The sequence below is a fragment of the Sminthopsis crassicaudata genome, chromosome 1, assembly GCF_048593235.1.
Source record: "Sminthopsis crassicaudata isolate SCR6 chromosome 1, ASM4859323v1, whole genome shotgun sequence".
Taxonomy (NCBI): domain Eukaryota; kingdom Metazoa; phylum Chordata; class Mammalia; order Dasyuromorphia; family Dasyuridae; genus Sminthopsis; species Sminthopsis crassicaudata.
In genome coordinates, this window is record NC_133617.1 from 258,776,997 (window position 1) to 258,849,085 (window position 72,089).

General features: G+C 33.9%; 1 protein-coding gene across 1 annotated transcript; it reads right to left on the minus strand.

The window, feature by feature from the left end:
• Window positions 1-10,944: 10,944 nt before the first annotated feature.
• Window positions 10,945-34,457, minus strand: OPRK1 (opioid receptor kappa 1). Its single transcript, XM_074278319.1, has 4 exons — window positions 33,850-34,457; window positions 32,838-33,159; window positions 19,083-19,435; window positions 10,945-15,112 (listed from the first exon to the last, which is right to left on the minus strand). Exons 2-4 carry the CDS (start codon window positions 33,092-33,094, stop codon window positions 14,580-14,582), a joined length of 1,143 nt encoding a protein of 380 aa, XP_074134420.1. The 5' UTR covers window positions 33,095-33,159; window positions 33,850-34,457; the 3' UTR covers window positions 10,945-14,579.
• Between the last annotated feature and the right edge of the window lie 37,632 nt (window positions 34,458-72,089).

Sequence of the window (72,089 nt, forward strand, 5' to 3'; positions counted from 1 at the left end):
TCCATTCAATTTTTAACTTTTCTAGTATTCTATTTACCCCTTTGACTTCTTTCTTATTTATTTTGTGGTTTGATTTATCTACTTCTGAGAGTGCAATGTTAAGATCTCCCACTATTATAGTTTTGCTGTCTATTTCTTCTTGCAGATCTCTTAAAACTTTTCCTTTAGGAATTTAGATGCTATACCACTTGGTGCATATATGTTTAGTATTGATGTTGCTTCATCATCTATGGTACCCTTTATCAAGATATCTTGATATTCCTTATTTCTTTTAATTAGATCAATTTTTGCTTTTGCTTGATTTGAAATCAGGATGGCTACCCCTGGTTTGTTTTTTTTTGTTTTTGTTTTTTTTGTTTTGTTTTGTTTTGTGTTTTTTTTTTTTTACTTCAGCTGAAGCAGAATAGATTTTGCTCTAGCTCTTTACCTTTACTCTGTATGTATCATCCTGTTTTAAATGTGTTTCATGTAAACAACATATTGTAGGATTCTGGCTTTTAATCCAGTCTGCTTTCTGCCTCCTCTTTTATGGGAGAGTTCACCCCATTCACATTTATGGTTAAAACTCTAATTCTTTATTTCCTGCCATCTTATTATCCCCAGATTATACTTTTTTTCTTTCCTTTTCCCCTTTCCTCCATTAAACTTATGGGCACCATTTGCCTCAAGCAGCCCTCCTCCTTCAGAATCCCCCTTTTTCTTATACCTTTCCCCTACTATTTCTGTATTCCCTTCTATTTACCCTACCTCTTCCCTTTTTACTTTTCCTCTCCAACTTTTCAATAAGGGGAAACAAATTTCTCTGTAAACCAAATATGTCTAATATTTTCTCTTTCAGCCAAATCTGATGAGAGTAAGATTCACACAATGTTCATCTCCCTTCCTTCTTTCCCTCAAATTAAATAGGTTTCTTTTGCCTTTTCATAAGACGTAATTTCTCTCTTTTTATCTCCACTTTTCCCTTTTTCTGGTACAATCACTTTTCCACCTCTAGTTCCTTTTTTATATCATAACAGCAAATTCAAATTATCAATGCACTCTCTATGTATACAGGAGCCATCTGCCAGTGGCTGCTGGAGATCTAAGTCAGAAATATAGAATGGATCTTTTTTATGTGAGAAGATGATGATGATAATACAAGGAGACTGAGAGGCAATTGCATTCTCTGACCTCTCCACTGAGAAGCAGTTGCGTTTCCTGACCTTCCTCCTCATCCTTCTTGCTTCCAATTTATTTCATTCCCAATCCATTAGGAACATCTGCATCAGTTAAAGGCTGCTTTGCAACTCCTTCCAGTGTTATTATTCACAGATGTGGAGGCTCTCTGAGAATTGACCTACCCCTTCACTTAGGCATGGTCCTTAACATATACCCGTAACAGAAATACAGTTCTCAAGAGTTCTTCCAAGTTCCCTTTCCTTTTTAAAATCAGATTCCAGGCCCTTCAATCCATTAAGTTGGAAGCTGTTAGGTTCTAATTGTGGTTCCTTGGGATTTAAATTATTTCTTTCTGGCTCTTGCAATATATTTTCCTTGGTGTGATAGTTCTGAAATTTCACTATGATATTCCTTGGGGATTTAATTTTAGGATCTTTTTCAGGAGGTGATTGATAAATTCCTTCAATAGCTATTTTGCATTCTAATTCTAAGATATCAAGGCAGTTTTCCTTTATGATTTCCAGGAGGCAATGTTTAGGTTCTTTTTTTCATCATGGCTTTCAGGAAATCCAATAATCTTTAGTTTGTCTCTCCTAGATCTATTTTCCTAGTCAATTGTTTTTCCTAGGAAGTATTTCATATTTGCTTTTATTTTTTAATTTTTTTTATTGTTTTGGTTTTACTGATTCTTGAAGTCTTATTGAGTCACTCACTTCCATTTGTTCAATTCCAATGTTTAGTGTATTATTTTCTTAAGTTACCTTTTTAATTCATTTTGTATTGGGCCAATTGAATTGTTTTGTTCATTGCATTTTTTTCCATTTCACAAATTTTGTTTTTCAGTAAATTGGTATCCTTTTTCATATCTATTTTGTAGGGGATTCTATGCTTTTTCCATTTCATTTTGCAATGATCTCATTTCCTTTCTCCATTTTTTTCTAACTCTATTTTAAGATCCTTTATGCAATCTTCCAAGAAAGCCTTTTGAAATGGGTACCAGATCATATCTCCCTTTGGGGCTTCATCTGGTATTGTTTTGCCTTTAGAAACCTCAGGATGTGAGGTCTGTTCATCCTTTTCTCCATAAGAACTGTCTCTGGTGAGAGTTCTTTTTTTTTTTTTTTTTTTTAAGGCTTGAGGTCTGTTCAATGCAAAGGAACAACAGCAGCTTTAATTTGCCATGGAGCAGTTCTGCTGATTGACTTCCTATGCTGAATAATTGTGACTAGGTCAGGCTAGTAGTTTACAATTTGCTTTTTGTAGCAAATCTGCTAAACAACCTGCTTGCAACCAGGACAGAATACGAGGCTCACGAAGATTCCCAGGTGGGTGGAAGTTATAATGCTCTGACTTCCCACCCCAATTGCTTGCCCCATCTCCCTGTGCTGTGGTCTAGGCTCAGCAGCCTGTCCCCCTGCCCATTTGAAACAGACCTGTTCTGAAAGTGTTCAAAGGTATCTTCTGGAAATGTATTGTACTCCAAATATTTATGGTTCTTTGACTCCAAAACCACTTTAGAGGCTTAATCTGCTGTTGATTTGAGAGAAGCTCAGAGGAGGTCACAGAAAGTCATATCTGTTCTCTCACATCTTAGCTCCACCCCCAAAACTCAATACAATTTAACAAATTTGGTTCTCCAATCTTAAAACTCCAGGTGCAGTTTACATACCATTTGCTATTTCTATCTTTACCTAAATCCTGTACCTGATATAAAAATCTTTTAAATTTCTTTTGACTTTAATGACTTTCTTTGTCATTATCCATTCAATTTACATGTGAATCTTAATTCAGCTTTGAAAAAATATTATTAAGATATACTTAAAGTCTAATCCTGTTAATGTATAAAAATTTATTATTTCATTTATTTATATAGAAAGCTTTTTATATCTCTGATTTATTATCTAATCTTTTCCTCCTTAGAAGGAAATCATCTCTATGTTATAATTTTAACCACAAATATAGGCTAAAATGCAAGATATTCATATTCTTAGTATAGTAACTCAGATATGTTTCAGCATCAATCCATTATTTAATAGTTTTAGTATTATACTTACAAAATTTATTGATTATACATAGAAATTTGCTATAGAAAGAAAAAGAGGCACATAGCTATAACAAATTGTGTATCATAACAAAAGAAACTCCCTTAATTTTGTTTGATTCCAGGCATGAGTCATATCTGACAGCCAACCATGTAATCACAGAGTTAAAAACAAGACTGAGGAGTAACCAGGTGAGAATTTTCCTTTTCAGAAATGAACTATAACAATTGAGAATTAAATCAGGAGAATCTCACATAGATCATGCCATAGTCATCCCCAAAACTTTTCCCAGATCCAAACATTCATTCCTAGATTACAGCATTTCCCATTTTCTACTATTGGCTTCATGATCATTCAGCCAACAATCCCTGAATCAAAGCTCAAAGCAAAAGAAAATTACATTGCCAAGATGTTTTACCTTAAAAAGCAAAATTTCACTAACCACAAAGTAGGGCTTGAATAGCTTCTCTAAGGTTTCCCTAACAATTAACATTTTATTTATTCTTTACTTATAAATTTAAATTACACATATTCTGGTGCATTGACACTCCATTATATATTTCAGTTATATCTTTAAATCACCCTGCACACTTTCATAATAGCCAATAATTTCAAATGACCTGGGAATTGGGTGATGGGTATCAGAGCTGCCAAATGGTACTCATTCCTCTTCCCTGTGCTTATAACAGCAGTTCCTTAGGATATTTTTGTGGCCGAAATGATTGCCACTCCTTTGTTCAGTTCCATTACTTTTACTTTCCTTGAGTGCTAGAATATTACCTACTGTTGCTGTTGCTGCCACCATGCTCCTGACATGCTGTGAAGTATTCCAGCTCAGACCCCATCCCAATGTCAAAGACCTCTCTATCTTTCTAAGGTATCCTCATCTAGGAAAAAATAATTCATAGTAAAATTTTTCTTGGTTTTCCCAATCAGAATTTAGCCTATTGTACTTTCTGTCTTCTAAAGGAGACTTTCAAGGAGTTAAGGCATACTTTTCATTTGGCTATTCTTGACTCCACTCACTCTGAAATTCCCTTCTGTGATCACAATCATTTATCAAACCACTTCTCTTTCTGCCTCACAACAACAACACCCTTTCCTTTATATATTCACTACAACTTCCAGTTCTTCATTACCTTAGTTCTTTTCCTGGCCATCATCATAGCATCACTTGTACTTACTTTGTTCCCTTCCCCATCTTGACCCAGTGGAAAACCAATTCAGTTCTATATTATTCTGTTCTCTTTAAAAACCCTTTTTAACTCAATCCCATTTAAAATTTGTCTCTGATAATCCTTAGTCTTGATTACTCGTGTCATTAATTACATTTACTCCTACTCAAGTGCTGCCAAATAAAGATGTGAAAAACTATATTGAGAAGATCCATTGTCAATTTATGGGACATAATCTGAACTGGGTACTCACTGTATCAAAGCTGTCTTTTTCAATTCCATAATCAGCTCATTGCAAAAACTTTTCCAAGCCTTTAAATCCCTTCTGAAACCTCCTGCAACTTCCTTTTTTTCCTTCTCACTCAACTGAAAACTGTCTCATATTTATCTAGGAAAAATTAATTCATTCTCTGAAGGCTGCTACTTGTCCCTCTTCTGTTCATATTACATCACCCAGATGTCTTTTGTCACTATTTAGGCCTTCACCTCTATGTCACATAAAAAGGTGGTCTTTCCCCTTATTAAAAGAAGAAAGATCCTTTAATTGCACACATAAACACATTTTATTCCCTCTTTCCAGAAGATTGTCCTCTCAATCTTCCCCACTTTCTCCCTATCTCTATTCTCTCTTTGTTTCTACTAGCTACTTCCCTACTACCTACAAATGTGCCTATATCTCCACCATCCTCAAAAATTCTCACTTGATCCATCTATTCCCACTAACTATTGTTCTATATTTCTGTAATGTCCAGACTAGCTCTCTGGAGGACTTCAGGATCAGCCCAAGTCCTTGGTCTTAGTGGAGAGTGAAGGAGGCAGGAGAGTTACCACATGGCTGATCAAAGATGGAGTCTGGAATCTGACATCTTCTATTGTGTCTGTGGCTGAGAGCTGTGGCTGAGAGAGCGTTCCCAGTTGTCCCAGCCCTTAAATACTTCAGTACGATTACATCACTACACTACACTGAGCAAGCACCAGCTGTAGAACATCATATCATTACATGTACATTACATTACATACAACCACACTAAGTATATGCTTAGCTAGAGAATCATTATCTCTACATCTGATTTCTTTTGTTTTAGTACACAGGTGGTCAAGCCCTCCCTGATTTCTCAGGAAGGGAGGTGAAAAAACCAAAGGCAAATGAGGCTTTCCAGATATTGTTAGCAGGATTAATCTGGCCTGAAATTGAAAAGGTTATACATAAATCCATTGACATGGGAGATATTACACAAGCATATAGTAATATAATTCAGGCTAGTAGTGATGTAACAAACATGAATCAACATAGTGATATAACAAACAATATGAATATACATGTCCATAAGTTCTAGAAGGAAGGTATATAAATAACAATCATACATATATCTCCTTCAGCAGGCAAGAGATAGTCCAAAATCAATCTATTGTCAATTACTTCACATATCAGGAAATCCAAAGATTCCTGCAACAGTCTCATCATTTCTCATGATTCCTGCTGGTTTAAAGTCCTGCAACAGTCTTATTAACAATTTTTGATATTCATGAGTCAATTGCCATAACTGCCATGCTCTTTCAATGGTGAGCACAGTCAGCAATAGAATCTGATGTTTCTTGGATCTTCTTCTTCGTTTCAAGGGTCTTCCCTATCTCTCTCTAATGGACAAAATGAATATAATTCATTGGCACCTATCTGATTCCTTCTCCATCTGTAGAGATAGAAGCAAACCCTCTTCCCCAAGCAGTTAACCTATCTGATGGTCCCTTCCATTCGCCCCTTTGTGGATCTCTCCACAAAACCTGGTGATTATCTAAAGACAGTGGAGCTGCTTGCATTGGATATTATCCTTCTGACAGATTATCAAAAATAAAAAAAAAATTAATAGTATAAAAGGCTAAATTTAAAAGTTCTGTAGGGTTACCTGTGGCTCCCCCTTTCTTTTGTTGTTGTAGGAGCATCTTGATGTCTCTGTTTCTCCTCTCTACTATTGCTTGTACTTGAGGATTAAAAGGTATGACAGTGATGTGTAAAATCTAATACTGTGCACAAAAGCATGCAAAATGTTTAGAAGTATATGCAGGTCAATTAACTGTTTTTATTGCTTGTGGCACATCCATAATTGCAAAAGCTTGATTAAGGAATTCAGGGACTACTCAGGCTGTCTGTTTTGCTACTGGTATGGCAAAAGTAAATCCTACTGCAACATGGATAAAAGACAGATGACCAAAAGATTTGTAATAGGTCACATCCATTTGCCAAATTTCATTGAGTTTCAAACCACAAGGGTTCTTCCCTGGAGGGACCAAAGAAGCATGGAAAGGAAGGCAAGCTGTACAGCCTTTTACTATGCTCCTAGCTTCCTCTTTTGTTATTCCAAATTGTAAACATAAAGCTTGAGCAGCCTGGTGATATTTAGAATGAGCTTCCTGAAATAAAGGAGTATTGGCCAACATAGTTAGAAGGCTATCTGACTTTGAATTACCATCAAAAATAGGACCTGGAAGTCCACTATGTGAGTGGACATGCAAGATATAAATCTTACCTGGATGCTTTCTCACTTGCTCTTGAAGTTCCTTAAAGAGCTGATATGTATTAGAAGCTACAAATTTTATTTGGACTGTGGCAATCCTTTGTACCATACCTACTGAATAGGCTGAATCAGATATTATATTTACATCTTTTTGATCTTAAAGAAGGGAAAGGGAACTGCATGTGCAAGAATGTTTGTGGCAGCCCTCTTTATGGTGGCCAGAAACTGGAAACTATGTGGATGCCCATCAATTGGAGATTGGCTGAATAAACTGTGGTATATGAATATTATGGAATATTATTGTTCTGTAAGAAATAATCAACAGGATGATTTCAGAAAGGCCTGGAGAGACTTACATGAACTGATGCTGAGTGAGATGAGCAGGACCAGGAGATTGTTGTATACTTCAACAACAATACTATGATGATGATCAATTCTGATGGATGAGGCCATTTTCAACAATGAGATAAACCAAATCAGTTCCAATAGAGCAGTAATGAACTGATCCAGCTACACCCAGCAAACGAACTCTAGGAGATGATTATGAACCACTAAATAGAATTTCCAGTCCCTCTAATGTTGTCCGCCTGCATTTTGGATTTCCTTTACAGGCTAATTGTATACTATTTTCAAGTCTGATTCTTTTTGTGCAGCAAAACAACTGTTTGGTCATGTATACATATATTGTATTTAATTTATTCTCTAGCATATTGACATGTATTGATCAAGCTGCCATCTGTGGGGGGAGGGAGGGGAAAAATTGGGACAAGGTGTTTGGCAATTGTCAATGCTGTAAAATTACCCATGCATATATCTGGTAAATAAAAATTATTAATTTAAATTAAAATAAAATAAAATAAAATAAAAATTGCTGGTAAGAAGTCAAATGTTATGAACAACAATAAAACAAATAACAACACCAAAAAAAATCTCTTCGATAATTAGTAAGAGCTAGCATGATTGCATACAATTCATTCTGCTGAGTGGATTGAAAAGGAGTTCTGATTACTCTCTTTATAGTTGTCATGAAAGTATACAGCACAAATGTTATGTTGGAATGTATTCTATAAAGATATTTGGTCTTTTAAGAGGAACCTTAGAAACTTTTTTTCAAAGATCCATTGCCAATTATGCAATAGCCAGCTTATCTTTAATGGAGACCTGTGTGCAAAATTTGGAGCTGTGGCCAATAAAATTTGTCACTCTAGGATGGTTTCACAGCTTACATTAATTTGTGCATTGGTATAAAAGGTGTATATCTTGTCAGGTGTTATCCCAGATAATTGTACTGCTTATTTAATGGCCTTTACTAAAATTCTAGCCACAAGCATTGGGCAAGGAGTAAGGCTCTAGTTGTGCTGGAAGGTTCATCCAGTCTATCACATTGTGTCCTTGATGAAATAAATCCTTGTAGCAAAAACTGATATTTTCAAGGGTTTTTGAGTAACTCTTTCAACCACATTAGATAAAACCAGTTCAACCTCTCTTAAAGCCTCTTGAGTTTATTTTGTAAGCTGACATGGTGAGTTTAAAGCAGTATTTCCCCTTAAAATGTCATATAAAGGTTGCAATTGATAGATAGTTAGGCCCAACACCTGACACATCCATTGAATATCTCCTGTCAATTTCTTAAAGAAAGTTTTTGTACTACTAGAATATACTTAGAATATACTTCATATCCTAATTATTTAAAAGGAGCATGTCTGAATTTTTTCTGGAGCTATATGCAATTTGTAGTTCCTTAGTATTTCTATGGTCTTTTGTAGACATGCTTCTAACATTTGCTCCTGAAGTGCATAACCCAAAATATCATCCACGTAATGTAACAACTTTTGAAAATGCTTTTCTTATTGGAGTTAAGAGCAGTAGCAACATATATTTGACACATAGTTGGACTATTTTTCATTCTGTGTGGCAAAATTGTTCATTCATATCTTTTATAAGGCTCAGCTAAATTAATATTGGGCACTGAAAAGGCAAATCTTTTCATATCCTCCTTATCTAGAGGAATAGAATAGAAACAATTCTTAAAGTCTATAAGCCAAAGAGACCATTCTCTTGGTAACTGAGTAGGAGATAGAAGTCCAGGCTGAAGAGTTTCCATAGTTTCCATCTGTTCATTTAGTTTTCTTAAATCAGTCAACATCCTCCATTTTCCAGATTTCTTTCTTAGAACAAATACAGGAAATTCCAAGGACTTAGAAAAGGTTTAAGTGTCCTTGGTCAAGTTGCTCTTGTACTATACCTAATAAGATCTGAATTTTTTCACTTTGTAAGGGCCACTGTTCTGCCCACATTGGTGTATCAGGTTTCCATTTTATGGGAACAGTTGAGAATGCAGGCAGGCCTTCAATAGCAGCCCTGCCTAAAAAGTCAAAATACTCAATTGTAATCCTAACTGTTGTAAGATGTCTCTTCCTCATAGATTGATAGGGATTTTTCAACTACAAAAGGAGTAAAAACTCCTGTTTCATATTCAAATATCCATCTCCAAGGGGAAGCACTAACTTCAGCTGGTATTTATCCTCCTGTGCCAGACATATAGGTGTCTGCCTTAATCTTTGGCCAATGATGGGGGCAATTGGCACCTCTAATGACTGTATGATCTGCACCTGTGTCTACCAACCCTTTCAATGGTATGCCATTTACATAGATAGTGAGCATAGAATGGTCACATGTAACAGCTGCCGTCCAGAATATTCCTGAATTCTATTGTTGGGAGTCAAAATCTGGGCAAATATCACCAAATTGCCTTTTAGGAATCTGTATCAGTAAACCTGATGCTACTACTTCTCCTGGGTGATAAGGGATCACCTGGGATAAGGAAGGATGAGGGATAAAAAGAGGCAGTTTTTGCCTATTTTGCCTTTTTTTCTCTACTATGTTTCAGAATTAAAGAAGCTTCACTGTGTCCCCATTCTTTGGTAGTGTACCTTACAGGAAACTATTTCAAATGAATCTGCCTTCCCTTATATAGGGAAGGCAAATTAAAGCCCCATTAAACAACAGTTGTATTAGCCTTGAATTTTGATAATGTGCTGAATGAAACTTCACAAATGTATTGCTATATAGGAGACCTAAAAGAAGTAATTAGTCAAAGCATATTGTAACCCTTCCCTCTGCTTTCTTTTTTTTTTTTTTTTTGCAAAAGCAAGAATGTTTTTAGTTGTCTTTACTATATAAAGTTATATATGTATATGTAATGAGTAACCTTGTAAGATCTATGTGTTGCACAATCTCACAAACTAAATATGAGTAAGTTCAGGTTGATCTATCCAGTTGAGATGCTGAGAAAGCTCAAAGGGAAAATCAGTAGCAAGGAAACAGAGATATCACTTTACCTGTTCAGCAGAAGATAAAAGGACATAAATAAATCAGCTTGATTTGCTATCTTCTACCTATCTTTGAGTAAAACAAATTTAATATTGACCTTCTGGGGACAATCTGGCTCAGTCATTATGCCTAGATAACATATAGCTTATCTATGTCTTACATTGATAATTGGAATAGATTCTTAATTATCCATGTATCCACTTAAATAAAAGTCTTCCTCCAATAATATGGAATCTCTAAATGACTTAGCACTTCAACAAAGAGAACTTCCAATTAATTCTAAATCAATTTTTGGTTATTGTTGTTTCTTCTAAATTTTAGGGTTGATTTTAGAATTCTAGTTTCTTAAAAGCAAATTTTAGAGGTTTGTTTTCTTGGCTTTTTAACTTCCAGAGCCTAACATTCTACCTAAGGCATAGGCTATTCAATGCTTTTCAAATTAAACTGAATTGAGCCACAATACTTTGAGGTGAAATCTATCAATTATCTATTCTGACCCTTTCATTTTATAAGGGTGGAACTGACACCATTAGAATTGAAAAGATTTGCTTTTGGTCACACATGTAAAAAGAAGAACTAGAATTTGAATCCAGGTTTTTTGTTTTCTTACTCCAAATCCAATGTAATTTTTTGAGGAAAATAATTCCAAAGTAATTAGATTCCAATATTCTACTTTTCCTTTAATTATGCTTAATGTTTCTACATTTTCTCCATGGGAAATGAATAGTTCAAAATCACCTCTACAATATCATGAAATCACGCTACCTTATTTTTTTTCTAAATACAGATCTAGAAATAAGGTAATACAATAAATGAAACAACATAACAAATAAATGTTGAGAGATTTTGTTTCTTTTTTTTTTTAGTACATTTTTATCACAAGGCACAACCATATACATGAATAATTTATGACCATCTTAGAATACATAATATATGCATATACATTTCTATCAGAGCTTAGAAAGGAAACAAGAAAGTATTTTTTGGAGGCTAGAAGAATTCACTAGGGCAAAATAAATTCCTTCTTTTTTAGATATTGTTTTCAAGTTTCTGCTGAATTAAAAAATTCTCATGAAAGGACGAAAAAGCCCAGTCACAGTTTTCTCCTTGAGAAATTGATACTAGAAATCCAGCCAAACATTTTCAGTTTTACTCCAATTATATGTCTTGTTATGCTACATTATACATTCTAAATAATTATAAATGGGATGAAAGTAACTATGCAAGAAGAGGGCGAAGTTTTGCTCAGAGAGACACTCTTATATAGCACTTGTTTATTGGGAATTAAGCAACTTTCCTTTGAAATTTTTATTGAAGTTTTTTAAAATTATTATTATATATCAATAAACTAGAGGACTGGGATTATATCTATAATTTCATTCGAATAAGAAATTTCAAGGTGAAGAAACTCCATTTTTCAATTTAGATTGGAGCCTTGAATTGCCAAGAGCATTGAGAAGTTGTCATTTATTTAGAATCACATGGATAGGATGTGTAATATCCACTACACCATGGTTATCTCTCATTTTATAAAAATTATAAATTTAAAAATACTATTTATAAAATGCTATTCTGGACAGGGACATGATAATGATCTTGTACATTCAAAAAACCTTCCATTTTACTCTTCTATCTATCCTTCTTGTTGCTAACTTATTTATCTCACTGTTATCGCCTTCAATTCCTCAAACCTCTGAAACAAACCCATGTTGAAATGATTGCTGGGAAAACTATCAGTCCTTAAATTTGGACAGTCTCACTCTGACTTCAGAAAGACACACATGTACCTTGCTATTGTTGAAATTAGAGGACTGGAACATCAAAAAACTAAAAAAAGAAATTAATAGAAGAGGACCTTGATGATGCAATTATCCAAGAGTATTTATTTAGCATTATTGTTACTTCTATCACACATCAGAAAAAAAATTTTGGAGAAGAGTATTAAAATGCAAGCTGTATTTTTGATAAAGAAATATTTATGCATCATATCCTTCTTTTATTATTATATCCCTAAACTTTGTGATCTATTTATTTTGTGACTCCCTACTGTTATTCATATTGAAGGAATCCCCTAAAAGTTTTGAGGGAAGTATTAACAGCAATAGCAAGGAAGCATATGTAGCTCTATTGAGTGGCATAAGAATTCTAGTATCCCTAGCACAAGAGAGGGCAGATTCAGGCACAAGATTCAGATGACCTCAATGCTCATCAGGGCATTAGCATGAGGACACTTCATGTACACTTTGTAGAATCTCATGCCATCCTTATTACTAATGTTTTTATTTACTCCCCAGAGTTAAAAAAAATGGGGAGCCTAAAATATTAACAGATGAGTTTAATGCTCCAGGAAAATAAGTGAAATTATTTTGATATTTGTATAAATATTATGTATAATATTCTTAAGAAAGGAGTGTGTCTCTTTAACCTTCCTTTAGTGTTATATCCTCAAGCCATATATATATATATATATGCACACACATATTACCATATGTGTACACATATGTGTATACATATGTGTGTATAAACATATCCATTTAGTACTGTAGCTGAGGTGTTTGAGTATATCATAGTATAGTCAATAAATATTAAAATTGGCTACATATGAATATAAAAGCACACATATGCTTAAATATGGCAAAGAAATATGATATAAAATTCTTTAATTTTCAATTAGAAATATATCCAGTCACACAGTCCAAAGAATTTAGAAATACTAATTTAGGTACTGTGGAGATTTAAGATAGAGACAAACTAATATAGTTGAGGTAAAGCTTGAAAATATTTGTTTAACTCCTTAAATGCCAAGTTTTAGTTTTGACATAGCATTGACATAAGATAGGAGAAAGAAGAATTAAAATATCTTACAGTTTCACAGAGGTGCATATGTCTAAGTTCCTTTAAACCCTAGGTGGGGTTTGTCCTATGCCTATTTGGTGAAAAAGCCTTAGTCCTAAAGTCAAATGTCCACACATATGCCAAAACAATTTTGGAGTTAAGAGACAATGCATAAATGAGGTACATCTCTCATTATAGCTATATCATTTTGAAATTTTCCTCACTTTAGAGTCTTGAATCCAAATGGCAAAATCAATGCATGGTTTACTAAAGCTTTATCTTAACCTCCTTTTTAAAGTGGCATCTAATCCAAGCTAAGGCATGACAAAAACAAAAACAAACCATATCATTTCCACACTCTGCTTAGGAATGACATTTCCTGTCCCACCACAAGAAAAGTGAAGCTGGGTTGTATCTACAGGAAATTGCTGATCTATACTGATGATAAGATCAATTAATGTCTCTAGCTATCTAAAAAATAGCTAGAATCCTATGATTAATACTTTATGACTAGAGAAATGTGCTAATTACTATAATAATTGCCAGCAATGCCATCACTCCGAGTGAATGAATTAGCTGCTTGGCTTATTTTCAAATTAGGCACACATGCCAAGAAGAGCTAATGATTGGCCAGCCCATTCTTTATCTACATATACAAAATATTTCAAGATGAAGTTCTGATATATTTTAATAAACCAAAGGCTCTCTGACTCCAGTTCTCTTCTCATACACAAATGATCAAGAGAAGATTTTTCTAAGGTATGACCTAACATATAATCATTTGTCAAGTTAAATACCAGAGAATCATAGCTAAAACCGGGAAGCATCATCTCTAGGTGCCAAATACCCTAAAATACATTAGAAACTATATTTCAGGCATCCTAAGAATTTTTTTAATATTAGAAGACTTTCACAATACACAGAAACATTGCACACTTTAGATGTAAATTCAATCCATGCTTAAGCTGAAATTTTTGCCATACAGCTAAAAGAAATGCTTATTATCCATAAAGAGTAAAGAGAAATAGGGTGAGCAACTTCATAATGGCCATCATTTTTGAAGCTACCACTGTGCAAGGATCTGGACTTAAAATATTCACTTTCAGCCTGAAGCAAATGTGTTTCCTTTTTTTAAAGAACAAGTATACAAGGAACAATATCTCTAAATATAAGGTGATAGCAAATAGTGGGGAGCAGAAGTCTAATATTAGAAAATGGAGATCTGACTTTCCCTTCCCTAGTAACCATTGTCAGATAGTCTGACCTCCTAGATTTAAAGAAGGTACCTTCCTACTTGGATTTTCTTTTTGTCTTCAAACCTTGTCTTAAACTTTGGTGTCAACTGAACTTGATTGCCATAGCAGTTTGCCCTCATCATGACTCCACAACATAAGAACTTCTAAAAGTCTTTCCAAAATAACATTATGTTTCTAGGCTCAGACTGCTGTAGTGATCTGAGTTAATCCTAGATCATTGAATTCCTCTCTAACTGGAGAACTATAGGAAGACATTTCCACGACTAGTCATACAGGTTTATTTATCCCATCAACTTCTCTCAGGTAGGGAGTGTCCTGAACTGTGTTTTGAACTCTAGTAGTGCTCTGTCTCTCCATCCTGGCCTTAAATGGAAAACAAAAGTCCCTAAAACACCTCTTGAAGTTTTCATCTAAGAAAGCATATAGAATGGGGTTTAAGCTGCTATTAGTGTACCCTAAAGCAATGCAGAAATAATAACTAGAAAGGGCTGCTGTACTATGGGAGGTGCTTCCCAGAGCTTCAACCAGTACAAATATGTGAATCGGGGTCCAGCAGATAATAAAGACTGCCACCACAACCAGAACAAGCCTGGTGATTCGGCGGAGGTTGCGATCTTTCTCTCGAGAGCCAGAAAGTAGCCTCACACTCTTTAAGCGTAAGATCATCAAAGTGTAGCAAACAATGATGATGAGAACTGGAATTATGAATGCAAAAACAAAGACACAGATTTTCATGAAGAGATCCCACCAGGAATAATCATCATCTGGGAATTGCAAAGAGCATTCAATGGTATCCATATCTGGAAGAAATAACAGAAAAAATAATAATAATTAGGGGAAGGTTAGAACATCCCATAAATTATTATAGATATATGATTGTGATTATTTAGAATGTACCCAGTAGCCTCTCTATTTGAATAAATGAATTATGCTAAGATATTAATACACAAAGCAGGCCAACAAAGTACAAACAAAAGCCCCATGGAGGCATTTACCTTTCAGTACAAATCAAGAGTATCAAATAGGCAATTACATAAAGATTGCATGATAAGCTTTGGTTACAATGTAAATCAATGAATAAAATTAATAAGCTTCTTCTATCACTTAGCCCATTTCTTCATACTGTATAGTTGACATATATATGCTATTTCTTACTTTGCCGTCTGACGTCTGCACAAAAACCTAAGAGAAGACACAAGAAACAAATTCCAAGCATGTTTGTGTCTATAATATGTCTTCTCTTCTTCTTCTCCTTTTTTTTTTTTTTAGGCAACTAAGGTTAAGTGACTTGCCCAAGGTCACACAGCTAGTAATGTTATGTGTATGAGGTCTGATTTGAACTCAGGTCCTCTTGACTTCAAGGCCCATACTCTATCCACTGCATTGTCTAGAGTTAGAACCAAGTATGATTGTGAATACGTAATGCCTGTTACTGAGGAGCTTCCAGGAGCAGGGGACTAATGAGGGATAAACCAGCTTGAGTTGAAGAAAGAGCAGATGGAAAATGGAAAATAGGAAGGAGAGAAGAGAGAGAGAGAGAAAGACAGAGAGTAACAGAAAGACAGAGGGAGACAGACAGAGAGGAAGAGATGGAGAGAGAAACACAGAAAGACATAAAGAGACACAGACAGAAACAGAGAAAGACAGAAAGAGGGAGAGAGAGGGACAAAGAGACAGAGTTATAAAGAGAAGCACAGAGAAATAATATATATAAAGACTGAGTAAGAGACGGGGGAGAATGAGAGAATAAAGAGAGATGCAGGAGGGTGGAATTTGTGTGTCTTGAAATATTTATCAATAGTCTGCTGTAGCTAAGTTGGAAATTTAGTTCACAGTTTTATAAGAGAAAAACAGGTGCTTTATTTAATTTTTTTTTTTTTTTTTACCATATAAGATATGTTATTATTTCAGGACATGTACCTGAGCCATGACCTTGAAAGTATTTTACAGCCATATGTAGTCAATTACCTATGCTCACAGGTATTCATGAACTCTAACACTTACACAATTGTTGGGGAAAGAAATATCTATAATTTTCAAAATGATTGTTCTGCAAGCAAAAAATGAAATTCTATTAAGAGCAGAGTTCTTTTCATAACTGTACCTTTTACCCTAGAGATACAAAAACCTAGAAATACAGTGAAAAGAATAATGATACAGTTTGGCTGGGAACATGAGATAATGACCTAAACCTGAATAGTTTGTCTATCTCTCACTTATAAATTCAAGTCCTGTGATTATGATTCTGAGTGGACTCGACCCTCACATGCATAAAACTAAATAAATGGTGCTACTGAAGATGTGCTGATTTGTTCCTGAGGAGGGAAGGAGAAAGCCACAGTCTGTCTTATAGGCGTTTAGCATATGAACTTGTTTCGTGGGACACAAAATCTACAATATGGCCTTTGAATAGATACTCCAAGTAATTGTGTGTTTGTCAGATCCATTTACTTTTATATTTTATATACAGAACTGAAAATCAGTGTGACCAAGAATAATTCATTTCACCCTGGGGTTGGAGGAATGAAGGGCAAGTGATTTCCTATCTTAAAGATTTAGGCATTATTTTTCTTCCTATAGTCTATTTTTGTTGTTATTGTTGTTTTTATGGGTGTTGGTACTTAAAATGTCATTCTAAGGATTCACTTTTCTTTCATTCTCTTCTTGTGATGAATGTAAACTGAGTTTTCATGTGAATTTGCACATAAACTTCTAAAAGGCTAGAACTGAGGAAATGCACTTGGATAATGGAGCGTGTGAGACTAATTGCCAATTGGACAATTCTCTATTAACATGTTTGAAGGATGACCCTTCCCAACTATTTTGTGCAGTCTTGATTGGTGGGTGTGGACAAAGAAGGGGAAGTGACATGAGTGGGTGGAGATGATTCATTCTCCTGGTGGTTGAGAGAGATTGCTAGATCTAATCCCCTGACCTCAAAAGACCAAGAATAAAGACTTTTGATTATTCTGACTCAGGCTGATTTCTGGGAAGACAGAGTTCAATTGAAAAATGAATTATTTTATTAGTTTTATTAATTGTTTTTAGCACAAATTGCTTGTCTGAATTATCTATACTTTAAAAAAATCTCAATAGATCATGATTAGTTAAAATTCATATTGTGTTTTTAAGATTCTTTTCCATCAATATCTCCATATATATGAAATCTAATATACTTACCTCAGACATTAGCTATATGACCACCAGCAAGCTATTTAACCTCTAACTGACCCAGTTTCTTCATCTCTAAAAAAAGTTATAATAATGGCACCTACTTCTCAGGGTAGTTCTGAGGATAAAATATAATAATATTTGTAAAGTTGCAAACCTAAAAGTGTTATATAAATTCTATTATTATCATTGTTAACTTATACTATATTTTGTTTGTAAATTTTTCAGATCAAATCTGTTTTACAAAGTTAAAAGTAAGCCATGTAAACAAATATAATCACAAATATACTTTATTCTAGCCAATGGTATTCTATCATATATTTTATCTCCTATATTAAAGTAGTATCTTACGGTAAGGAGAAGGCCAGATTTGTAAACAGAATTGTTGTGGAATCACAGTCTCTTTCTGTTGTGTGACAATGGATAAACAGAACCTCTCTGAGATTTAATTTTTCTCACTTGTAAAATAGAATCATAATACCTATAACATCAACTTCTCAGGGCTGTGATGAGGGAATAATGAAATGAATAGTATAAGTAATCTTCCATGGAATCTTAAATTGATGTAGATAAATTTAGTTAATTTTTTCAAATAATACTTCATGCCTACTTGTACTTAAGTTTTATTTTGATGTCTTATTCTGATGTTTTATTCTTATGTCTTATCTAGTCAATTAACATTCATTAAAAGTATTCTGTGTGCCTGCCAGATTGTTCTAAGTTTTGGGAAGACAAAGAAAGGCAAAAGACAGCCTCTGTTCCCAAGAAATTTGAAGTCTAATAGTAGAGAACACTAGCAAATGACCATGTACAAACAGGCTATATACAGGATAAATTGGGAATAATCATAGTGTAATTAACCTTAGATTTTCAGGGACTATATCAGAGAAGTATAAGTTCTGTAAGGTCTTATGAAACAGAGAAGATTTTGAATCTAAATCAAACTGGTAACATAATGGCTATCTAGCATCAGAAGACATAAATAGATAAATTCAAAGGGGCTTCGCAACAAAAGGATGGTCACTGGATAATATTTTGTCATTGTTGTTTGTTTTATATCAAAGTAATTCATGACTGCAACCTGATGAAGAAGTATGGAGTATCCATACTTAAGGAATCATGGGTTTTTTAATAGCTCAAACCTTTTTTAAAATTATTTTTGCTTAATGATAATAAGTAGTACTCCAAGATTTGCCAAGTGCTTTTACATCCCCATTTTACAAATAAGGAAACTGAGCATGAAAGAGATTAAGTGACTTGTCCAAAGTCATATAGCTAAGAAGGTTTCAAATTCAGGTCTTCTTGACTACAAATCCAGCATTCCATCTACTACAACACCAACTAAAAAGTGGTACCCTTTACTAATGATTACTTGAAGAAAGTCACTATCTCCTATGCCCAAAATTTTCTTCCCTCATATCACTCCCTTTTAGTTTCCTTCTACCTTCTATTAAAAGTTTTTTCTTTTTCCTCTGAATTCTCATATGTTTCCTTAATTGACTATCTCTGATTGTACTCTGCATCAGAATTTTCTATTGGTGGGGAGGAAAAAGGAAAGTTTAGGTAAAAATGAAAGAGTTATATATTAACTATACTTACCTTCTCTGACCTTGGTGCCCCCTAGGACTATAGCAGATATACCAACTGAGGATGATAATAACCAGATACATATGTTAATCATCTTTGCCTTCAAGGGAGTGCGGAAGTCTAAAGCCTTGACAGGGTGACATACTGCAATGTAACGGTCAACACTCATCATGGTCAATGTGAATATGCTGGTAAACATATTGTAATAATCGATAGAAATCACTATTTTGCAGAGTACGTCTCCAAAGGGCCAAGAATTCATCAGATATTCAGTACTTTGAAAAGGCATAGTGGTAGTAACCAATGCATCTGCCATAGCCAAATTAAATATGTAAATGTTGGTTGCTGTCTTCATCTTTGTATATCTGCAAAACAAAAGAAAATTCAATTTTCAATCTCCATGTATCTGACATATATTTATAGATGTCTGACATATATATATATATGATATACACATTTATGTGTTAAATCATAGAAGCATGGCATTTTAGATTTAGAAAGGATCAAAAAGATTAACCCTTAGAAATGTTGAAGCTAAAAATTCTGGAATAAATTTAATATGGTACTTTATTTTGAAGTTGAGCTGTCCCTGAATTACTGAATTTTTAATTTCCTCTTCTTTAACATGAAGGCAAGTATAACTACATGTATTATGCATATATATGGTATAAATATGTATATATTATATATGTGTATATAAAGATAGATATAGATAGATATATAAAATCAAATGTTCTTCCAAATAAATTTTGGAATACATATTTTACAAAAATAATAACATATCTTTTTTGACAGTTTCATAAATTCTTCCTTCCAAAGTTTCAAGCTACTGCAGAGTATCATTTAATAATAAAATAAGTAAACCAAGATTAATAATTTTAGAGTCAGTTAAGTCTTAGAACATGAGTCAAAAGCAAATTATGATATTGAAAGTGACAGCAAGGTGACACATACCTTACATAAAGGTGGGGAAACTGTTCATGAGAAATGGAGGAAATATTATATAAGTTAAAAAAAAACCCAAGAGACTAATTCAATTATTTCTTTTTATAACTAAGAAAAATGAACTTAAATGACTTGTCCTGAGTCAGACATGAGATCCTACAATGTGTGAGGGACCATACGAGGGTCTATTACTAGTTAGTGATAGAGACAGAACTGGATTCTAGATTTCCTTCTCTGGTCAAAAGTGTAGAGTAGTAAACTTGGAGTATGAAAAATTTGATTTCAAATCCCAGATCAGATACTAGAATGTGGTCCTGGATAAGCCATTTAGCCACTACCTGCCTCAGTTTCCTTATCTGTAAAATGTAGATAAGACCAGCACCTATCTCCCTGGATTGTTGGGAGGATGAAATGAAATATTTGTGAAGTGCTTTGAAAATCTTATAGTACTATATAAATGCTACTTGTTATTATCGTTATTATTACCACATTAAGTCTTTGGTTTATCAGTGGTGATATGGAAATAATGTCATATATTGATAAGATACATGTTTCATTAAGATTCATACTTTAAAATACAAATGGTCACATAAATAGAGGAATGTAACAAGTAGAAGGCACCTAGTGAAGGAAAAAAAAACTCCCTTAAAACTTCTAATAAATTATTTTCTAAGACCCTAGGATGAACCCTCAATGATTCTGTCAAAAAGAATAAAATGTAGCACACAGAGAATAAAGGGAGGCAGTGTGGGACAGGAGAAAGAGCATACACCATGGAGCCAAAGGACTGGCTTTATATCCCACTGTGCAGTGCAATTTGAGACAAGTTTCTTAACCTCCCTTGAGGTTTCTGTTTCCTCATCTTTAAAATGCATGAGTTAGGTTAAATAACCTCTAAGGTTCCTTCTGGATGCAGATCTAAGGACCTGAGGAGAAGCAGACGAAATATAAAGCAATGATTCATGAATATTATTAGGACACATGTCTTCATGTCTCTTCCTACTGCCTCTCTCTCTCTCTCTCTCTCTCTCTCTCTCTCTCTCTCTCTCTCTCTCTCTCTCTCTTTCTCTTTCTCTCTCTCTTTCTCTCTCTCTCTCTCTCTCTCTCTCTCTCTCTCTCTCTCTCTCTCTCTCTCTTTCTGCCTCCATCTTTTTTTCTCTCTGTCTCTCTATGTATCTTTCTTGTCTGTCTCTTTTTTCTCACTGCCTTTGTCTCGCTGTCTCTCTCTCTCTCTGTCTCTGAATTTGTGTGTATATGACTATGTAAAATGAATGGTCAGTATAATTAACTTCTTCAGTTTCTATTTCTCCCATCCTCTCAATTCTACTGTATGTATCTCCAATTCAGCAAGTGAGGACATATAATAACTAAATATTGTAATAATCATTGTCAAGATTTGGACTGGTTGCCTTATAAAAAGCACCTAAATAGTTAAAGTGTTATACAATATATTCCAAAAAGTCAAGTTTAAGCTTAAGATTACACTAAGACTTTTTGTAATAATACCCTGTGATTCTTCCCAGTCTAGGATGAGAGGAAGCTAGAAAAGTCAAGGTAAGGACTGAAAGATAGAATTTTCTACTACAGTGATCTCTTTGAAATTTCTCTGTAGAGGAATGAAGACAGTGAGCAGCAGGAGATGCTATAAAAGAAACAGCAGAAAGAATATGCTTTCAAGGGCAGCTGGAGCCTTCCCCCTGGATCAACACTGGGCTTATTAACAGTATCCAGCAGGGAGTGACTGAATTATGCCAATTCAGAGAAACCACTGAAACAATGACAAATTTATTTCATTATTTATGCCTCTCTTCAGTTTTTTTTTGCCATAAACAATGACTGGTAAGATTCATTGCTAAATATATTTATGCTATTTTAAATAGTGCTTAATGGTTATTTGGATTTTTAAAGAATGATTTTCTAGGTAGAGTTTTCTTTGCCTTCTGAGTTGTTATTTTTGCTATAGTGAAAGGAGAAGAAAAGGGAAGGAAGAACTGAGAATAATTGATTTTACTAAATTTAGCTGTCTAGATGTTCACCAACATAGTTTGCAAATCAACCGATTTCCCAGGTATTTAGAGCTTTATAAATTTTATTTATAATGTGTTTTTAAACTTTCTATATTGTCAAAGAAAGTAATCTACATGCAACCAAAACTTCCATCCAATCTCACTTTCAGTAGGCCAGTCATTCAGCCTTAGGAGCGTTTAGGTTTGTTCTTCCCTACCTCCACCCACTTAGTGGCAAGAAAGATTGGAGAATAAGTAACTAGTCAGAAAATTTTGGAGAAGTCCTTCCAAATGTTGAAGTCAGGTGAGAGAAATAATTATTTTTCTCATATTAATAATTAATTATTGAATTAGGATCAAGGTTTTTCCCCTTTTCTATTTCTACATTCAGAAATCAGCCCCTATAGATTATTCAGATAGCCTGTGAAATACAAGATTAATAATGAGGGAAAACTCAAATCTGTTCAAAGTTAACAAAATTTTAATTTTGGTGACTTGATAGATTTTGGTCCATTATATTTTACTCTGACAGATCTAGGGAAAAGTGGATCTCCCTTTTGTCTAGATTACCTTTTGTGGAGTAATATGGGTACAGATAAGTCTCTTTATTACAATATGCCCATATCTCATTATGATATCCATCTCTCATTATTTGTTAACTAATCAGAATAAATGGCTATCCTCAGAAAGGCCAATTCTTCCAAGTATTGAGTGGGTTCCAGGAGGGACCTTAAGCATTTTTGATTATGTGCTTATATGTTAATAAAATGATTAATTACACAGAATTAAATTATATACAAACTTTGTCTCTCAAATTTTTTTTATGTTACACAAGCATGCTTAGAGAGAATAAAATACACCTATTTCTCCTCATCCAAAATGTCTTCCACAGTGACAATTGATGGGCATCATTACTATTTGCAAAGAACTTTGAAAGGTGTTGAGGGTAAATAAGATGTAATACCTTTTCTGAAAGGACCTACAAGGTCAAAAGGGACATATATAAAATTAAGTAGAGTGAATATAGACAGTGAATAAGAGAAGTACAAATTACCAGAAAAGTTAAAAGAAGAAAATTGTCAATCTAACTTCTAGGTATCTATTTCAACTTGATTAGGATTTTTTTCCTTTGAGATAGAAGATATCCTGAAATACAATGTCCTTCCTTTAAGGATAGGGAAACAGGCTCAGAGGTGAATAACACTTGTGCAAGGTTATACAGCTGGTAACTAACAGTTAGAATTTGATTCCAGATTTTAACTCTAAGCCAGATATTTTATATACTATGTAGTTAGATATGCTTTATTACTATTTCTTCAAAACTGAGCATCATCGTGGTCAAGGATAGAATGAAAAATAGGATTCCTATAATTAAAACAAAACTAGAAACACAAAACATGGGAGTGTAGCATATGAGAAATATAAGGAAATAAGATGAAAACAGTGCAAAATTAGTAACACGGGTATAAAAAATGGATCTAGTCATTAAGCTCTTTAAACATAAAAATCATTGTAGACAATAGGAAATAAAATGGACTTTTTCCCATTGCTCTCATAATATTTGACTATATGGCACACCAAAAATACTGGTTAAAAACTTTAGAATTAGACAATAAAAACTAGAAGAATAACAACCATGTTTTATGCCAAATAAAAGAAATTGTAATTTGTATCTATGAAGAATAGCTGTGAATGAAGAGCCACATAGTAATTTGATAGAGAAGAGTAAAGACTTATGAAATTGCATGAAAGACTGAGAGGCTGCTTAGGATGTGAATAGTGAAGTGGCATGACTATCAGGAAGATCTGAGTTCTAATCTTGCTTTTGACACATGCTTTTGGTGCCACTCAAGGTACATCACCTAGACCATCAGGAACCCCAAACAACCCTAAAAATACAAGTTTCTAAGCAGGCACTATGTAGCATGCTTTTGATGGCTAGGTAGCATAGTGGATAGAGCTCTGGGTCTGTTGTCAAGAAGACCTGTGTCTAAATATGCCTCAAACATTCATTATCTGTGTATGCCTGGGCAAGCCACTTAACCCTGTTTGACTCCATTTCCTCATTTTAAAAATGAGATGGAGAGGGAAATGACAAAGCACTCTGGTATCTTTGACTAAAAAATCCCTCAAAATTGCATCTAGAAGAAAGAAACACAACTAAAAAGGACCAAATGACAACAATCAACTGATATGTTTGGTAGAATTTCTTCACTGGAAGTTCACTATACCAATGAAATCATAGGTATGGTAAAAAAAATACCAAAATCCTTATGTAGTTCTTTATATCAGTAAACAGATATCAGAATAAGATATTCATTCTATCACGTAAAATATGATGGAAACAGATTTGAAATTACAACAGTAATTTCATAAACTTGAAATACAAAGACTGATATTTAGTGCATCAATTAAATTCAGTTATAGAAAAAAACAAAAACTTACTTCCAAGAGTGCCAAGCACTCCCTAAAGGCTTATAAGAACTATTTTCATGAAGTCTGCTATTAAAACCCCAGGAGACAAAAAGGCATTTACAGTCATGAAGGGTAAAACTGCACTTCTCCTCCAGTGTGGAAAAGAAACAACTCTCAAACCTAAGTATGACAGGCCACCCATTTAATTCTATTACATTGTCTAGACAATATTTGTTTTTCATTCACTTTTTGTTTTCTCCAATAAATGATAATTTCTCCAATAAGGATAATTACACTGACATCTGATTAGTTACTATATATAATTCAATAAGAAGACTGTGACGCAATATGAGATTTAAAGAAAAGTATTATGGGATTCAAGGAAGCTAGGTGGCCTAATGTATAGAGTGTCAGGCTGCAGTCAGGATAGAATGATGATACTTGCAAAGCACTTTGCAAACCATAAAGTACTATTAAATGTTAGCTATTCTTTCAAATTTTTACTTTTTTAGGAAATAAACATTTGGAGAATAATCTATCACACAGGACCTTAAAAGACTAAAGATTTCTTGTGTATGTATTACGTGACACTCAGCCCCTCTCCTGCTTTCCTTTTCTTAAGGGTATTTCCTTGTCTAGTACATCATGTATGAAGGTAACAGATGTGAAAGTTTTATCTTCATCATTGATAAAAATAAATTCTTTAAAAATGCTTGAAGATGCATTTCATTTCATATTGCATCTGTATTATTTTAATGTCATCTATAAATTTTCATCAGTCTTATTTTCTTCTCATTTATTTCATGAGATTAATTTCATTTCCCTCTCCCCTCAAAAAAAAAAAAAAACATCCTCTAGTGGGCAGCCTTCTGGCAATTAGCCTCTCCATACTTAACTAAGCAAATCCTCAGATATCTGGTCTAGTATAAGTTTCTTTTATGGTATAGGATAGACTTTCCAGCTAAAAAGTCTCTCCTTAGACTTCCCCTTCTACCTCTATAACTTTCCCCTAAGTTATCTCTACAATAAGATGAAACTTTGAAATCTTTTGTGAAGGCATCACTTTGGTAATAGTTTCATGCTAATTAGATAAAGTCATTCAACCCTGAGCCCAGCCAACTCATAAAATTTCAGAGGCATGAGGAAGAATGTTATTTTCCTTCCTTTTTCTATCATTATATATTTACACATCTAGGAGAGAAGAAAATACTGAGTTTGAGAATAGATAATACTTTTACCTCCAAATTTATCTCATATAAAAGCTATGTAAGGCATATAATTGTTGTTATTTTTCCTAGTTTATTAGGACTTTTGCCTTAGAAATTTTATTTGCTCTTCATAGTCACTGCCCTTTCTTGACCCCCACTTTTTACAGGGAATAAGGTAGTATTAATACCCTATTTGGAGTCCTAACTCCACATATTCAAAGATGGCAAAGATAAAGGGACAAGCTGACATAAAGTGATAGTGAGGAGGATATAGTGGAGAGTCATTGAACCTGAAGTCAGCAGAGCTGTAGATTTAAATTCTGCCTCAAACATTCATAGCTCCAAATCCTGGACAAATCATTTAACACCTGGAACTTTTAGTTTTATAATCTATAAAAATTAAAATAACACCTCTAGTGCATATCCCCCAGAATTTATTTGCTAAATATTCAGAAAGATAAAGCATTCACATATGCAGTTCCTGTATGTCAGACTCTGTACTAAACAATGGGAATACACCTGTTATTATTTTAAATACATAGTCTATATTCTGGGACAGGCTATATAGGAACAAACAAGATCTGTGGTAACCCAAATGCCATAAAATGAAACTTGTCTATGATAGTACTAGACCCAGTGTGAACTGCTGTGGGCCAAAAAATACAAGAGGACATGCCTTCAAGGAGATAAAAATTTAGTTGAGTATCCATGAAACACTTGCCTAGTAAATTTCTAAAAGTTAATAAATATCTCTTTTATTTACTAGATTTTTATGCTTTAAGGCTGTATAGTACTGCTTTTCTGGGGAAAATCTATACGTAGTTTATTCACCCTGATTGCCTTTCTCTATTTTATTCAAACCAAAGATGCTTTTCATTTCACAGATGGGACTTTTTGAGTAGTTTATTTTTATTTCAAGTAAATTGGTGGGCATCCCAGAAAGAATGTTTGGCTCATGTAAAAAAGACTAGAGGTGGGATCAATTGCAAGTTGCTTCATTTGCTCATTGCATACACCCCAATATATATGACCTAAAAAACCACTATCTGTAACCTAAACCCTTAGTTACGAGTAAGCTATGGAATTTTCATAAGATGTGGCATGCGGGAATGCTGGGAAAGGAAGCTGAGAGTCATTAAAACAGAAAGAGAAGAAGAGAGGATGAGCCATTCCACTTGTGGATTTCAGTTAAGAGCAAGGCAGTAATTGTTTTTTACACCTCAGCTCTGAGTCAGACAGTAGAAGGCATTTATTCCCTACTTTCTTTGATCCAAGAATAGGAGATTATTTCTCATGGCATTTGGCTAAAGGTCATTCAAACACATAGCAATCTAAAACCAAAAGTAGATAGCTCTTTGCAGAAAAAAATTAACAAGTTGGGCTCTCTGAGAAGAAAACTGTATTCCTTTATGCAAATCAGGAAGCGAGCTATATTATTTGTGGAGATGCCAAGAATCAAGGTCTTCAGACAGAGTTTTGATGAAAATGAGGCTCTCTCCAGTTGAGAAACAGGAATAGGAACAAGGAACGCTGGAAAACAGAAGCAATCCTTAAACTGACAATATGTATTGGTCTCCCAACTATTTCCTTCTTTGCTCAATGTTCTTGCTGAGTGTCAGGTAACAGGCAAGCACTACAGCTGACTTTAACATTCAGAGGGTTATTGCCTATCTGTTTCTAAATGCAAATTATAATACCATAATGAAGAACTATTTTTAAGGCACACACTACCACAACAGTTATACATATGCACTTTGACTTCATATTACAAATACTATACAAAAGAGATATGAAATAACTTACTCAAAGTCACACATGAAATTTGTGAAACAGGGCAATAATAAACTTATACCTAGTAGGTGGAAATTATAGAGAGATAAATTTTAGTTCAATTTAAACAAAAAGTCTAATAATTAAAGATCAGATGTAGCATAAAACAGCAAAAGAAGCATCAACTTGAAATTAAAGAACCGTAATTAAAATTGAAGCTTTGACATTTACTCCATATGTTAATGATGTCATGTTGATTTTCTTTGAGGATGGGGATGACGATAAGGATGATTACCTTAGTCAAGTAATTCAATTTCAGTTTCTTCATCTGTAAAAAGGGTTTAGATTTGATAACCTTTAAGTGCACTTCTACTTCTTAATCTATAATCCTATGAAGAATGAAATGGATTTCTGTGAAAGATAAGTTTCTTCAAGCTAAAAGTTTTTTAGAAAGATGCTATAGACCAAATTCTTGATCTTTGAGGTCCCTCCTAAATCTAAGATTAGGTGATTTGTTTTTACCAAACCACAATATTTCCCTATATAGCAATCATTTCACAAATGTGAACTTGTTCCAGAAGGTCAAGTGAAGAAGGCAGGTTTTTAACTGCATCTTGAAGAACTGAAGGATTAGGAAAAAATAGGTATTCTAGGTTGCAAGAGTCACTCAAACATTTGAAGTTATCAATGATCTTAGGGCCAGTGAAAAATCATGGAACATGGAAATTGTGAAGGAAAATAGTAGAAGGTAAAATGATGGTGTAATAGAGATAGTTTGTATTGGGTAGAGAGAACTAATAGTTACATTTGCAACATGAGTATTTTCATCTTGGAAATCAGCAAATATTATAAATTAGGTCTAGATTTGCTGTTTTGTTGGAGGGGGTTAAACTAAAAAAATGATAGAGAATGTATTGGTAATGTAGTTTAATCTTAAATGTCTGTCATGGCTAGGTTTTTGTTTTCTTTTGCTTTTTTGAGAGCCACTTCTCAAAGACTTGCCAGCACATCCTGAAGAGATGAATGGATGAGTTGACCAGGACTTAAGAATCAAATTAAGAACCAATGTTGAGATAAGGAAATAAATGTTGAGACAGGGAAATAACATAATTAATAGGAGTTGCACAATCTCCTTCAATACTCCTCCTGCCCACTCTATATGACAAAAGAATTCTTGTATGACAAATATGAAATAAAAGGAAGTGGAGATCCAAATCATCATACTTGGAGGCTCAAAAGAATCTACTCTGTGTAAACTGATGTGTATACAAAGTATGATGATTAGAACATGAAACTGAAACTATTACTACAGAAGCCAAATGGTACTGAGGATAGTATAAGTAGGAATATGCTCAAAAGGACTACATGTATCATGAATTTAAAGCCATAAGAAATCTTATGTCATCTATTCCAAATCACTCATTTTAGAGATGAGGCAAGGAAGGCCCAGAAAGCTTAATAGATTTGACCACAGTCAAAGGAGGCAGGATCAGGATTCAAATTCAAGTTTTCTGATTCTAAGGCCAAAGCTTTTCTTCTTCTTTTCTTTTTTTTTTTTCCATTTCATCATGTTTCTACCTGTTCTAGAAGGCCAGTAGAAAGATACCTCTGGGTTAGAAAAGGTACCTAAAATTATACTTTTTTTTTAGGGTTCCCCAAAGGACCTACTGATTTTAGGAAAATTTGATAATCTAAAAGACAACATCATATGCAAAGTAGCACTAATCAATCAATCAATAAATTAATTAATAAGCCACTAAGCAGTATCCTGGGTTTTGAAAGGTTAGTATAATTATCTAAGTACCTAACTATTTTAGAAGAATGACAAACATTAGGGAGAATGTAACCCTATATTTTTCAGAAATGGGACAGACAAACCAAGTTAGACAAAATTTGGCTTATTAGCCCACATAATTATTGTTTTTCCTAGTCCTGTCTTTTAAATGTGTAATATGCATGGGTTTTATGCTAAAAAATATCTAAAATAATCAGAATTAATGGATGTCAGAGTAACTAATTTGAAAAAATAATCAGAATCCAATTCACCAAATTCTTTAAACACCTTCAAAGAACCTCAGTTAAATTTGCTAAATGTCCATTTAAATGCATTGTCAGTGCAATTCATTTCTTTATTAAGGGAAAGTAATCTGGCATTTAAAAAAATCTTTATTTGGCTTCAATAAAATCCAGTAAATGAAAATAGATAATGCATATGAGCAAATGTCTATGTTAACTAAGTTAGTCAAGGAGCATAAATTATGTCCAATTATTTCCAATTACCTTACTTTTATTGCTCATTTATTACAAAATGTCCAAGTTCATAAGCCCTCCATATCTTTTTTCTTGCCTTTATTAACTTCATGTGTGCAAAAATAAAAGTTAAAGGGACCAGGCTGCAATTAGGAAGGTGTTGGAACATTTACCCTCCATATTAAAGCAGACAGGTATTACAGTTATCACTGTTGCCAAAATTATGTGTTTTACTATGTTTGCTGTGACAAGTAAGAGAATAACCACACCTGTATAATCCTAAACAAGAGAGACAGAGAGTAGAGACAGAGAGAGAAAGGGAGAAAGAGGAGACAGAAAAACAAAGAGAGGGAGGTAAGGAGATAGGGAGGAGAGGGAGTAAAAGAGAGAGAGGTGGGAAAAGAGAAAGAGAAAAACAGAGAGACTGGCAAAGATAGACACAAAGACAGAGAAAGAGAAACACACAGAGAGATACAGAAAGAGAAAGAGATGTAGGGAGAAAGACACAGAGACAGAGAGGAGACAGAAACAAAGAGGAGGAGACAGAAAGATGGCAACAGACAAGCAGATAGGAAAAGATAAACAGAGAAATAGATTAGAAATGTTCACTATAGTTGCTGTTAGTATTATTATTTATGAATATGTATTTAGCTCAACTACAATGCAAATCATAGTTTTAATACATACACAATTGTTTTTATAATACCTAAGAGCCAGTTGCAAATTGAAAGTTGAAAATAATAATTTGTTTTCACCTACAAAATGTTGAACATTTGGATAGATTTGAATGTGCAGGTACATTTTATGAAAATTTTCAGTTTTCATGAAGATGGTAATTTATTATTCCATCACAGATACACTTCTAGTGCCTCCTTACATTCAAACAACTTTTCTTCTTCATAGCTTCTCCCCTGTAAGAATTCTGAATTGAGTGCAAGGTTACACTAGATACTTATGAAGATTTCTTCAAAATATAATAGTTTATTATTCTAAATCTGACAGGTTTGAGTTTCTTTTAGGGTCAGATTTAAAAAAAATTAGACTCCTGGATTTTTATAATATTTAAGCTATTTCTATTATTATTTCTATTTATATAAATATGCATTATGTCAAAATTATTCCTTATCATTTATTTGATTCTTTTCTCATCTAGCATATTAAAAAATCTTGCACCCCAAACAAAAACCACTATCTCCTTGAGAAATAAGTCTCTATTATTGTGAAGCAAATTTTTGGTGATGATATATTTAGACTTGTAGAATTACTTCTACCTCTGATTTGGCCCATAAGCCAAATTGCAGAAGGAGCTAGGTAAGGAACACCAAAATAACAATGGTAGCCAAGGAGCCTACATACTGAAGGCAAAATACTAAGTCTATCCAAAAATCAGATCAATGATGACAGCCACAGAGTTGGCAGTAGGTCTATTATTGTTCAAGAAAGAAAGTATAATGATTGACTGTAGGGAAACTATTCACAATTGAAAATAAACTCCTATAGAAAACCTATCCTGAACAGTGAAAATTTATTTTATTATGTTGAAATTCTCAATAAAGTATGAATTCATGAAGTAGAATTCATGACTTGATAGTCAAATTCCAGCTTGACAACCATTGGCTCATCAACTTGCTAATTCAAACTTCTTTTTCAATTTCTGATGTAATTATATATTTTAAAGAGAACTACATTGAAGTGATTAACTAATAAATATAGATAGCTGCATTAAAACCAAGCCTCCATTTAAAATTTTTGTGATTTTTTTTATTTGTTTCTTTTTAAATGCTCTCTAGAAATACTTTTAAGGAATAGAAAAATGGCCTTTTTGGAATACAATTTTAGGGGGGAAATAAGGCAGCTAATTTAAATCTGAAGATATACCTGCCAAATTTAAGAAAAGATGAACTATTTGCTTATGAGATAAGATTCCATTAAAGGTTAGAAAGAAAATTTAAAACACTATGGGGAAATGATAATGTTGCTTATTTCTTAATAAGTACATTCATATTTTATGAAGTAGAAATATATATTGATTTACCATTAATAACTTTCATTTGTGTCATAAATTTAATTTAATATTACAAATTGCATTCCTAGCTCCCATCGGTCATATAATCTTTTTCATGGAGATTAACAGTAAATTATTAAAGACTGAGATACATTTTGTTCTTTTATTAGGTTCCTTCTTGTTTTTACCCCTTTCCATTATACTATTTGAACTCCAGCAACATGAAACAAATTACAAGAAACAAGTGTACTGAGGTAGTTTAACAAATCCCAGTAGTGAGTAAAATAAGTTTTTAAAAGATGCACATGAGAGATTAATCAACAGACTGTGCGTTTAAAAATGTTATCACATGCATATGTGGAAAAATACAAGCTAATATCAGGGAATAAAAATAAAGTTTACTGATTACATAGTTATGATGGTTTCTGTTCTTCTTAAGAATAGGAAAAATAAAGACCCTGTGTTTAATTAACCCTGTGGGAAAAGCTTTGATAAATGATCTCAGCAGTCAGAATGCCAGCATACTCATGTCACCCAGGGACATTTCTAAACCTTAAATGAGGTTCATCAAAATACAACAGAAGAATGATGATTTTGATTTTTTATGGTTGAAAACATCAAAGTAATATTGTCGAAACTCAGAAATCCATCATTCCCTCCATCAAAATATATAATTAGGAAAGCCAAAATGTTTATTAACTGAAGCTGTTATTATTGGAACATAATAATTCTTGTTTTTCTCCCATAATTTATAGAGTAGAATTCAAGTTATTAGAAAGAATTATATGGATATTATTGGACTTCAATAGAATATTGGATTTTAACTTATTATCAACAACACTAAGTTGATGAATCATAAAAAACCTTGAATTGTGTGTATTTGCCAGAGGAAAATGTATTTCCACAAAATCTTTCCATAAGGGAATAAACAAAAGTCCCAGATGTTCGAGACCTATCTCCTCCTCACCTCCCTTCTCTCCCCACCCCCAAGAGACAGAATCTTATACTGTTCTCTGATCATATTAAGAGTTTTCTTTCTCTGGGGGGCGCTTCAGATCGCCTACCCTAAGCGGACCATCCACCCCTTTGCCGGTTTTCTGGTTTCCCTAAAAAGTAGACAGGATGTCCACTTCCTCTCTCTCTCTCTCCTGTCTCTCATTCTCCTTACCTGATGATCACAAACATGACCAATGAATTTCCCACCAAACCCACTATAAACACAACGGAGTAGACCGCTGTGATGATGATGGGGATGGCTGGGGAGATGTGTGTGTGGTTCAGCTGCTGGTCCTCATAGCTGTCACTCTCATTGCTATCCTGTTCGGCCCATCCTGGAAACCAGTTGCTGCTATTAGGCAGCAGACAGGAACTTGGGGGGCAGGTCGGGCCCAAATCCCCGCGGAAGATCTGCACAGGGGACTCCATTGAGAGGCAAGCTGTAGCAGAATGAAGAGGTCAAGGAGGCCGGAAGTCAGGAAAAGCTATGAAGCCTGAAAGAAGGAGAAAAGAAAGTGTCTAAAGATGCTAGGGCAAACGCGAGTTAAACTTTTCCTTACGCAAATCTCAACTTTCATGAAGCATAAAGAAACAGGGCATCTGATCTGGAACGAAAACGATCTTAGAAATATAGCCCAAACCCTTTCTTTCAGAGGTGTACAGATGACTCAGTTGAGGGCCGGGGAGGGCAAATGATTGCCCAAGGGCACGCAAGTATTGTTAGTCGCAGTGCCAAAATGAAAACATTCCAAATCCACAACTCTTTTATGTGTACCACAGAGCTACCTGGGAGGCGAGTCTTTTTACTTGGATCCAGGTCCACACGCTCCACCCCACCCCCTGGGAGAAACATCAATTCGCCACCCCCCTGAAAATGTCTAGACAGAGCTTTAGGATCTAAATAAGGACACACACACACACACACACACACACACACACACACACACACACACACACACACACACACGAGTTGTGCTCTCCTTAGCCTTGGCGGATGAATTAAGTAATATGCCATGAAGCTACAAGGGAAGTTCACCTTTCTTCCCCTGTAACGTTACAAACGCTCCCTGTCCCTGAATTATATCCACACCGATATAATCCCTAGAAGACGGCCGGAGAAGGATAGACTCAATATCTCCTAGAACAATAAAGTGTAAAAAATCCCCTAATCCCACGAAGCTCACCTCTTTCCCCTTACAGGACCGTCAGTTCCTGCACAGTGCCTCTTCAAAGTCCGGGTGAGCTGAACTCCTTTAGGTCCTCCAGATACTCCGTAGCCGGACAGTCTTAGAGCTGGATATGCTGGCACGTCTGCGCCATGAGATGAACAAAGAGTGGAGCAAAGCAATGTTTTTTTTTTTTTGTTATTATTGTTGTGAATTAGCAGGTGCAGCTGGAGCTGCAGCAACCGCTGCCGGCTCTCCCCTCTCCCTTTTCTCCTCTGTAGTTCTTCTGGTTCCCCCTCCTGTTGACACCGCCAGTTCTCTGTCAGTCTCTCCAGCCAGCAGCGCTCTGGACTAATGGGCTCACACTCTCCTTTAGCTCTGTCTCCGCAGCAGCTCACAGGCAGTCAGGCTCACATGACTTCTAACTCAACTCCAAGACACTGAAGAGGAAGGTAGACAAGGGGAGAAAAGGCAACTCTGTAGTAAACTGTACGGTTTTATTGTTGTTGCTGTTGTTTGTTTGTTTGTTTTGTTTTGTTTAATTTTGCTTTTTACACACTTGGCAAAGTTCCTGCCCTCATCACCAAGTCTTGAAGACAAAGCCAATTAACAGTCTCTAACTGAGGATGCCAAAACAGCATCATTCAGTCAGTGTTCTCTGCCTGGGAAATACAGACGTTCCTGGTCCAATCCAGCCATGCCTCCTTAATTTCATAAAAATCATCCCCAAAGCGAGCACTTCTTTGTAAGGTGAATGTGCTTCAACATGGCTTCCCCGTTTTGTTCTCATACCTAGAATTTAGGGATTGCTGTGTGTTTCCCTTGATTTGGAAATGATTAGAAGGTAGGTTCTTTCAGTATTTATTTAAACAAGGAGGTTGCTATTGAGGAAAAATGTTGGGAGATACTGTGAATAGTATATCTTGAACTGCATAGTGGAAAGAAACATGAATGCAGATTGAGAAGCTTTGAGTTCAAATTTTATCTTTGCTGTTTACTACCTAGTGACTGCAGAAGGCACTCTGTCTAGGTCTCACTTGTAAAATGGAGGTGTGGGCTTGAATGACCTTTGAAGAACCTTGCAGCTCTAAATCTATGATCTTGTAACTGTGTAAGAACAACTTGTAGAAAATAATTTTGGGGGGGTCAGAAGAAAAGTTAGAGATGGCTCACCTTTTTTTAAAAGATAGTTTAGGAAAAGATAGGTGAAAATATTCAGTTGTAATAAGAATAGATTACAAAATCTGATTTGACTTAAATAAAATACTTTTATTTATTCAATGTCTTTCAATTCCCTTGTCCTGACTGTAATAATAGTTTTATTAGCTCCACATACATCCTCCCTCTCTTTTACTGGTATTGTGAAACTTGACTAAGTCTTCTAGCTATGCAAATAGTCATAAAGATAAACTTTTTCCTTTAGTTTTATATAGATATAAATATACATATATCTACTATATATATATATATATATACTGACATTATATCTATACATTGTGTACATATACATATATATATCTAATGAGTATAAATTTATGGAGAGAGTATAAATTTATAAAGTGCATGAAGTTATAAATGTCTAAATGTCTATATACATATGCATATATACACACAAATATATAAACATTTGTCTGCCTATACTCTTTACCAAATGAGTGGTAAGAATAAAATGAAAGCTTAAATGGGAAGAACATTTTAAAAGCCTTCAGGTGGATGTTGTTGCTAAGGGAAACTAGAGTATCTCTCTGTATACACTCAGACCAGATGCTTCTATGGAGTCTGGCTCTCAAGCATATAAGATTTAATCTCAGGATTGGATAAAGCTTATAAAGACAAATAACCTTTTAAAATATTATGTATTGCATAAGGATTTAGATCGTGTGTACACACATATGTATTATGTGTGTGCATGTATTTATACATGTATATATGCACACAATTCTATTCACACTTATATGCACTCACATATATATAGCTACATATGTGTGTACATATGTATGTATATATTTTTCTTCCTGGGGGACATGCTAATAATAAAACTAATTTAAGGCTGTCTTCATTAAATTATATAGTAAAAAAAGAACAGTAGATTAGAAATCCAGCTGAGTTCAAATATGATTCTGCTACTATTATCTGACCTTTGGAAAATAATTTTGTTCTTTGATTCTTTACTTCCCTCACTTTTAAATCAAAGGAATTGACTAGATGGTGCTTAAGTTTCCTTTTACCTCTAAGCCAATGATAAAGTGCTTTGAAAAAAGCCAAAAACATGATGCATAAATAAGATAACTTTCACTTAATTGTTTAATAAAGATTTATTAAGCATCTATCAATGGTAAAACTATACAGAAAAATGTCACAATCTAAGTCCTCAGGATACTTATTTTCACTTTAATTTTTATTAGTTAATAGAATTGAGTCAAATAATTACAATTTGTGTTCAATTCACAAAGTTGGTTTGGGGTCATTGACTTCTTTCACATAGAAGTAAAGTTTCTCACAAAATTTTGGACATGGCTATATATTATGTTAGGGGAAAGGAAGGTATTGAGATGTTGAAGTGGATAGAATGTGAAGCCTGGAGTCAAAAAGACCTGAGTTTAAAGCTAGCCATAGACACTTATTAGTTGTGTGGTCCTGGGCAAGTCATTTAACTCTGTTTGCTCATTTCCTCACCATTCATCACAAATATGTAGAAAGGAACCCTACCCTTGAAGAACTACATCTACTAGGGTAAGCTTTATTGTCCTGTGTTAAGACCACAGTCTCATTCCCACAAGCACTGGAACTGGAAACATCTTTCCCAAGGACTTAGCAACATCTCCAGGGCTATTTTCTTAGCCTACCATGTGTTTGGTAATGCTATCCCTATCCCCTAACAAGTTTTCCTGCTTCAATTAATGAACCTCTGAGCAATACTAGAACAGAAATGACTCTCTTTTTGTTTTTCTTATTGTTGTTCAATCATTTCAGTCTTGTATGATGCCACTTTAGAGTTTACTTGGCAAAAACAGGAGCATATAATCCATTTATGGATAAGAGGAATTTATTTGTATATGATTGTTAAACTCATCTCCAACAATGAGACTTTGGAATCAGCCTGCTATCTTCCTCTTAACATTTGTGCTGATTTGATTATTTTTAAAATGTGTTTCATTGCATTACCTAATCTTGTTAGTGTAAATAAACAAGGTTGTTTCATAGCAATAACAAACACCATCTCAACTCTATTCTGATTCCAAATTCAAAATTTTTTTCCATTGAGGGAAAAAAAACCACAATTACTGAATATATTATAATAGATGAGCTATGGCTACAGTATGTGAAATTTTTAAAATTAAGGAAACACTGTTATGTATAATTTCTAAAAATGACATAACTTAAAAAAAATATGACCCACTCATTATGAGGTAACATTTGTGAGTATCAGACAACCTGCCTGCGTAGCCCATCAGGATCTCCAGGAAGTAGCTGCTAATCTTTGCTCTTCCCCTGTATTATTCCCAGATGTCTGTCATCGTTCATCAGTTTAAGGGTTTGTACATTTCCTTCTAATCATTTTATTTTGTTTGTTGTCCTTTTCTCCACCAACTTAGCAACTCTCCTGACTGTATTTCCCATTTACTTTTTTTCAAGTAATTAATTTTAAGCTTTTCCTAAACACAGATAAAAGGTAATAGAAGCAGATGCTTTATTCACATTTAACATAGATATTGATTTTAAATTCTATTTGGTCCCTTGGATCCAGGCCTTCCAAAAGGTAAATTGAAGTCCATGTCATGCTAACAGACATTGTAAAGGTGCCAGCCTTAAAAATTGGAAGAATTCAGTTCACATTCCACATCAGATTTCATCTGTGTGACCTCAAGTAAGTCACATGATTAATAATAATAATAATTAGAAATTATATGGAACTTTAATTTTACAAAATGCTTTACAAGTATTATCTCACAAATTTTATCTTTACACTAATTCTGAGAGGTAGGTGATATTGTTACTTCTCATATATGAGGAAACAGTAGACAGAGGAATGACTAGTCCAAGTTTAACTAGGCTTGGAGGTTCTGAGGCTGGACCTAAATTGAAATCTTCCTGATTCACAGTCCAATACTCTAGGCACTTCACCTCCTAGCTATTTTAACATCTATGTGCCTCAGTTTCCTTACTCATAAAATGAGGTACTTGGAGTCCTTGGCCTAAAATCTCTTCTAGATTTAAATCTATGATTCTATAATTCCCAAATGCTAGTTATGCTATTCCCTGGGTCAAGTTCTAGGACATAATTACCCTGACTCCTAACAGGATTAAAGTTGGATGTATGTGCAAATTCAGTTTCACAAAAATCTGAGGTGCTTCACCTATCTACAATTTCTAAGTAAGCAGGGCACAGGTTATCTTGGTCCCAGTTACTTCGCTTTATGTTGGCCTCCATTTATTTTTGTTATTTTAGTCCTGGAACAAAATCTATTAGATTTTTTTTCACAGGGAATTAGGTGTTTCTTGCTTTCAGGGGCTTTTCAAAGGAAAATAACACTGGGGAGGAGGTGTCTGAATAACTATGTTCTTGACTTTTATTGTTCCTTTTCCAGTATCCTTGGAAAAAACATGTACCAAGGTTGCCTTTTCCTCAGACATGTTGTCCCTTTCTGGCTAGGTACATTTCAGAACTAAATGCTTTCTGAAAACCCTTTTGCAATTGACACTCTATTTTGTGCAGTAGGTAATTTAATCTTGCTTTCCTAACTCAAAACATTGAATAATGCTCACTATGATCCCCAAAATTCTTGGCCATTTGTACTCCTCCAGCTCAAGTGTCCTCACCTATGAAATGATAAGGAGGCACTAGATCTCTAAGGTCCCTTATACTCTTAAACTTTATGATTCTCTTTGTAATCAGATTGGCCCATGCTTGGTTGAGGTCAGAGAAGACAGATATTGATAACTGAGATCATTTTCCTCATACTGTCACAATTTTTGCTCACCTAAAGAGTTGCTAGAATCCCTGCCTCATGCATTTGTTGCTCAAGGCTAGAAATAATTTGCCTCACAACCAGTATTAATGCGGTTTTTTTGTTTGTTTCTTTGTTTTGTTTTTGTTTTTGTTTTTGTTTTTTTACTACTGTATACATTCACTGATAATGAGTTCATGTGCTCATGACTCTTAGCAGTCAAAAATCATGACCCAATGCAATATCTGTTTCTTCCAAGGCTATCATGAGATGATGGATACAAAATGCTGGTAGAATGAGAATTAAATTCATGTATTGTACTTCACTGATGCACAAGGCTCAGATTTCTTTCTATGAGTACTCAACAGGAATAAAAATAAAACTCCTTGAAGTTAACTCAAATTAAAAATAGCAAATATTATGTTTAAAGAAAATACAAGACACTACACAGAGAAAACAAAGGTAAAAATAAAAGAATGGCATCATCCATTTCACTAAGGATTTAAGATTTTACTAGGCAGGTTATCACAAGAATGCAGATAAATGTCATAAGAGGAAAAATATAATGAATGCAAGGAAGAGAGACCAAAATAAGATGCTGAAAATTTGAGGATGGATAGGATCCTTTCAGCTGTGGACCTCAGGTTTCATGGAGAAGGTTGCACCTTAGAAAAATCTTAAAGGAAAAGAAAAACTCAGGAATAAAAGAATGAAAAAATGGAGGATGTTCTAGGCATAGGGGACAGCCTGCACAAGTGTTTAGAGGCTAGAAATGCCATACCAACTTTGGGAAACAGATAGTAATTCATTCTGACAAGGAATATAAAGGACATGAAGAGGAAAAAGTGAAATTTAACCAATCCAATTCAGAATTCATCAAGAGTAAAATTTTGAAAGTAGCTTAAAAAGCCATCTCAAAACACCAGACCACTTAGGTCACTGTATGACAATATTCTAATTTTCCATTTTGTTTTGTAATAGCTATTGGTTTTAAGGAAGACAATGAGTTTTGTTTTATGAATTACCATAATATCTAGGAATATGCTGCAGTAAGACAAGACTTTTGGGTCATGTCTACAAAATCAAAGTAAATTGAGAATTTGTATTTAAAAGTACTTCTCTGTAGCTGAACTTCTCAGGTTATCCACATAGCATTTTCCAACTCTTCTTGAAAAAAAAATGGAACCATTATAAAGAGAGAGAGAGGAGTAATAGTTCAGTGTGCCCAGAAAAGAGGCAGATGGGAACTATTAGTCCAACCTTTATCCCACATAATCAGATTATATGAAGCAACCTTACAAGGGAATGCTCCATTCCATTACTGAATAGAAAGAAATTCTTTTCCATATTGGCCCTTATATCCTGTAACAGCCTTTCAAATAGCTGAAGTGAGCCATCATGTCCTTCCCCACCCCTGAGTGTCTATCAAACAACTAGAAAAATCAATAAATGGGGAAAAGAATCAGACAGATCAGTTATTTGACTAAATTAACTGATAATCTGCTCAAAATGGCTAAAATGATCAATTTGCTAGTTAGGGTAGATGCAGGCTTCAAAATTCTCCTAGGAGGTAAATAGACATTTTAGTGGTTAGGTTTGCTAACAAGTTAGCCAATGACTTAACAGTTAGGCACTCAGTAGAATACCTATCTACCTTTACCTTCACATATACCACATAAGCAGAATAAAGAAATGTAGGGCATATCCTAATTAGCTATTTATTGGTCCACTCATTCTAGATAAAGAAAGTGATAAGAATAAAGACTTGAACTGTTATTTCACTGATATAGGAACATCCTTAATTAAAAAACAAAAACAAAAACAAACAAAAAAAAAAAAAACCTTTTCCAATCAAAGAACACTAGCACCAAAAACACTTAATTGTTTAGGGTACTGATGGGTTAAATAAAAGCCTAGAGTTATAGTCAGTATTTTTCAGAGGTAGCATTTGAATCTATGTCTTTCTAGTTGCAACACTTGTTCTTTATCAGCTGTACCATACTGTCTTCCATGGGTCTGCAGGAAGTAATGAATGGTATCTATTGCTGTTTTGTTTTATTTTGTTTTTGTGATACTAATATTGGGGCTTGGAAGGGGAAACTGATGAAATGTTTTACACATCTATAATTATTTGGATCAGTAATAACAAGTACACTTACCTAACTGTACTACCTTTCCATTTCCTTATATATGGTTGTATTTGTTGAAGAGACTTGAAAAAAATAATAGCAAAAATACCCATGGGATAAGTTAAAAACACAAACAAAATATAAGATTTGGGAGACTTGTTTTGTCATAACAATGCTAATGGCATTCTATGCATCAGAGACAAGGAGACAAACAGAAGGTGACATGGAACTGTAAAAAAAAAAAAAACCACTAAACAATTTAAAGCTCATCAGCTTCTCCTGATGACACTGTTGAACATACTAATGGTGCCACAAAGGTAACAGTTATTTAGACAGCTCTAAGAATCTAAAAATTAAGCTCTTCATAAAGCAAGGCAACCATAATAGCTAATAGCATATAATCATATAAGCTCTGCCTGATTCCTCTTTCTTATGACAATGATCTTCTTCATACTCCAAGTAGACTTAGTATATTTTTTACATTGACAGCCAGAGGCTATAGTCAGGCTCTGCTGTCCCTGCTTCTAGAAAATACAAAAAAAGAGAGTTAAAAAAGACAATATTGTAGTCAGAACTAGATTAATAAGAGCATTTTGCAATTTTCAGAGTACTTTCCACATGCTAGGCCCTCAAGAGAGAGAAGTTAGAGTGAAGTAAAAATTGCAAGCATATTTTAGGATTATATCCTACAGAGATGGATTTTGGTTTTTCTCTTCTTTAATGTTGCCAAATTGAATAAAATATGAGAATCAGGGAATATGAACAGCAGAGGGAGTAAGTGTGATAAAACATTGCTTTTGGAAAGATGACAAAAAATAAACAAGAGCAGGATTGGCATATGGATGTTACATAATGGTGCAGATAATTTTGAATTTAGCTTGTGATAAATTCAAAATCTGATCTGTACTGTATAAACAATAATGTTTAGAGAATGCAATACCTTACATTTGAAGGCTATTAAATTTATCATTTTAAATTTGCTTTCACACATACTAATACCTTTTTTAACTTCTTAGTAGTCCTTTGAGATAAATCATATATATTCTTATCTCCATTTTTATGAAAGAACACAGAATTCAGAAAAAGTTAAAAACATTAGCCCACATTTATGTAAAGCTTTAAGACTCATGTAAGCATTTTCTATTTTGTTTTATTTCATTAGATCGTCATAGCTATTTGAGAGATACTCAACAGTATTATTTCCATTTTACTTGTTAGTAAACAGAGGTGTTGAGTAACTTACTCAGGAATCAGAATCTACTAAGTATCTGAGCTAGTACTAGAATCCAAATCATCTAATTCTGACTTCAATGTTCCTTCTATTCCACCATATTGATTATGAAAAGCTAGAGGAATATTTTGTGCAATATGTAAATTTGACCTGTGACAGATATTTGTCTAAGTCACTAAAATGAGAAGAAAATTAGGAGGCAATCAAATTTCAGCCATTTCAAAAAGCATGTTGAATTTCTAAATGCTACCAATGTACACAGAAAACACTTAAGCAATGGGTCAAGGAAATGGGTATTGTATATTAAAACTGCAGAAATTCCAAGGCTGATCTGTAGTAATATGAAAAAAAAATTATCTAAGTCACTAGTGATAAGAACAATGTGGATTAAAACATCTTTGAGGTACTATCATACACCTATCAGATTGGCTAAGATAATAGAAAAAGGTAATGATAAGGGTTGGAGGGGATGTGGAAAAACAGGGAAACTAATCCATTGTTGGTGGAATTGTGAACTGATCCAATTATTCTAGAGAGCAACTTAGAACTATGCCCAGAGGGCTATAAAATTGTGCATACCCTTTCATCCAGCAGTGCCACTACTGATTTTTTGTCCCATGGGGATCATAACAAAAAGAAAAGGACCCACATGTGTAAAAAATGATTGCAGCTCTATTTGTGGTGACAAAGAATTGGAAAATGAATGAATGCTCATCAGTTGGGTAATACCGTGTTTCCCCGATAATAAGACCTATCCTGAAAATAAGACACCCACATACTCTTTAATATTCCGCTAAAATAAGCCCTCCCCCGAAAATAAGCCCTATCGAACTTACTATGAAAACGGTCATCATGGTGATCCCCTGCGCTATATGCTGCGTAGCGGTACCTTCAGTAAGCAGCGCCGCCCTCCCCTCCCGGGTGAAACGCACGTCGCGCTCCGAGCTGCATCCAATCAGAGCTGCAGCAGTGAGCGCGTCATCCTCTTCTTCCCTGGTGATTTGCTTGCTGGCGCTACTGAGAGCAGCGCCGCGGAGTAGAGCTGAGACAGGACCATCTAAAAACTCGGTAAGTTCAGTAAGCGATGGAGAATAAAATAAGCACTCAGGGGGCATGATGGAGGCTAAAAGGGGCATGATGGAGGCTAAAATGGGCATGATGGAGGATAAAAGGGGCATGATGGAGGCTAAAATGGGCATGATGGAGGATAAAAGGGGCATGATGGAGGATAAAATAAGCCCTCCCCTGAAAATAAGCCCTCTGGTGTTTTTTAGTCCCAAAAAAATAATAAGACAGTGTCTTATTATCGGGGAAACACGGTAGCTGAATGTGTTGTTACATGAAAGTAAGAAACGATGAGCAGGCTGATTTCAGAACAGTCTAGAAAGATTTACATGAACTGATGCTGAGTGCATTGAGCAGAACCAGGAAAATATTGTTCACAGAGATAGCAAGATTGTGTGATGATTAACTATGATAGAATTAGGTCTTCTCAGCAATTCAGTGATCCAAATCAATTCCAATAAATTTGCATAGAGAGAACTATGGAGACTGAATTCAAATCAAGGCATGCTGTTTTCACATTTTTTCCTTCTGTTTTTTTTTTTTCTTGTGTTTTTCCCCCTTTGTTCTGATTTTTCTCTATCAATAAAACTCATATGGATATATGTAAAAATGTACATGTATAACCTTAAAAAATAAATAAAAGCAAATAAATTGATTAATTAATAGGTGGACAAAAAAAGAAACCCCAAGGCCGCCCGAATTCATATAACAAATGCAAAATTAGGAGAATTCCCTTTCCTAGAAAAATAAGTCAAAGATGGGAAGTCATCATTTGTTTCATAAAATGAAGGAGGAAATATATAAACATATATATGCAGATATATGTATATGTTATATGTTATACATACACATAGAAACTATTTGTATATGTGAATGCACATGGGTGTGTGACATACACTCATAACAGCCAACTCTAGTATTTTTAGGGATAGGGACAGACTAATTCATTCAACTACTTAAACTAGTTTTCTATAATAGCATAAAAGACATAGATCCTAATAACTCTTCACCATCACTTTCTTTTCAATGCCAATTCTAATCTACAAATATGAAGAAACAGAAATAGTAAACAGAAAGCTATTTACTTCAGTGTTAATAGATTTGGAAATAAAATAAGACTATAAATTCTATGTTATTAGGATTAATAGCAAATAAGAAAAGAATACAAATTGGGGATAAAGGGAAAAAACCAGAAAGCAATAAAACATTGTTTAGTGTTGAGGCTTCGTTTACTGGTTTAATGATACTATCACTTGTCAGTGCACTATATTGGGAACTGTTCTGAATGTTAATTAAGTATAATTTAAGCTATCCCTGGTTTCTAGACAATCAAAAGTTACATGATAATGATTATTTTGAAGCTATGTCAACTCAACACTAAAATGAGTCATTTTACAAAATAAGGATCCCTGAATGTCAAAAGTTTAAAGGGACTTAAATAGCCAATTAGTACAACTTGTATACAAAGAAAATTTCCCTCTACAACATATACAATAAATGGTCACTCAGCTTTTATTGTAAGACCTTCAGCGAGAAGGAACCCCCTGCATCCTGCAGGTACACATTCCACTTTTGAGTATAACTATTATGTAATTTCCCATGACACCAATCCTAGATTTGCTTTTTTCAGCTTCCACCAGTTTCTATTATTTTGGTCCTCTAGTACCAAATAGAGCATATCAAATCCTTTTTCCTGGTAGTTTTAGCTCTTCAAATACTTAAAGACAGCAATCATATTTCTTCATCCCCTAAATGACTTCCAAATAACTAGGTAATTCAGAGGATGAAAAAAATTAGTCTGACCAGTTTTGTCTAAAATAACTGAAAATTTGGTCAAAATGGCTAAAATGGTCAATTTAGTTGTGTTATGTTGATTGATGCGGTCTTAAATACACAATCAGAAGTTTCCATAGGCAACAAACATAAAACTTTTGAATAGTGTACTTCTGAAAAAGTTAGAAAATTTTCTACATGGTCATAAAGGCTAAGATAACTAATAAAGGATATCTATTATATCAACTACACAAGAACAACTAGGAAGAATTGAAGTAATTATTTGAAGCAGGCCTCAAGAACCTGTCCAAAATTAACATGGAATAATAGATAAAATGATTTCTCTAGAGCTAAAAATCCTAGAATCATTTGCTTTATTACTCACGAAGTCCTGAACAAATCATAGATTCTAAAATCACAGAGTAAAATGTTCAAGGAACATTAGATGTCATCCAGTGATACCCCATCATTTTACAGAAAAGGATACTGAAGCCCAGTGGGAGTAAGTTACTTATTTATGACCACATTAATAGGAAGTATCAGAGATAGGCTCTGAAATCATGTCTTCTGTCTGAAGAGCAAATGGCTTTCCACTCTTAACATGTAGTCTGTACTTCATTGTATATTTTAGGGCTTCAGTTTTCTCATCAATAGAGGAATGATCAGAATAAGGGTATCTCAGAGGTGTCTTTCAGCCTAGGATCTTATACTTTAATGCAGTTTCATTAATTCAAAACCCAATTCTCTTCTCTTATACTATAAGCCTCCTCAATTTTCCTTCCTAGCACACATAATCTCCTATTACCTACTCCTTTATGCACTGTTACCCTTCTCAGTCAAGCTTTATAAGATTTCAGACAAATTGGATGGGAATTATACATTTGATTCACACAACTCACAGTTGAATGAACAAATGCTTCCAAAACTTCATAATGAAGCTCAGTTTTAATGGAAAATCTTGGTTGACAATAATAGCTACAATGTTTATATTGTTTTAAGGTTTATATTGAGTTTTATATCCATTATCTTATTTAATCCTCATATCAATCCTGTAAGGTAAGTACTATTATTATCTCAATTTTACAGATGAAAAAAAATTGTGGGTCACCTAAAATTAATAAGCGTCTTAGCCAGCATTTGAAATCAAGACTTCATGACCTTAAGTCTAATACCTTAGCCTTGTACAATCTAGATGAACAAAAAATAGAATTGTTATTTTTTGTCCTTCATTCTTGAAAATCATAGCATCAGGAAGGTGATGTCATGGCATGTAAGTGAATTGAACTGAAGTGAGGGAGAGCTGTGCAGTCATCAGCCTCATTTTTCCTCTAGAGCTATCTAGCTACCTAGTGGACAGATATAGAACAAGATAACTGGAGATGACCTTGGATGCAGTGGGAGATCTTGGCCTTTTGAAGCTAAGGTTTTTAACAGGTCTCTGAATGATACAAAACTCAATCAGTGATTAAGGATAGGTAAGAACTGAGACAGAAAATGGCCTCTTCTACTTAGTCAAAAAAATCAATAGACTCAAAGTAGATGACAGAGGGCATGACTAAGAGTCAGAAAGTCTACCTCTTATATACTATGTGATTCTGGGGGAAATTGTTTAACCTCTCAGTTCACCAGGCAATTCTCAAAGACTACATGTGGCAGAGCAATGGCCAATTTACATCAATGAAAGGCATTTCTTTATCTGGATTTCCCTATTAATGAAGTCCCAAGTCTAGAACAAAATCAATACCATAATTTGTTAAGTAGAGTTATGGTGCAGAGAACAAGGTACTGTCTCTGGAAATTGGAAATGTGGGTGTGAATCCTAGTTCACTTTGTAGGAAAATACTTTTCTGGGCCTCAATTCCCTCATCTGTAAAAAGAGGAAGTTGGTTGAAGCCTTTGAAGAACATTGTTGGTTTTGGAAGCTACTTGAATGACTATGTTGTTTATACATTTGGATTTGAGACTTAAGACTTTTAATTGTTATTTATGTGAACTCATCACAATGACAGAACAATAAAGAATATTTTACATTAACATCCAGCTTATTTGGAAACAGCAAAATAGTTGTTTGAAAGACAGCTCTCAAGCAATCCTAGAGGCAAGTATGATGACAAATTGAAAATTGTCAGCCTGGCAATGCAGGATAAAATGGCAAAATTCAAAATCAAGTCTGAGTTGGTTGTACATAGTACATAGTACATAGTACATAGTACAAGAATAGATGTTGTGATGCTGAAGTACGGGAGCCCAGTGGGAGCATAGAGAATGGGAACTGGCAGTTCACTAAGGCCTTCTATCAAATAAGAGGTCAGAGGTTGGTGATGATCATTCTAAGAAAGCTATTCATGAGCTCAAGATTATAAGCCAAATAGGTAGGTTTGAATGCTTCTAATTACTCTGATCCTGGATAATCTATCTTCATCGTCAATAAACATTAAGTAATATGTGCTGACATTAATTCATCAAAAAAAGGGGGAAAATGATCCCACATTTCAGAAGGTAGTTATGTGTAAAATTCATTCAAAGATTTACATAAAAATTCTAATTATAGGGCTTGGAGACAGGTAAGGAGAGATTTGAAACTCAAAACTATAAATAAAAATGTTTTAACTTTTTTATTGTTAGCTCCTTAGAAAAAAGTTCTAAGCAAATAAAGAGGAAATTAATCTTCAGTTGTCTGGAAAATTCACTTAGGGTGACACAACATAGGGAAACAGGACTGTGAAGTATAAAGTCCAGAATTGGAAAACTGAATTGAATTGCTGGATCTATGTTCAAATCCTATCCGTGCAACTTACAACAAGTCACATCTTTTCTGGGCTTTACTTTTGTACTTTGAGGATGTTAGATCAAATGACCTCTAAGATCTCTTTTATCTTTAGATCTTCAAGTCTATAATCCTATAATATAGATAAATTTTGAAGACAGTGTATAAATGAGTAATGTCTGAAAAATTTTAGCTCCAGCAGATGCTTCTACACGTGGGTCCTTAGGGCACAGATGTTGCTCATTTTTACATAATTCTAGGAAGACATAGATATGAATAGATTTTTGTTCAGAGAAGCAGGCTGAATATAAATCTAGAAGCCATAGTTTTAAAATGAAATAACTCCTTAAAGAAACATGAAATGCCAACTATAACCAAAGCAAAGGGCTAGATAGACATTGAGGGCAATTCAATGATAAATAAGACACATGGTTTTTGGCTTCCAGGTAATGTATCAGGATCAACCAAAATCAAAACAAAACACAAAAACACAAAAACCTCATCCATTTATATTTCCAGGAAAAAAGGAAATAGAAAAAAGGGAGTGAAGAGAAGATACAATTGAGACCCAAAGTATTGTTATCTGAATAAAATTTGATGTTTTCACAACTCCAATAAGTTGTTGAAAAGAAACAATACTCTCAAGGGAATGGGATATGAGAAATCTTTCACCAGTTTAAGCAATATAAGTGCTTTTAAAAAGCAAGAGGCAGTGAATAAATTAGAAAATGTTGCTGAGCTAAGTAAGAGAGCCCCCCAAAAACATTAAAGCCCAGAATATTATCTTACAAGATGATGATCATAATGAAAATGTGACTGGAGAATGCTATGGTAGGAGATACAGAAATGTATTATTTTCATCTTAAGCAATTATTTCCTAAAAATAAGTTATCTCAATGTGCTATACCAGTTCTCCCAAAGATCCATCATTTTGCCCACAAAAATATATCCATTCTTGACACAGATTGTCATCTCTTTGATATGTGGATAGAAAGAACGATCAACTTGGAGTCCCATGATCTGAGTTTAAATCCTAAATCTACTACTTACTACATATGTGGTGGCCTTAAGTAGGTCAAATATTGTAGTTAGAACTTAGTTTCCTCATCTGGAGAAAGAGTATCTTGAAAGAGTGTTGCTTTCTTTGTAACAACAAATGACTCAAAGCTCAAATGTTCAGGCAACCAATGTGTTTTACTGAACAGAAGTACTAGAGAGCATTCTTTCCCTTGACCTTCTTCTATCAAGGAATGTTTGACATCCCCTAAGTTCTATATAGTCCAAGATGTCCAGAACTGATCAAGAGGCTGACACTGAGTTTCAAGCCAATCCACCTGAGGAAGAGGTGCCATTTGATGCCATCTAATTCATAGATTCATATCTCACAACAGAAAGATAAGATAAATGACATCTAAGGTCACTTCCAGCTTTAGATAAGTTCCTATTACAATAAGTTCTTATTTTCTATGATCCTATATTTTCTGTGATCCTTTTCCCCAAAATATATTATGGTATCCCTCCCTGATTATTTAATATGTATGTGGTAATCAGGATTCCTTCAAGGTGAGAGCTTTAACTTGAGGATTGTTAACTCATTTTTTGTTTGTTTTTCAATTTGACAACTGTAACTAATACATTTATATAAATATATTATATTGTACATTATGGATGTAATTATATGAACATAATACAATATATTATTTTTCCTTTGTGATCCTATATATTTTGTTTTCTTCATTTAAATATATTCTAAGGAAAGGATTCTAAGCTTCACTAGAATGCCCAAAACACTTACGACACACAAGAAGGTTGTGAATCCCTGATATAAGTCATGTCTTAGAACAGACTTAACCAAGGTGTCTTTCAATTCTTAAATTCTGTGCTTTTCTGATTCTGATGATGAGTCTCTCTGAACTTAGGTAGAATGAACATGAGAAACTCATCTTACCTGTATTTTAAGCCATTCTCACTTGATAGGACCTCCCAGAAGGGCTTGTGCTCAATTGATGAAGTATTTGTGAACCCAGTCTCTTCTGTTCTAAGATGATGTTTCTGAATAAGATTTCTCTTCGTTTTGTGTTACTTGTTTGGTCATCTCTGGCACCACATCCTATTCATGGCAGAAATTCCAATCTAGGAAGCAGCAGGAACATAATCTTAAAATTGGTCATGATATTATAATATCATGATACCATAATAATAACATGAATCATAATAATAACCACAGTAAGTAGCATTTACATAGCACTATGAATTGTGCAAAATGTTTTGCAAATATTATTTCATTTTATCTCTACAATACCCTTGGGAGATAGCGGTTATTATTCTTTTCATTTTATAGATGAGGAAAGGGAGAGAGCCATAGGTCAAATGACTTTCACAGGCTTATACCATGAGTAAGAGTTAGAGGCTAGATTTTAAACTTAGGGATTCCTGATTCCAGATCTAGCACTCTATCCATTGTACTACCTACCTAGAAAAATCATACTTACATACGTGAATTATCAGCATACATAATATAGATACATTGTCACAAAGAAAACAAAACTATATTCACAGTCTTTCTTTTATAGAATTCTCTAAGGAAACCAGTAGAATATCATGTTTGAATTTATGTTGCCATAAAATATTTATCCATATACTTTTTCATATATTTAACTTTAATGTGTAAAAAATTCACACTGTAGAAAGTTACTAGGTCAAAAAATTAGGATCAAAAGTAATACTAATTTTCATTTTTAATTATAAATATTTATATTTTGTTGACTGAAAAATATTGTCATTACTTCTCAATGACTGGTCCAAATGAACTTGCCCTTTTTATTGCTTTAAAATTCTTGTTGTTAGAAGTTTTGTTAGTAGCTTTTGTTTTTATATCATGGTCATTTTCCACTACTCCCAGACTGAATTATCCCTTATGATGAAGAAAAATAATTAAGCAAAAATATTCAGGAATCTTGTCTTACAATGTCATACAAGTAATCTTCTACCTCTTTTTTTTCCAAACCCCCACTTTTTTTTTTCCAAATGAAGAAACTGGAACCGCAAGAATAAGTTGTATCAGGAAATAAGCAACTGAATCAGAATTTGAATGCAAATCCTCTAACTCTGAGTCTAATTATGCTGCCACTGCATGACATTTCAAGCCTTATTTAATCTATAAGATAGGTAATATTTGCTAAAATACATAACTCATAAAATTTGGAACATTTTCTTAAAGGGTTTTTTGCTCAGGAAGATGAGTTACAAAATACCGTGGTGGAAATCAGGTCAGCCACTGTTCATTTTTTTTTTTTTTTTCATTTCTACAGTAATGACAACCAATTGTATGATGGACTTTGATTTGGCCTTTAAGTCTGATTCTTTCTCCAAGGGAAGTCTGAGATTTGATTACTCACACCAGTATTCAACTTCAGAAATTACATTATGTTTAAAATTATATTTTTCCCTCTAATAATTACCTTTGGAGATTTCTACTGAATAAAGTCTCTGATGAGCCCATTGTTGAATAATTGCAAACTTTACCAGAAAAATAATGTTGCTTGGATGCCATAGGCCCCAGAGTAACTCTGTGTGATAATAATTTTCATCTTTGACAGTATAATAGCTAACGCAACAGGAAGAACAATATTCTAGGAAGTCAGAAAACCTGGGTTCTGGTTCAGTCTTTATCACTTACTAATTGTTTGACCTTAAGAAAGTAACTTTTCTTTTACAGGCCTCAGTTTCTTCTTCTTAAAAATTAACTTTAATTTCTATGGATAAATATTGTTGACCTTGCCCTAATAAATTTCACTTGAAAACTATGGGCCCCAATCAGTTATATTTAAATAATTTAAATGTCTGTTTCTCAGCAATTGAGATTTTTTTGAGTTTTTATTAATTTTACATGGAAAAAGAGTTTTCCCTGAATGAAATCAGTTTCACACAAAAATTCTACCCCCAAAATTAAAATGATCACTAGAATTCAATTTAATAACCAAGAGAATACAGCCAACACAAGAAATGAGCATGGTCTTTTCCTTATCTCTTCATTTTTCCATGACAAATTATTGACAATTATTTTACATTTGCTTCAGATTCTCTCCCTTTTTCCCCACACTCCCCAAATGAGGAGGCCCATGTAAAGTTGTGTAAAACATTTTCATAAAAGATTGTTGACAAAATAATATTTGATTCCCAATTGTCCAAGCCAATCTGATTGGTTTGATGTACAGGAAAGCAATCACATATGTGCAGCTGTTTCAAATGGAAAGGAGGTTTATGGGTGTTGTGAATCTCAGGGATAAAGTCAAGACAAAAATTTAAGGCATCAGACTAAAGTGAAAGATACAAACAAGATTCAGAGACCAAAAAAGCAGCATCTATAGGCAGAAGAACAAAAAAGAGAATTGGAGTTCTGATATTCCTTCTGCAGAGGACTAAACTAGGGTCTAATTCTGCAGAAGCAGAATCTCAATGTACATACATGGGCAGAGTCTGTGAGGAAACATGAGAGAATGGAACACTAACCAACACCCTTAATATGAGCCATAATCCAGCCATGCTGACTTTTTTGCTGTTCTTCACATTCACAATTCCTTTTCCCATCTCTATGTCTCTGAATTGACTGAAATATATATCTACACACATATCCTTGGAATACTTTCCCTACCAACTTTTGCCTTATAGAAAATCAATAGCTTCTTTAAATCTCAGTTCAATCACCACTGCCTCAGAGACCTCCATTTACCCCAGGTATTACAACCTCTCTCTGTATAACTGCTCTCCTTCTACTATTCATTTATTTTGTAAATACTATGCTTTTATCTTGCTTGTACTGATTTATGTATTTGCCTGTCCATTATGATTGTAAGCTCCTTGATTATTTACTAGTTTTTCTATTTTTTGTCTCTCTTGCCCTTAGCAAAGTGCCTGGTACATAATAAGTGCTTAAGAAATACAGACAGGTGAAACTGTGAATGGATCCAGCCATTGTGGAGAACAATTTGGAACTATGCTTAAAAAGTTATCAAACTGCAAATACCCTTTGATCCAGCAGTGTTGGGCCTATCCCAAAGAGACCTTAAAGGAAGGAAATGGACCAACATGTGCAAAAATGTTTGTGGCAGCCACTATTGTAGTGGAAAGAACTGGAAACTGAGTGGATGCCCATAAGTTGAAGAATGGCTGAATAAATATAGTATATGGATGTTATAGAATATTATTGTTCTATAAGAAATGATCAAGAGAATGATTTTAGAGAGGCCTAGAGAGACTTATATGAACTGCTGCTGAATGAAATGATAAGAACCAGGAGATCATTGTGCACAGCAATATCAATATTATACAATGATCAATTCTGATGAACATGACTCTTTCCAACAATGAGGTGATTGATGCCAGTTCCAAAGATCTTGTGGTGAAGAGAGCCATCTACACCCAAAGAAAGGACTATGGGAAATGTATGAGGATTACAACATAACATTCTCACTATTTTTGATGTTGGCCACTTGCATTTTGTTTTCTTATTCATTTTCTTTCCTTTTTGATCTGATTTTTCTTGGGCAACAAGAAAATTTTATAAATATGTTTACACATACTGGATTTAACATATATATTTTGAAAAAATCTAAGGGGCAGAGTGAAGATGCTGGAGAGGACACATTTTTTTCTAATCTTCTCCTACAGCCCACAGACTAATTAGCAAATCCAGCTTCTGAAATTAGCTCTGGACAGGCAGAATCCATGAATATTGGGAGTGCAACAAACTATTAGCAGAAGATAATTTTGAAGATAGCCAGAAAAGGTCAGTTTCAATTGGGCACAGAAGGAGATGGGCAAAACTCAAGCAGGCTGAGCACAGATGCCAGCACAAACAGCACAGACCCAGGCAGTGAGAACTCCACATGGAGGAGAATCTATAAACAGGAATCTATATCAGTGTTGGCTATTCTGCAAGCGGAATGGTATAAAACATCCAACACAATCACAGAAGGTAAATAGTGAGCCCCCAAATTCCAAAATCTCATGTGACCCAGGCCACATCCACCCGCCACTGGGACTCAACACAGATGCTGCCACTTGTAGGGGAAACCATTGCTGCTTGTAGAGGAAGCTTGGACAACCTACCTTACCCTAAAAGCAGACCTTAACATTTTTTTAATGAGTAAAAAAGCAAAAAGAGCTCTGACCACAGTTTTATTGTGAAAGAGAAGAACAGATTTCAAACACTGAGGAGACTAAAAGCAGATTATCTCTAGATAAAGCTCCAAAAGGTGATATAAACTGATCCCCATCATACAAGGTTCTCCTAGAAAAACTTTAAAAGGATCTTAAAAGAGAGCTAAAAGAAAAATGGGGAAAGGAAAACTTTGCAAGAGGGTTTAGAAAAGGTATATAACTCATTAAAATAGATTTGATAAAATGGAAAAAGAAAATAACTCCTTCATTATCCACACGAGGTTGCTGTTACTATGTATAATGTTCTAGTTCTGCTTACTTCACTCTATATCAGTTCAGGAAAGTCTATCCAGGTTTTTTTGAAATCTACCTGCTCATCATTTCTTATTGCACAGTGGTATTCCATTATATTCAGGTACTATATAGCCTGTTCAACCAATCCCCAGCTGATAGGCTTTCCCCTCAATTTCCAATTCTTTGCCACCACAAAGAAAGTTGGTATAAGCCTTTTTATACATGTGGATCCTTTGCCAAAGGGGATTTGTAAAAAAAAAAAAAAATCAAATGGAGAATGTCATTTTATGTGTAATCGGGGAATTTTTTTTTTGTAAGTACACAAAAAATGCTAAATGAGGAAAAGAAAAGAATTATAGAAGAGCTAGGATTGATTACTTTTGTGGATGCTACAATGATCACGAATCATTGGAGAGAAAATAAAGCTCATCAATTCATTTGTTTTCTAAAAAAAATAACTCCTTAAAACAGAATTTGTGGAATGGAAAAAGAAAACAATTCCTTAAAAAACAGAATTTGTGAAATGGAAAAAAATTTCCATAGAACAAAACAACAAATTCAAAAAAAGGTAAACATGTAAGTGAAAAATAATTCACTAAAATTCAAAACTGAACAAATGGAAATGAATGACTCAATGAGACAACAAGAATCAGTCAAGAAAAACCCTCAAGAAAAATCCCCAAAAATGAAAAAATAGAAAAAAGTGCAGAATACCTAAGTGGGAAAACAATTGACCTGGAAAATAGATCTAGAAGAGACAATCTAAGGATTATTGGACTCCCTGAAAACCATGATGAAAAAAAGAGCTTAGACACTATTTTTCAGGAACTTATCAAAGAGAACTGCCTAGTTATCATAGAATCAGGAGGTAAAATAGCCATTGAAAGAATTCGCTGAACATTATCCCAAAATTAAAACTCCAAGGAATAAAACTCCAGAACTATTGGACCAAGGAATAAATATTACAACCAACCAGAAAGAAACAATGCAAATACCAAAGAGCTACAATAAGGTTTACCCAAGACTTAACAGCTTTCACCTTAAAGGATCAAAGGACCTGGAATCTGATATTAAGAAAGGCAAAGGAACTTGAAATGCAGCTAAGAATAAATTACTCCACTAAACTGAGCGTTTTCCTTCAGGGAAGAAGATGGACATTCAATTAAAGAGATGAATTCCATTTATTTCTGATAAAAATACCAGAGCTAATTATTGTGCCCTGCTTTCTAGAGCTCCCAAGTTGGGGCAACTCTAGAAAGAGCTCCCACACCAGAATGATTAATATTATGTCCTGCTTTCATGCTTGGGTGATTAAAATATATTGTCTTAGAGGAGAAGTGATGAAGCAGGATTCCTGAGGATGGTGGAAATATGGAGTCCATTTATTCCCAGTTCTTTCCCCTTTTTATAACCTAATACCCTTACATAACCAAAACAACACTGGGCATGCACTAAGTATGTACTGTGTACATGGGACCACATAAACAACTTCCAACTGTATGTAGATTGCCACCTGGTATTACTCTGCTTCAATCACCACACAGTTTATCATAGCCCCTGATTTCTCAAGAAGGCCAAGAGCCCTTATGGGAGGTAGGAAGGTGAACCATACATTGTTAGCAGGTTCCCTCTGGGCTGAAGGGTGGTATACCTCTCTCAGAGTTCTCCCACAGTCTGTGGCCTTCTACAGATAACTAAAAATTTTGACCTCCAAATATAGAACTCAAGAGAAACTTAAAAAGGTAAAAATAAAAAAAATTCTTGAGAACTGTATTTGTTATGGTTATACATAGAGGGTGCATGTATAATTTGATCATACTGTTATAATATAAAAAAGAAACTAGAGGTGGAAAGGAGATTGTACTGAAAAAAAGGGGAAAGTGGAGGTAAAATGAGGGAAATTACATCTCAGGAAGAGGAAAAGAAAACCTATTATAATTGAGGGAAAGAAGGTAAGGTGATGAACATTGTGTTAATCTTACTCTCATCAGATATGGCTCAAAGAAAGAACATTAGTCATATTTGGTTTCACCAAGAAACTTCTCTCACCTTATAGAAAAGTGGGAAGGGAAAAGGGAAAAAGGAAGAGTAGGTTAAATAGAAGGAAACAGAAATAGTAGGGAAAAGGTATAAGAAAGGGGAAGGGACTCTAAAGAGAGAACTGCTTGAGGCAAGTAGTGCTCATAAGTAAAATACTGGGGAGGAGGAAAAGCAGACTGGATTAAAAGCTAGAATCCTACAATATGTTGTTTACATGAAATCCTTTTAAAGAGAACACTACATACAGAGTAAAGGTAAAATGTTAGAGCAGAATCTATTATGTTTCAGATAAAGTAAAAAAAGAGAGGTAGCCATCCTTGTCTCAGATCAAGCAAAAGCAAAAATTGATGTAATTAAAAAAGTAAGGAAGGAAACTATATCTTGATAAATGGGTACTATAGAAAATGAAGTAATATCAATACTAAACATATATGCACCAAGTGGTATAGCATCTAAATTCCTAAAAGTTAAGCAAGCTGCAAGAAGAAATAGACAGCAAAACTATATTAGTGGGAGGTCTCAGCCTTGCACTCTCAGAACTAGATAAATCAAACCACAAAATAAATAAGAAAGAAGTTAAAGAGGTAAATAGAATACTAGAAAAGCTATATATGATAGATCTTTGGAAAAATTTTTGAATGGAGACAGAAAGGAGTACACTTTCTTCTCAGTAGTTCATGGAACCTATACAAAAATTGTCTGTACATTAAAACATAAAGACCTCAAAATTAAATGAAGAAAGGCAAATATAGTAAATGAATTTTTTTCAGGTTACAATGCAATAAAAATTACATTCCATAAAAGGCCAGGAGAAAATAGACCAAAAAGTAATTGGAACCTAAATAATCTCATCCTAAAGAATGAATGGATAAAACAGCAAATTATAGAGACAATCTATAATTTCATCCAAAAGAATGACAATGATAATAATGGGCAACATATCAAAATTTGTGGGATGTATCCAAAGCAATAATAAGGGGAAATTTTATATCTCTAGATGTTACCTACATAAAATAGAGAAAAAGAATATCAATGAATTGGGCTTGCAACTAAAAAAGCTAGAAAAAAAGAACAAATTAAAAACCTCTAATAAAATACCAAACTTGAAATTCTAAAAATAAAATGAGAAATTAATAAAATTAAAAGTAAAAAACTATTGAATTAATAAATAAAACTTAGAATTGGTTTTATGAAAAAAAATAGATAAACCTTTAATTAATTTGATTAGAAAAAGGAAAGGAAATCAAATTGTTAGTCTCAAAAATAGAAAGGGAGAACTTTCCTCCAATGAAGAGGAAATTAGAACAATAATTAGGAGATATTTTGCCCAACTGTATGCCAATAAATTTGATAATCTCAGTGAAATGGAGGAATAACTACAAAAATATAGATTGCCCAGATTAATAGAGGAAATAAATTACTTAAATAGTCCCATTAAAAAAAAAAAGAAATAGAACACGTTATTAATCAACTCCCTATGAAAAAAATACCCAGGACCAGATGTATTCACATATAAATTCTATCAAACAGTTAAAGAACAATTAACTCCAATACTATATAAATTATTTGGAAAAAATAGGGAATGAAGGAGTCCTACCAAATTCCTTTTATTACACAGAAATGGTATTGTTACCTAAATCAAGTAGAATGAAAACAGAGAAAGAAAATTATAGACCAAGCTCCCTAGTGAATATTGATGCAAAAAATCTTAAAGTATTAGCAAAGAGATTACAAAATATCATCTCTGAAATAATACACCACGACCAAGTAGAATTTATACCAGAATGCAGGGCTGGTTCAAATTAGAAAAACTATTAGAATAATTGACTTTATCAATAACCAAATTAACAAAAACCATATGATTATTTTGATAGATGCAGAAAAAGCATTTGATAAAATCCAATACCCATTCCTATTAAAAATAAAAGAAAGTATAGGAATAAATGGACTTTTCCTTAAAATAGTCAGTAGACTCTATTCAAAACCATCAGTAAGCATCATATATAAACTGGAACCATCCCCAATAAGATCAGTAGTGAAACAAGGTTGCCTACTATCACCATTACTATTCAATATTATGTTAGAAATGCTAGCTTTGGCAATAAGAAATGAAAAAGAGATTAAAGGAATTAGAGTAGGTAATGAGAAAATCAAATTATCACTCTTTGCAGATGATAAAGGAAAGTCAGGAACTATATGAACAAAACTACAAAACACTTTTTACACAAATAAAGTCAGATCTAAATAATTGGGAAAATATTAAGTGCTCTTGGATAGGTTGAGTGAATATAATAAAGATGACAATACTACCCAAACTAATCTACTTATTTAGTAATTTACCAATCAAACTCCCAAGAAACTATTTTACTGACCTAAAAATATTAACAACAAAATTCATCTGGAAGAACAAAAGGCCAAGAATTTCAAGGGAATTAATGAAAAAAAAAATCAAATGAAGGTGGCCTACTTGTACCAGATCTAAAACTATATTATAAAGCAGAGGTCATCAAAACCATTTGGTACTGGCTAAGAAATAGAGCAGTTGATTAGTGAAATAGGTTAGGTTCACAGGACAAAATAGTCAATGACAATAGTAATCTAGTGTTTGACAAATATAAGGACCCCAACTTTTGGGATAAGAATTCACTATTTGACAAAAACTACTGGGAAAATTGGAAACTAGTATGGTGGAAACTAGGCATTGACCCATATGCTAAGATAAGATTGAAATGGGTTCATGATCTAGACATAAGGAATGATATTATAAACACATTAGAAGAACATAGTATAGTTTACCTCTCAGATCTATGGAGAAGAAAGGAATTTGTGACCAAAGAAGAACTAGAGATCATTAGTGATCACAAAATAGATAATTTTGATTATATTAAGTTAAAAAGGTCAGAAGGAAAGTAATAAACTGGGAAAATATTTTTTATATTCAAAGGTTTGGATAAAAGCCTCATTTCCAAAATATATAGAGAATTTATTCAAATTTATAAGAATTTAAGCCATTCTCCAACTGATAAATGGTCAAATGATATGAACAGATAATTTTCAGATGAATAAATTGAAACTATTTCTAGTCATATGAAAAGGTGCTCCAAATCACTATTGATCAGAGAAATGCAAATTAAGACAAGTCTGATTTACTTCTACATACCTCTCAAATTGACTAAGATGACAAGAAAAGATAATGACAAATGTTGGAGGGGATGTGGAAAAACTGGAACACTGATACATTGTTGGTGGAACTGTGAATGGATCCAACCATTCTGGAGAGCAATTTGGAACTATACTCAAAAAGTTATCAAACTGTGCATACTCTTTGATCCAGCAGTGTTTCTACTGGGCTTATATTTCCAAAGAGATCTTAAAGGAGGGAAAGGAACCCACATATGCAAAATATTTGTGGCTGCCCTTTTTGTAGTGGCAATAAACTAGAAACTAAATGGATTCCAATCAATTGGAGAATGGCTGAAGTTATGGTATATGAATGTTGTGGAATATTATTGCTCTGTAAGAAACGGCCAGCAGGATTATTTCAGAGTGGCCTGGAGAGACTTACATGAACTGATACTAAGTGAAATGATCTAATCTAATCAGATCACATTTGAAATATAATACTTAGTTCTTGATATCACAATTTAGGAAGGACATTTAATTGGAGAGCATCCAAAAGAGGTGATCAATATGGCAAAAACAATAGACATCATGGTTTTTGAGGAAAAAAGAAACTGATTAGCTTGAAGAAGAAAAAATTTGGGTGGATATCATTATAAATAACAAGATTATATGATGATCAATTCTGATTGATATGACTCTCTTCAATAATGAGATGATTCAAGCCAATTCCAATTATTCAGTGTTGAAGAAAACCATCTACACCCAAAAAGAGGACTATGGGAGCTGAGTGTGGACCACTTTGAGAATAACATTCTCACTCTGTTTTTGTTTGTTTGCATTTTATTTTCTTTCCCAGTTTTTTTCCTTCTTGATCCAAATTTTCTTCTGCAGCAAGATAACTGTATAAATATATATACATATATATATATTTATATATACATATATATATATATATATACATATTTATACAGATATATATATATATATATATATATATATATATATATATATACATCTATTGGATTTAACATATTTAACATGTATTGGACTACCTGTCATCCAAGGGAGGAGATGGAGGGAAGGAGTAGATAATTTGGAACAGAAGGCTTTGCAAGGGTCATTGTTGAATGATTATCTGTGCATATGTTTTGAAATTTAAAAAGCTTTTTAAAAAAGAAATGCATGCAGATAGATGATGGAGAAAGCATCTTAAAATTCAGGAGAGATGGATGGATACAAATCATAGTCACTGGTGTCATATCAGGACTTAACTGGTCCTTAATCTGTGTAGGGGTATTTTTGGCATATATAAGTGCCAAATTATTATCCCTAATATGCAGCTTATTATCTCTAGAGAAGTTAAGAGCCTTACATATACTATTGAATGTAACAGAAGCAAGAAACAAATTTTAAAAAATCACAGTTTATAATGAACTAATTGTTCCATCTGTATAAAAAGGGCTACAAGTTCAGGGCAGGGAGAACTCAGTACAGGCTTGAAGGCTATCATAGAGGATGAGAGGTTTGAATTAAATCTTGGATTATGAGTAAGACTTACAATAGTTGTTGTAAGAATTACTATGAAAGACATCATTAAATACGTATTATGACCAAGAAAATTGGAATCTCAATCTTGCAGCAAGAATGAGAGATAATATATGGACAATCTGAGCAATGCATTGGTACTCTTGAAATATTAAAAAAAGAAAAAGAGGATTTACAGAACATGGCAAAGTAAGTCAAAAAATTCCATTGCCAGACAGAACAGGTGTCTTCCTGAGGCGACTTAAGAAGGCCTTAAGAAAGACCCCCAGGTAAACACCGCCAGGCTAGCTCTACTGAAACAGCCAGCATGGATACCTGGGGTGAGCTGGGTTGGCTTCAGCTTGAACTTTTACCTCTGGGACAGCATGGGGACTTGGGAGTCTTGAGTTGAGGAAGACTGAGTGAACCTCAACTGATAAGGAATGTCAGGTGGAGCTGTGCTGCTGAGACTTCACCTTGAACAAAAAGGAACCAGCACACCTGGTGAGTACAGAAGCAATGGGGAAGGTAATTACAGAAACAGGAGGGGCAGGATGTTGCTGGCTTTGGGCATTTGTAGGAGGGTAGAGCTCTTGGTGTGGGGTTTTATGCCAGAGGGAAGCCAGAGACACCATTCTCTACCCCAACCCATGACTAGAGCTGGTTGACACTAAAACATTCTCTTTTTTAAATCTACTGAGAGGAATAGTTTCTTAAATCTCTTGGATGTAATATGAAATTTAGGTGTTTGACATCTAAAAGTCAGCACTAGGATTCTGCCCTTTCCCAGCTTTCTAATACACTATTATTCTCAATGTAGTCTAAAGATTCACCATACTGTCTTACTGGATTTCTTTCTGTGATTCTACTTCTTACAATCCTTGGTGTTCATAAATGTTTCTTGAGATGAACAAGAGAAAGACTCTCAATGAATGGAGTAGACTTTCTCTTAAGGTTGTATAACAGGACATTTTATGAGAACCACAGAAGAAGGAAATATGAAAAGAAACTGATCTGTAATAGAGAATATCCACATTGAAGAGATCACCAAGCCATTGAAATATTTAGTTTTTGGCATGACAGAGTTTTGATTTTCCATTTTGTAGCATTTATGCCTTATGATATGCTTCCATATTTCAAACTCCAGTGTCAAATTCACTGCTTATTATTTGACAATCTGTTACTTAAAAACATAACAATTATTCCCAATTTTCCTGCTGAATTTATTAGTTTGTGCTTATGTAATTATCATTATTCCTTCTCCATATTCCTACTTACTCTTGGATCTATTATCATTACTATTATTTCATTTGCCAATTTGGTATCCTTTCAGGATTCAATTAGCAGGCCCCATACCATTGCTTCAAGATTACCAATGAATGAGATGTTAAAAAAAAAAAAAAGATTAATGCTGATATCTGAAGGGTTCTTCATTTGGAGGACTTACAGTCATTTGCCTTTGTAAGTTCCTTTTTTTATGAGAAAATAAATTCCATAATTACAAATTGTAAAGGAAATGATAAGTTCATTATATGTATGTGTACCTAGAAAAGATGCAACACAACATAAATATTAATTAATAAGACTTTTGACCAAAATGGACAAGTAAAACACATGTTTTTCTTCAGCTGGAGATATCTCAAATAATCTTATTGTTTATATTACCTTCCATTTAGTTTTATGTATAAAGGTATGGACAGTGCCATACAATGACTCATGACAATGTTTATGATATATCTGCACAATTTCCATATACCATGTAAAGTAGATTTGATATATTTCAAAGAATAGGAATAACTGATTTTCAAATAGTGGCCGAAGTTGGTGACTTAAACTGTTTATGAGTATCTGCAATGGATGGGTAAGACACACTCACATGAAGCTTTTTGACAAGAACATATCATTTTTCTTTGTTCTCACTATCTTCTATTATTCTTTTTAGCAATTAAAAATGCATACATGAAAATGGGTTTAAGTCAAATTATAAAGCATGTTTTTTATAACCACCTTCCCTATCCCATTCCCCAGGAAAAAATGGGAAATCAAACAGTTATTAAGCATCTTCTATGTGCCAGGAACTGTGCTAAGGGCTGGGGCTTACAAAGAAAGGAAAACTAGACTCTGTTCTCAAAGAGCTTGTAGTCTAATGAGAAAGACAATATGCAAAAACATGTTATATACAGGATAAAAAAATCTGAGAAAAACCAAAATATTCAAAAATATTTCAGTATATTTACATATAAGTGGAAATATTCAGCTAAGTCAAAATGTCATTTTTCTTAATGATGTCTATGGCCCAAAGAAGTGCTGTATGGGGAAAAAGCTAACGTACTTCCAAATAAAACCATTCTTTGTGAATCACGTAAGAAGAGAAGCAATATCACAGAAAGCCTTGATAGATTTCTACTGAACAAGAACTGTAATTTTAACACCGAAGAAAGAAACCTTTCTTGAACAAAATACAGGATACACATAGTAAGATCATTACATGGTGTCTCCAAAGTAACTATTATTTCTTCGTTTAGGTTCTTTGAATCATTAGGAGAAAGCCAAGTAGCCTCTATTCTTCCAATCAAAGGGTTTAAATTTGAAGGATTATAAGTAAGTGCATATGGCTATGTAAGTTTACTTGCAAATGACATTTTGGCTTAGCTGCATATTTCCACTTACATGTAAATATACTGAAATTTTTTGAATATTTTGGTTCTTTTCAGATTTTCTAAAGTTAGAAAAAGATAGGGAAGGAAATAGTTTACATACATGCTCACATATACATGTACATGCATAGTTTATGCTAACAAATAAACCTATTTAAACATATGATGTAACTAGCTATAGGATGAGATTAAGGGACTATTTTTGTTTGAATTATCTATATTAATGTACAAATGAAGGCAGGCTAACAAATTTTTTTTAAATCTATAAAATGTATCTATACTTATGCATAAAAGGATGTCAATCATTATAAAAAAGATTATAAGCGTATTGTACAGCTGTGTATATATTCATACAATCATCAAATACTAAAGGGAACCAGCAACTAGGTCATTTGGAACTGTATAGCAAACTTCCTCAACCACTTTCTCTGGTTTTTCTACACTCTCTAAAATGTAATATTGTACCCTGATTAGGGCAGCTGATCTTTTTTGTTCCATCTCCTAAACAAATAGCTAGTATCTAAAGCTAGATTTGAACTCAGGTTTTTCTGACTGTAGACCCAATATTCTATTTATTGTGTCACTAAGCTGCTGTTTTCTTAATTTCAAACCTGCTTTCTTTCCATTGCATACTCTACTGCCTCACATGTTTTCTTAAATTGTCAAAAATTAAATAAACTTAAATGAAGAGAATTATTTATATACTGCCCATAAAATTCAATGAGAAAGACATAAACTTTTATTATGTTCTCATAAAATTAAAATGCTTCATACTAACAAATATATAGCTTCTTTAGGAAACAAAAAGGAGGATTCTTGTTTTCAAGATAAGTTTTATAACAGAATAATGGTTGAAATTCAATGGGCTTTGCTGAGGCCAGCTTTACATCATTAAACTTCAGTACTAAAGGCACTAGTCAAACAATTCAAAGCAAAAATAGGCTTTCACGAGTAATAATAGGTAAATCTTATATTTGTGTGTTTTTTAAATGCTTAACACTTTCATATATACATTTTCACTTTCCCTTTAAAAGCCTAAAAGGTAAGCAGGATGGGCATCATTTTTTGTTATTGTTGTTGTTTTACAGACAAGAAAACTGAAATAAAGAATTTCTGCATATTACTGAGATCACAGTGTTTAGGGCTTCCCAATTCATTTGCCCATTCAATTGCCTCAGTCATCTACTTCATTTTATCAGAATAGGCCTGATCACTGATGAAAAGATAAAAATTACAAGTCAGAGAAAATGCAGAAAATTCCATAATTTTCAAAATGACCAAATTATTATTTATGTGATAAAAATAACTTCTAATCAATCAAGCATAGGTCAAAAATGAATGAGGAAAATATTAGATTAATTAGGAAGGAATATGATAGCTTTTCAGTCAATTAACATATTATAAATATGTGTCAGACCAGAACTTGAGCAGATGCAAGCAGAACATAAAACTAGAAAAGATATGATTACTACCAAACAGAAGAAAACATTTAATTTTTAAATAATATTTTAATTTCCTCTAATTACATGCAAAAAACAATTTAAACACTTTTATTAAAAGTTTTGAATTCCAAATTGTATCCCTCTCTCCCTGTCCTACTTCTCTTCCCTGAGACAGTAATTAAGAAAATCTGATATAGGGTATACAGGTACAATCATGTACAACATTATTATATCAATTATTGTGTGAAAAAAAAGTAAGGAAAGAAAGAAATACAGAGTAAGAAAAAAGGAAGGAAGGAAGGAAGGAAGGAAGGAAGGAAGGAAGGAAGGAAGGAAGGAAGGAAGGAAGGAAGGAAGGAAGGAAGGAAGGAAGGAAGGAAGGAAGGAAGGAAGGAAGGAAGGAAGGAAGGAAGGAAGGAAGGAAGGAAGGAAGGGAAGAAAGGAGGGAGGGAAGAAAGGAAGGAGGGGGAAGAAGGGAGTGAGGAAGGAAGGGAGGGAAGAGAAAGAAAGAATGCATGGGTAGATACATATTCAGATACCATCAGTTCTTTCTCTGGAGACATTAACCCTTTGGGATTTTCTTAGATAATTGTATTGCTGAGAGTATCCAAGTCATTCAGAGTTGATGAAACCAGATAGTCAATTCAAGAAATATCTAATTATCAAGTAAATATAGGGTCCTTGGCTAAGACTTGAGAGATACACAGTTAAATAGGACACAGTTTCTAACTTCATGAAGCATACATATTCTACTTACCTCATTAAAGTAGGATTTACTTTATGGATTAAGAAACAAGTTTTCCTTTCTATGCATCATATGCATCCTAAATTCACCAACAATAGAGCACAAATATGAAAGACTAGAAGTTAGACATGGAAAGGAAATGTCTAATATTTTCCCCTAATCTCCCCGATTGACCATTTCTGTATTACCAAAATGGATATAAATGACTTCTGAAGATCCATTAAAATGATAGCTAGATGATAGCAAGCTAGGTGGATATATTATTTCCCTTCAGTGAGTATAGATAATTGAGACATAAATCAAATGATAAAAATTAAAGCATTTTGGAGAAGTCAGCTAAAATAGTAGAAAGTCACTATATTGAGAATCAGAAGATCTGAATTTGAATCCTGGCCCTCCAATTGATTAACCATAGTCAATTCACTAAAGTGTAGAGAAAAGGTTTTCTAATATGCAAAATAAGGGTAGAATTTCATGCCTTACCTTAAGTAGTGATTCTCAACCTTTTTGGTATCATGGACTCTTTTCACAGACTGGTTAAACTACTGTGATTTCCTACTCATATTCATAGTTGAAGGCAATGATAAATTTCAGTTTTAGAAAATTGAAATGTATTTTTCCCATCCAACATCACAGTACTTTTAAATCAATGAGTCCATAGACCCCAAATTAACAACTGCTGATTTATACCGTTGTGAGAATCAAATAATAATGTAATAAAATATCACATAAAATGTGTTTCTTTCACTGTCAGATAATAAATTCAGAGGTGAAGTGAATCATAAATATTTTTCTTGCTCAATTTCCACATTTTATAGATAAGGGCAATGAAGCCTTTGTGCTTCCCAAGATCATAGAGCTAGAAAGTGGCAAATCAAAGATTAAACCCAAACTTTCTCGCTCCAAATCCATTGAACTTTTCTTTATACCACACTGCCTCCATTAAATAAGTACAACTCTCAGTCTTGTTTAAGAATGTATTCCAATCCCCCTCCCAATACATACACCCATGTTTTTGTCTTAGTCAATACTCCTAGAGGACAAGGACTTCTTGTGGTTTTTTTTGTATTTATAAAAAATACTTAACATAGTAAGTAGTTTCTATATAGCAGATATTAACATCTGCTCCCTCTCCTTTACTATTCCGTGATACAAAAAAAGGGAAGCATTCTCACTGGTTATGCCAAAGGCATTGCAGTTGATTTCTGGGGAACTTTCAAAGTCTTTTCCATAATCTCTAGTCTTTTTTATACACGTGCCTTAATGTTTCAGCTAGTAGATATTTGCAAGTATCCTACCATGATCTTCCTCTAGGGCAAAGGATACCATAGGATGCTAAAAGATCAAGGAGCCAGAGCAATGCTTAAATAAAATTACCTGTAAGTCAGATATAGTCCCCGCGGATGGACACCTCCCCAATTCATAGGTCAAGTTCCTCTAGGGAAGAATTACTTTAAATTTAAGATAGTTCCATATCTCTGAAAACCTATGGTTCATGAGCACCCACAATGTGTCTATCTTTAACAGTCATCCAGAAGACATAATCTCAAAGTATAGACATTTAATTAAATGTCACAATTAAGAAAAATAGCAACAAAATATCTCCCTCATAGCTACAGGCACATATTGTCCCAGATACAAGTAAACTTAATGAGAAACTGGGTATATGAAGGACTCACCCACCAACAGATTCACACATAGGGAAAATCCTAGCACTAGAATACACAAATAGATGAATATGCATGTAAGAAAGGGGCATGTGTAGCTAGGACAAATTGTATGGAGGAGTAACTCATTCTTATGATGCTGGTTCTTATGTCTTAATGGGGATTCTACTGTTTCAGCTGGATCCATGTCAGTTTCAAAGTCTATTGGACCAGTTTTATAATCTCTACTTAAAGCTGGTCAGCTAAATGTTCAAGTTCTACTGGATCCTGCTCCTCTATAATCTCTTCCGGATCCTACTTCTCTAAATGTTCCCCACTAAGTTATTGTTCCCCTGATATCTTCCCCAATGCTGGTAGTCTAGTTTGTACTATTTTTAGCTTTTGGCTCAGCTGAAATCATTCACCATCTCTTCTTCAGTTAAAGTCTTTCACAACATAATATAATTCTACCTTTTCAAATTTCTTAAATTTCCTTCCATTACTCGTAAAATATATATCCACTTTTTTCCTTGCTGTCTTTCTCACTGGAATGTAAACAAAAGAAGGAGCCTCGGTTTTAACTTTTCTCATATTTCCAGTCCTCAGCACAGTGCTTGGCATATGTTAAATGTTTAATAAATGCTTTTTGTCTTGTTATTATTTGTCCTTCATTCTTGAAGAGGAAAGGAGACCATGATATTGGGGAGGTGATACCATGACATGCAAGTGAGATGGACTTAAGTGAGGTAGAAGCTGTACAAAGTCACCTGTCTCAATTTCCCCTCCTGAGCCATCTGGGTCCAGTGGTCAGATATAGATCAAGACAACTGGAGTTGGTCCTGTATGAAACTCAGATACTCTGGACATTCTTTAAGAGATCTCAGTATGGTAAGGCCATACCAATGTAGTAATTAAGGCTAGGTAGCAATTGAGGTAAAGAATCTCTTATTTTACCTAGTTAAAAAAAACTAAATAAATAAATCAGAGACTTTCAGGGTTTTACTGATTCACTAACTGGGAAGGAACAGGAGGGGGGGAAGAGGGGGCAGGGGAGAGTAATCTTTGTCTCTTTCACCAGCTCAGCCTTTTTTCAGTAACTCTTCATGTTCAAAATAGAGCCAGCTCCAAAGTCTCCAGGTTAAAGGCCAGCACACCTTTACACAGAAAAATGCATATAAGTAGGGAAACATTTTTAGAGGAATATAGTTTTCTAGTATGACAAAACAGGGGTTTTAGGAGTTATTCATTAATTATAGGTAGTAAGAACTACTAAACTGGTAGCTGATGGACAATCTATAAAAAATCCCTCTGGGACTCAGAAGAACAAGATTTAAATCCCATGTCAATCACTTACTCTCTTATAAAAATTACTTCACTTGTCTGAATTTCATTTTCCTCATCTATAAAATAAAGTCAATCTTCTATAATCTCCTCCAACTCTCAGGCTATGATACTAAGATATTTTTCCTCTCTTATTTTCCATTTTCTTTTCCAATATTAAAATTATTCAATATTCCAGTATTCAATATTGAACACATACACATGTAATTACTTTCCCATCTAGAAGTATTTTTATCCACTTAATGCCTACACTATGACATGATTTGTTCTGATATGGCTGAGTGGCCTTTTTTTTTTTTACCAGATCAATGATTTATTAATATAGGATATGCCATCAAGGAAACCCCCTGTACCAGCCCAGCTCAGAACCTGATCTTCAATGTATAATCTTAGGGAGTTGCCCCAGGATCAGATTCAATGAATATCCCAGAATTACAAAGCCAAATAAATCAGCAGCAAGACTTAAACTTGTCTTCCTGTATCCAAGATTGGCTCTGTATCCACCCTACCATACAAACACATGGGTACTTTCCAATACTTTCTTAGTTCTTCCTAAATTCTTGAAGATATGTTTAGATAATTTTAAAAATATAAGAAGATTTTTTCCAATATAGCATGCTAACCAAAAATAAATAATCACAGTATGGTAGCTATTAAGTTACCACTGACAGCTTCATAAAAAGAATTTTCTTCCTGGCACCAAAGTCTAAACTGTCAGAGAAAAAGGAAAATCACTTCCATTCAAATAATCCAATGAGATTAGTCAGGCAATACCAGATTAGTGAAGCAACTTTGTTTCCACAAATAATTTAGGACTCTTGGTCACAAGAGAAGTTGAGATAGAGAAATACTTTGTTATTTGTTATTGTCTATATATAAGATTGGTTCTTTCATGACTTCCATGTACAATTTGGGGTTTTGGCTTCTAGTGGGCTAGTGTATGTGACCTGTATGTCTGCCAGAAATTAACTCCTCTAAACCATCTCAATTACTTGATTTAGAAAGATGGATAAAAGAATTAGAGCATCATTACTTGAATGCTAACCTTCCCTCTCTTCTTACTCCTGGGTCTGCCAGGATATTCTGCAAACCTTGAACCTAAGGTGTTGTGTGGCCAAGTTATTTTAGAATGTTCTCCTCACTTTTGTGCCCTGTAGCAGCTTTTTTTGAAAGTACTTTTGACTTCTTCTGAATTGTGAGCAAACAAGTATACCAAACTAAGACTAAGAGCTTCTGAGGAGAAGCAAGCACTTGAGGATCATTTGGAGGAAATTCAAATCTGTTTTAAGTTGTTGACTATAAAGACCATCCTTATACTGATTGTTTTTGCTCTATAAATAATGTCGAGGTGACAACATTTCAATTACAGATTCTTTCAAATGGAAGGATTATAGAGATTAATGTTAATGCTTAACAAATCTTTTCATAATTATATTTCTCTGTAATTATTTATACATATGCTGTCTTCACTGGGTTGATACCCTTTATTCTTAATTTGGTAATCTGTATAGCCAGTAAAGTAAGAAAAAAAAGTACTACCTCATCATTGTTTGATATATCTGTGGTTGGGACCAGGTCTGAAGAGGGCTTTTTTATATACTACCACTGCAGGAAAAACAGATATTTTTAGAAGATGATGATAGAGATATGACATATAATTTGCATAATGATGATGTTTCAAATGTTTTTATATTCTAGTGAATATGTGTCTACATATGAATAGATGCATATTTACATATATATATATATATATATATATATATATATATATATATATATATATATATATATATATTTCAAAAATAATCTCCAGGTAACAAACCCTACCCCAAATTGCTGCAAAAGGTTCCAATTAAATAACCATAGTTATGGGGAAAGTCAGTCTCCAGAGAGGACTCATCCAATTCTTGCAATGTTTCCAATCATTAGAAATTTTTCTAAGCTTAAACTGAAATCTGTCTCTCTGTAACATCTATCAATTGGTCTTATTCCTTTGGGGCAAGAAAAGCAAGTCTAATCCTTCTTCCATTTGCCAGAATTTCAAATTCTTAAAGAAACTTGTTATTTTTAATCCCCACATTGAATATCTCTTAATGATTTGTTCTTAACCTGGATAAACATTGCAGGTGGAAAATCCCTGGGTAGCTGTTTGATCACAAAATATTTAGCATTTTAATTGTCTTGGATAAAGGCACAGATAATATGCTTATTAAAGTTTCAGATTTTTAGAAAGTTTCAGAAATCAATCAATCAACATATATTTCTTAATGGCTTACTATGTGCCAGGTACTGTGTTACCAGAAGTGGATTCAAAGACAAGCAGTAAGTTTTTATTCTGATGGTAGAGACAACAAAACTAAAAGAGATCACCAATACACTGAATTACAGAATCGAAATATAAGAATAACTCAAAGGGTTATCATAAAGGGCCAGATTTAATATGATGAAAGACAATAGGGATAAATGTAAATTCTGACAATTTATTCAAAACATCAATTTCTCAAGTGTAAGGCAAATGAGGTATACATGAGTCTGTCTGAAAATATCTGGGGCTCTCTCTGAAGTATAACTTCACTGCAAGTCAACTCTGTGATACAGTTGGTCAAAAATGTAATGGAATTAGGAAGCACTAAAACAAGCATAGTCTAGTACTAGATTGATAATAGTTATGCTGTTCCTCATCTGTAAAATGGGGATAATAATAATACTTGTATCCCAAGATTTTTTTGAGAATACAATTAGATATTGCATTATTGGTGAAGTTGTGAAATGATCTAACCATTCTAGAGAGCAATTTGAAACTATGCCATGAGGGCTATAAACTGTACACATTCTTTGATCCAACAATATCACTACTAGGTCCATATTTCAAAGACAGAAAAAAAAAGGTAAAAAGAACCCACATGTACAAAAATACTTGTAGTAGCATTTTTGTGGGAGTAAAGAATTGAAAATTAAGGGGATATCCATAAATTGAGGAATGCCTGAGCAAATTGTGTTATATAAATGTAATGAAATATTATTGGGCTATAAGAAATGATAAACGGGGATATTTCAGGAAAACCTGGAAAAACTTACATGAATTGATGCTCAGTGAAGTGAATAGAACTAAGAGAACATTTTACACAGTAACTTTAAGATTATGTGATGATCAATTATGATTGATTTGGCTCTTCTCCACAATGCAGTGATTTAAGACAATTCCTATAGAATTGGGATGCAAAATGCCATCCTCATCTAGAGAGAGAATTATGGAAACTGGATGTGGATCAAAGTACGATATTTTCACCTTTTTGTTTGCTTGATTTTTCTTTCTCATGATTCTTTTTTATCTTTTGGTCTGTTTTTTGACAACATGACAAATATAGAA

Bases quoted from the DNA above. Each gene is read 5' to 3' on its own strand.
- OPRK1 (XM_074278319.1), bottom strand. From the start codon at position 33,094: ATGGAGTCCCCTGTGCAGATCTTCCGCGGGGATTTGGGCCCGACCTGC. The intron at 19,436-32,837 runs GTAAGGAGAATG...TTTGTTTTGCAG, and splicing joins GTCATGTTTGTGATCATCAG to ATATACAAAGATGAAGACAG. The intron at 15,113-19,082 runs GTAAGTATAGTT...TATTTCTTCCAG, and splicing joins GGGCACCAAGGTCAGAGAAG to ATATGGATACCATTGAATGC.